Source organism: Corvus cornix, chromosome 5 (genome assembly GCF_000738735.6).
Source record: "Corvus cornix cornix isolate S_Up_H32 chromosome 5, ASM73873v5, whole genome shotgun sequence".
Lineage (NCBI taxonomy): Eukaryota > Metazoa > Chordata > Aves > Passeriformes > Corvidae > Corvus > Corvus cornix.
Genome location: NC_046335.1, coordinates 78,214 through 149,282, shown reverse-complemented (window position 1 = coordinate 149,282; position 71,069 = coordinate 78,214). Strand labels below are relative to the sequence as shown.

Sequence of the window (71,069 nt, the reverse complement as noted above, 5' to 3'; positions counted from 1 at the left end):
ATTTGCAAAACATCAGTTCAGTGGCTGTGTCTGCTCCTTATTTGGTCTCTGCTTTGCATTCATTTTCCAATCAAAAAACCTTCCACAAAATCAGGGTAAAACACCCTCAAATGACAAATGACTTTTCTAAGCTCTTAGTCTTACTTAAGTCAATGTAAATCAGATATTGAATGATTATTCATACCCTTAAAATGTGCTGCATTTTAAATCCATTCTTCACTGAGGTGCCAACAAGAAGGAAAAAAAAGTGCCAGCTCAAGGAGCCGTGCCCCCGGTCCAGCTGTCTCACCAGCCTCTACAAACTTTGGTTTTTGTTTGTTTATTCCATGTGTGTATATAATCACATAAACTTACTTTCCCATGTTTGCAAAATAATCTCAGTGAACGGTGTGTGGATTACAAACCAAAGCTGCTGTGGGCTGAAGAGAATTGTCCTTCCAAGGAATGCTGGGGCCACTCAGCCGGATGGTCCCTATTGAGTTCTCCTGGTCCCCACAGGGCCATGTGGAGTTAGTTACCCACCAAGAGGAGTTAGAAGACAAGCCCCACTCCAGAAGGCAACAGTAATGATAATTCTTACCTCCATTAGCAGCACAAAGGAGGAACGCCATATAGCCAACCCTGGATCCGCAATAAGGGTGTCTGGCAGGGTATCGCCACTGAACAGTCACTTTCCCTGCCTAAAAATCCTCATCATTTCAAATAACAGCAGAGTTTTCTCCATAATGAACTCAAGGACAATTAGCTGGAATCATCCAGCGAAACCCAAGATACCTTGGAGGAAGTGTTACGGCTTGCCATAAAAATATATCCACTTAATTTGTTACACTTGAGTCATGTCACGGGCAGAGGCAGCGCAGTCCAAGGGGCCGGATTTGCTGCTGCTGCCATTAACGTTTTACCAGCCTCATTGAAACAAGAGCAGCAGTTATTATTGGACCAGTTACAGCAGCACTAACATTTACACGCCAAACTAGCTAACCATTATTTTAAAAGTCACTGAAAGTACAGCTAAAATCTCCCTAGGTGAATTCCCCAGCGTTTCTGGAGGGAGGAGCTTCTGGAGCTGGGGCGCACAGGGACTGCGGGTGCTGGCACCCTTCTGCACTGCGCTTCTCCACATCGCACTTGTATTAACTGTGGGGTCACAGAGGGGCCCCACCACTCAGCAGAGCTCCTCGTTAGCACGAGCAAGTCTTTCATTAAAGGAAGTTAAACTACAGCCAAAACGAACTCTGGCAACAGGAGTTTGTTCTGCCCACGCATGGCGGTGGCAGGCACTGCCCCAGTGAAAAGCACTGCCCCAAGCTCAAAGCTGACACTGGGATGAGACCTCCCGACCAGCATGGAGCCCACAGTGCTCTCTAGCAACAGCAAAATTAAATCTAATGAGATATTGGATAGTTCATTTGGTGAGGAAAAATGTCAAAAGCAGCTGAGCCATTATAAAATACTGGAGCAGATGCTCAGGGAGCAGGAGGCACCCAGGAAGCAATGGCCGGAGGTACCAGCTGGCCCAGAGCCATGCCCGCCACCCCTCTCCTGGTTTTGTTGGAAACGGAAGTGACCTGCACGTGGCACTGCTCCCTTGGGACACAGCTCCCTTGGGACACTGCTGAGAACTGCTGGTGAGAGGGCAGATGCCTTCCAGCTCCCCATGGATCAGCAGTGAGTGCAGAGGGGCACCGAGCACTGCTGTGCCCAGGCTCCCATTTCTCACCCTGCACATCCCCTGACACAGAGATGGTGAGGCTGGGACAGCACAGAGGAACAAGGATGTCCCTGGGCTGGCAGCATCACAGACACCAGCCAATGCCCTGCCCTCCAGGATTTATCCACCATTAGTGGTGCATAACAATTAAACAACCAGCCAAGCATTGTCGGGTGAGCAACAGGACCTCGCACTGCTTCTCCCAGGGCACTCGGTGCTGCAGGGTTGTATCTCACACCTGAGCTCATTGTTGGAATAATTAAGAGTTTCCTTTGGTTTAGAACCTTCAAAATGCAACGTATTCACAGTTTTTGGCCCAACTGTCTTGGCAGAAGCTTTTCAAAGGACACACTCTGTGCAAAACAACTTGCCACATCCCAAGCAAAGCCTCCAGAGCCGCCCAGAGGAACCTGCTCCAATCCCAGCTCTGGCTGCCAGCGTGGCTCTGGGCTACCCACAAATGCAGGGGTAAATTCAAATTTTGTCTTTCATGAAATTCATACTGTCTCGTACCATTGATATCAAAGCAACTGGATGCAAATTTGATACTCAGTACATATTTCCTTATAGAAAACAACTCCAAAGGGATGACTAAATTGCTTCTCATTCCAGCTTGGATTTATGACTTTCTCGAACATCACATGGATGCATTTGCCTGCCTCTTTTTTCACCTTTCCAAGGTCAGGAAACTTCTTTAGCCCAAGTTTATGGGCAAACAGCCAAGAATGCAGCATTTCCAGTGTTTTACAGCAAAACATCCATAACAAACAGCAGGACTGCCCAAAGTGTCTGAGCAGAACTAAAAACAAAATATCGAAGCAATTCATCACAATCTGTTTGCAGCCCAGAATATTTGATCCAAGGCCACGTGAGACTGCAGACCAGTCGATAACCCAGACACACCCTCAGCTCAGCCAGGCGCTGCTTTTGCCACAGCACTGCACCCAAGGATGCACCAGGTGCTCCCTCTGCACTCACCTGCCCTGACACTGGGACCAGGTGGAAACCTGGGATTTATTTCTTGGACTTAAATGCAGCAGTAATGTTTGAAGCTGTGCAGAGCAACAGGTCCAGCAGTCATGGCCTCGCTTCTTCCCTGTATTAGAACATTAGAAATAAACCAGTGACTTCCTCAGAAATGATGAACAACAACTACTGGCAAGTCAGCTCTCACCAGACAGGTTGGATTCCCTGCCCAGGTCTCGCTGCTGATGGATGTCCAGGCAGCAGCACTTCAGTTCCCCTGCCAGGCATCCGCAGAGCCCGTGAGTGACACTAACAGGGCAGGTGACAAATACAGCACCCAGAGTGTTTGGTCTCTCCCATCCATCACCTTTTTTGCCAGGTTTGAGTCTCCTCTCACCAGGAAAGGTGCTAGGGAACACCTCACACCGCTTAGTGGAACCACCAAAGGAAAACCACACATGAAAAAGCATTTCAGAGGTGATTTGTTTTCTTAACACATTTAGATGGGAAAAATATATTTGAAATTGCTTTGGTATTGGCAAGAGCAACATTGGGAAATGTATGAGAATTGAAGAAGTTCCAGCCAGAAAAGGGACAGGAGAAAGAGCAGGTTCTTTAAAAAAAACAAAACCAAAAACAAAAACAAAAAGCCCACACAACAACCCAAAGCAAAATAAAATCAAAACAGCCCCCCAAAAAAACCAAAACAAACACAAACCAACCAAAACACACCAGCACTCTAAGTACACTGCTAAAATACACATTCTTTCACATGCAAATCTTCCTTTTCACTGCTTCATTGATTCTGAATAGGGGTAAAGACAAAAGACGCTAAGATTGAATTTAAAGCAAAGGCAGAGATACTAAATAGAGAAAAGTAAACAACCTTTTTTTTGTGAGGGAGGAAGAAACCAACAACAAATAGATGAGATGAAAATGAGCTGTTTAAGACAATTTCTTTGTTCACATCAAATAGTTACACTCTTGTAGCTATACAAAAGATAATTTGGGAAAGCAGAAGGAAACACCGGGTCCTCCCTCTCCCTTTATTAACTCTTAGGTGTTTTTATTGCTCCGGACACAGACTCACAGCCAGGGGAGAAGGGAAAGGGGTTCCACGTGAAGGGCTGCAGCTGCTCGACAGCAGCTGCTCGTGAGCAGGGCCCCAGGGAGAAGCTGGTCCTGCCCGGGCGCTGCACAGCGGGGCAGCCGCAGGTCTCTGCCCGGAGGTGGCGGATGCTTTCCTCACCGCCACCCTCTGCCTTGGCAAAGGGAAGCACCGCGGCTCCAGGGATGCTCCAAGGCAGTGATCCAGCGTGGTGGGGCCTCGTCCTCACCCTGACACCCCGTGGGATGGGCTGGGCCTCAGCAGGGCACCGGAGGGAACCAAGACCCCCCCAAACCCCTCCCATCCTCCCTCCGACACTGGCAGCCCTCCCGTGTTTCTTGGGGCTCCGCTGTGCTCCAGAGCATCCAGCTGTGCACAGCTGGCAAATGAAGTGCTATCACACACACCCAGTGGGATAAAGATAATGAAGATTTAATGTAAAACCGTGTTAAATGTGTTGCAGATTCCCTTCCCCTCCCTTTTTTTTTATCCTCCTTCAAAGCATCAGTACATGCTTGGGAACTGGAAAGGTTTGCCTGGATCAGAGCAGGGCTGGGTTTTATTATTTCACCATGCAAAGATGAAATCCAACAGAAAAATAAAAACCAAAACAAAAAACAAAACAAACAAAAAACCCCAATCAAAGAAGAAAACCCCAAACCATTTCTTACTCCCTCCCTAGTTCCTCTACACAAAAAAATTTACCAACAAGGAAACCTCTGCTCAGCTCTGTTCCATTCCTTTCTTAAATTACATTGAGGTTTCTGATTTTGTTTGAGGAATTGTGGGGGTTTGGGTTTTCCTAAGGCCCCCTCCATCTCAGTCACCTGAGGAGAGGAAGGGCAGAAGAAGGCACGGTCCTGGGGCTGGGGGTTCCCTGCCAGCACAAGGTCCTGACAGAGCTGGACTGCACTTCCCACAGGCTGGAGATATGACAAGCCCGAGATCCTTCTTAAGGCACTGGCCAAGGGGAGAGAAGGAGGGAGCTTGTTAAAAGAGAAATCCTGGGCAGCTCCACTGTGAAGTCTGGTGAGTGATAGCAAATCATCATGACAGAGCACCCGCTCAGCACCCACCCCTGCTGTGGATCCATCCGCCACGGCCGGTGCTGCTGTGAACGGCGATGGGGATTTTATCCTAAGTCACTGACCCTTGCTCCGTGCTACAAATGCACTTTATGTGAAGCAGAAGGAAAATGCCTGAAGAATTGCAAATGCCTTTTGAGCAGATTCCCACGAGACCCTGTTAAGGACAGTTAATTGGCTCTACAGTTGTTACTGACATCAGAACCAAGTGGGAAGAGAGGCAGAGAAGTCGCTCCTCAGTGGAGTGGGCACATCCCAACCTGGCAGCCACAGCGGGACAGACAGCACAGCGAGCAGAGGTGGCTTCCTGGGCAAGGTTAGCGTGGAGCCACTGTGCCAGCACAGCCCAGTGCAATTCAGCCAGTCCAGAAAAAAATCTCCATTTAGAGGGATAAACCCCAGAGCCCAGGAGCCATCAGTCTGGAGAAGTCCAGCAGCATGGTGATCACAAGTCCAACAGCAGAATGTCACAGGCTGTCCCACGATTGTAACTGAGGTTTAATTGCATTATAAAAGGGGCTCCAGGACCTACATCCAGCCCTTGAAGGGTTTCCTGGGACGATTTCCTTATGCTTGTAGTCACTGTCAGCATCTTCCAAACCAGCCCAAGGTGACATATTGCAACTGGAAAAATGAAACACGGAGGAAAGAGGGTAGCATGTGCCTGGTACACCGAATCATGGAATGGTTTGGGCTGGAGACCTCTGAGGATGCCTGGGCAAGGGGGTCTTGTTTTACTGCTCCATAAGTGTCTCTGTGTGCATCTGTCTTGCACAGAGGAAACTCCCATTCCTTGAGCAGCTGAACTTCCCTCTTCCACACAACGCCACAAAAGGGATTGCTAGTGTGATTTAGGACTCTTTTCCCCTAGATCCCCCTCAAGGAAGTTTTGCAGGTGGTACAGTGGGACAAGAGGCTTCATCCACGAACTTCCTCCTTCTTCTGTGTGCTGGGCAAAACAGCTGCTTAGAAGGAGCAAAGGCAAGTGCAACGGGATATAAATAGGAGTGAGAGTCCCCCAGTTCATTCAGTTTCCTTCCAAAATTAGAAGACTTCTATTTAGAGGGACGCACTTTCTCTTACCACAGATTGACAGAATCATGGGAAATGTCCTTGGAGCCCCTCACCTAAACAAGTTTTGTGCCATTCCCAGCAGAGGTGTCTGCTCTGGGAGAACCTTCCTGAGTATACAACAGACGCCCGGAGCGAGCAGCCCCATCCCCCACCTCGGCAGGCTCTCCTTCAGGCCACCTGCCCTGCAAACCCACCGTGTGTTTCCCCATCCATCACAGACACCAGGTAGATGCTTCCTTTCCTCTTTAATCACACCCCACATACACACCTCTTTTCTCTAGCACACGTCTGAAGACTATCAGCATATCTGATACCACTCCCTCCTGAAATCTTATTTGCGGTTTATATTTAATGCAAATATTAATTCACTTGCTCCTTACCGAGGGTCTGTCCTTCAGACACACTGGCTGGCACAGCACACAGCTCCAGCCATCGTCAACCCATCCTTCTCCACACCGGAGCCAAGACAATGCCAGTGCAGCTCGCGGCCAGGGGCTTTGTGCCCACTCGGGCCCGCAGCAGCTCAGGACTGGTGTGGGGGTCAGAAATGTCCCTCTGCAGCCCTGCTGCAGCTGCCCACCCGCACTGGCTAGAGCAGCGCGACACGGACCGCAGCAGAGGGGCTGCCGGCCGGGCATCCCGCAGGTGACGGCTCCGCGTCCTGCCGCAGCGGGGACAAACCCCAGCCGAAGCCGTCCCCCCGAGCAGGGTGCGCTTTCCAGCCGAGCTGTCGGCACTCCGGGAGCCCACGCGTCCCTGCGGCACAGAAATACCCGTGCGGGGGCCGAGCCGCACCATCGCTCCTCCCGCGCATCTTCCGCGGCGCAGAAACAGAGCGGGCCAGGGCTCCGTCTGACGGGGGATACGCAGGGCAGGGGCCAAGGGGCCGAGCCAGCGCTGCGAGGCAGGGAACGCCAGCGCTGCGAGGCAGGGAACGCCAGCGCTGCGAGGCAGGGAACGCCAGCGCTGCGAGGCAGGGAACGCCAGCGCTGCGAGGCAGGGAACGCCAGCGCTGCTGCCCCGGCCGGGCCCGGCGCGTCCGCTTCCAGCGCAGCAACCCGAAACCTGCGCACCCTGAGCGCAGGAGCAAAGCCTCCTCTCTCCACCGGCATCGTGGTTTAGATCTTATTTGAGCATCTACATTCAGATCTCTGATCAGTAAAGGCTGGAAAGAAACATATGATCCACCATTAACTCCAGCAACAGGAATTAGAGATAAGTACGTTTTTTACAATGAAGGCAGAGATGCCCTGGCACAGGGTGCTCGGAGAAGCTGTGGGCTCCCCATCCCTGGCAGTGTCCAAGGCCAGGCTGGATGGGGCTTGGAGCACCCTGGGATAGTGGAAGGTGTCCCTGCCATGGCAGGGGGTGGGATGAGATGGGATTAAAGGTCCCTTCCAACCCAAACCCTTCTGTGATTCTATGGACACAACCTTTGCCATCAGCTGCAATTGATGATGAGCCAGAAAGTCCCCTCTGAATCCACCACCCTCCTCCCTGCACAATTCAGGACAGCCTTTGCCTTAGGGAGAGGGGAACAAGTCCCAGGGCCACTGGGAACTTGGACACAGGGCAGGTACTTCCACCACCACAAACCAGGCATGCCGTGTGCCTCTGGCAGTGTCAGTGCACGATTAATAACCTTCCTCTGTGTCCAAATGAGAAACAGAATGAATCCCAGCCCTCCTATATTGCAGGAATTTTTTTAAGCTCAGTTTATTGCAACCTGTCAAGATGCTCTTTGCAATTTGTACCCTGCTGCATCACTCCAAAGCACAACTAGCAGCCTCTCAGCCAAGCTCAACCAGGTATTTGTTCAGTTAATATGAGAGAGTAATGGGCACAGAAAGGACACTTGTGCACCACATTTATCTACTACATCAGCAAAAATACACAAACAGATCTCAACTCTGTTTAAGAAGCAGTACTGAGGCTCCATGGAGCTCCAGATAGAAGTTTATCCAGCACAAGAAACCATGCAGCATATTTTCAAAGAGCAGTGTTCCCCACTATGCTTCTGCAGCACCATTTTTCACCAGAGACATCTCTTATTGTAGTGTCAGATACAGGCACTGTGTAACGAGTTCAAAACCTCCCAGCACACTGCTGGCCAAGCACTGTGGAGCATCCAGCCAGGACTGTCACTACCCCAAGAGCCACACACTGTTCCCCAGCTGCCCACCCTCTTCTGCTCTTGTGGCATTATTTGGTGACCCCCTGAGCCACGACCTTCAGGTCAGCCTGAGCCCAGGTTTGGATGGGTTACTGTAAGAAGCCTTCTGGGAAAGCTACAACTGACTTTTTTTCTTTCAATAATGGCTTTTATTGTAACTACAAAATAAGTGTTGTCTAAGGGTTTGCCTTCCACCCACCTGCTGTAAGGGGTTTCAACCCTACAAAACCACTGGGCAAATATACTTGACTTTAAATTTTCTCTCATTTCAGTGAACTGCACAACAAAAAGTACACTTGCAGGGAGGATGTCCCCTTGGAGGCTGTTCACACACACACACACATCCCCACCTCCCTGTGCAGGCCCACCTGCACATGGCAGACCCGCCCTCCAACACCACCTGCCATCCCTCCCTGACACAGGCAGAACTGCTGCAGGGCCCTCAACACCTGCCCCAAAGGAGAAGCCATCCCAGTCAGGCTCTAGCATTGCAACTTTTCCTTCTTACAACCTGATCTTTCATCCCAGCAAAGCAGGCAGATGTCTCTCACCAGAGTGGGCTCACCTTGCTGTCACTCCTGGACCAGCTTCACCCAGAAAACCAGGTGCAGCCCCTGCTCCCCTCCTGCTTCCCCATTCCCTCCCCAGCCCCAGCTGGGTCAGTGTCACACCAGTGGCTGATGGGCTGTTCTGTGGTGGGACAGCTGGTTCCCATCGCCCTCATCTCTCCTGCTGCAGTAGGCATCGCTCCTTGGCTGGCACCGGGCACCGTCGCCCTGGACATGGCACAGGCAGCGTGAAACACTTGGAGAGAAGAGAGAGGCCTGTTTGGTCCCTGGCAGATAACTCCAGTGCCACTTCAGCTTGCCCTGGCAGGGGTCAGTTCCCAAAGGCAGTGCCATCCCCTCCTCTGCAGGGGTTTGGGTGAACCCCCATTCCCTTGCTCCATGCTGAATCCCGGAAACATGGAATTGCCTGGGTGGGACCCCCCAGGGGGCTCTGCTCTGGTCCCTGCTCAAAGCCGGGCCAGCCCTGGGCTCAGACCAGGTTACTCAGGGCTTTACCCCCTTGGCTCTCACAAACCTCCATGGACAGAGGTGCCACACACTGTCCTCCCTGCTTCCCTGCCTGGGGGGAGGCTTCTCCCAACATCGAGCCTGAGCCATTTGGCCAGCAGCTGGAGAGGCATCAGGACCAGAATCCTACTCCTCCCCTGCCTCTTCAGGAATCGTGGCACAAAATGCTGACACAAGAAACTCCTCATCTCTCTAATGTTCAGGGAAGGTTCTGGCCCAACAGCAAATTACTCACATTCATCCTCCAAGACAGTGACAGAACATCAGCCCAGGTACAGATTAGACTCCACCTATTTCAAATTTCAGTAGGGTTTTAGGACTTTAAGGGTCAGAAAATTTTTTAGGGATGAACACTCCTAAATAATGAAGATGAATATTCGGCCACTTCAAATGAATGAGTGTTTAGGAGCAGTGTAATTACTGCCCCTCGGCAGCATGAGCACAGACATGGTGGTGCCTACTGCAGCCTGAAATCATTCTGGAGGACGATGCTATTTCCAGCACAACTGGAAAAAGGGATTGCTGTCATTAAGCAGAGGCAGTGTGGTGACATCCTCCTTATCTCACCCATCTTTTCCTGCCTGGTAGCCAGGGAAAGTCTCTTTTAGGAGACTCACAACAGCATCCTATGGTGTGTGCCAAGGCTGAACCAGCCCAGCTCCTATCCTGTGTACACGAGAGAATTTATGGAAAAAAATTACAGGAAACCGGGATCCCTTAAAGGGTGGCCCACCATCAAATATTTTTTCCCACTGGCCTCAAAACTCCTCCCGTGTCTCTGCCAGGGGACACCTGGGGGCTGCTCACTTGCCTCTGTTTGGGCATGTCCTTGGCAGCCTCGGGGACTCTGAGAGGGGAGAGCTCCCAGCCCAGACCCCGAGCCTGCGGTCACACAGTGAGACGGCTCCAAGGAAGGCACTGCCAGGGTGTCTGCAGCTTCCATTAGGTGCTGGGGCCACTTCTCCCGGAGTGTGCTGTTGCCCGCTGAGCAGGACGTGCCCAACTGAGCAGCTTTCCCAGCCCCTGAGTTCCCCCTTAGTGCCCTGCAATGAGCTTGCCCTTGGCTGCCATCTCTGTCAGATTTCTATGAAAATGCCTCTGGAAATCCCGGCTTGCAGCAAACACAGCTCCCACATGACCACATCCCCTGCCCAGCTGGCAACACCCCAGAGGAGCCGCCTCTGTGCTGCCCCAAGACCTGGACATCCTGAGCAACTGGGATTGCTGCCTGGAAATGCTACCATGGTTTCATAATGTTTCCATGAGATTATAAGCACACAAAAAAACCCCAAACAACCAAACAAAAACCCAAATGAAAAAGACCAAGGAAGTTGTCAGCACTATCTGCTAATTTTGAGTGTTGTTTGCATCAAACAAGGAAAGGGAGATTTACATGCCCACTGCAAATCCGGCCCCATCTGGAGTTCCTTCTTCCCAGAGTGATGTTCATCAATCTGCTCTGGGGTGTCATTTGTCTCTGAACAGAAAGTTTTTCTTTAATTAATTTTCCCCTACTGAAAAAAGAAGAAAACAGAACCAACAAAACCAGAACTAGACCATGGTGAATCTGTGTATTTCTGTGAAAACAAGGTTTAATCTGAAAATTCCCAACTCGCTGTCTCTGGTGCCTTGCAGGACTGCAAGAGCCAAGCACATGGTGCAGTGAGGAATGCTGGTGGGCTGGAATGTCCAGGCTTTTCTGACTGAGGATGCCCTGGAACAGCACAAGACATAACTCATCACACCACCATCATCTGGTCACCCCACAGACCCTGTGAGCCGTGTGTCAGGTTGTCCGAGTCCCCAGGAGGCTGCTGGGATCCCCTGGACCCCTGCCCACCATCCTCAGTGCATACAGACACATTTCCCAGCCTTTGTTAACCTGTTAAGAGAAGCAATCCCCATAATAATCCACTCAGTCCTGTGATGAGCACCAGTGGTGAGTCAGTGACCACTGAGCAGGGTCAGGCCCATGGGGCCACTTGTGAAGAAGCCCCTGAAGCACCACAGTGCCCGCCTGGCAAGGAGCCCACCCACGGCCAGGGCTGGCATGGGACACTGGTGCGGCACCCACGGGGAGATAAGGAAGTGCTGTTTCTGGGCCAGAATTCCCTTCAGCTTTAGCAACTGAGATGATTTGCATGATTCTTCAGTAAGTTCTGGATCTCATAATAGGTCACTTTTACCCAACAAGAGGATCACTCACGGCACCAGACAAGCAAGCACACTCTACTTCATGGACTTTAACGATTTTTTTTCCCAAATCTGACTCACAACTGCAGTGAATTTTGCCCCCTGAAAGCTGTATTTCCAATTAACATCAAACGGAGAGGTGGAACTTAGCTTGACAATTAATTAAAAAGATACAGAAAGGAATCAGCACTCTGCTCTGTGCATGGAAGCCTGAAATTGAGGGGAATAACATGATAGTAATGTGGAATGAAATCCTGAGCATGGATGTGGTCTGTGCAGCTGGAACTTGGAGCATGTTGGTGTAACAAGGGTTTTGGCAGCAGCACAGATAATGCAGGATGCTTGAAGGAAGCTGCAGCCTCTGTTATTCCTGTACCTCACACATCTGGGTCATGTGTTTGCTCTGCCCAGCTGCTTTGCAGACCTCAGTGTCACCTGCTTGCTCCAAGAAAGGTCAGTTGTCCTGAATCCCACCAGGGGAGTCACTCCAGTCTGCAGTGCGAGAGGGGATGGGTCTTTGGACTCAACGTCCACTGAACATTTTATTGAAGAGTAGTTTATCTGGGGCTCAGTCTCTTCCAGAATTTAAACCCCTGCTGCACTGCACAGCAAGGAAAGGGAAGAGCAGTATGTGCTGTTGCTATAATCCACATGAAATCCAGGCTGTGTGCAGCACCAGGATCACTGCTCAGGCTTCGTGAGAAAAAGAGCGATGATCCAGCTCCTGATCAGAGCCCATGGCTCTTCCCCTTGAAGTCACCACCCGGCATGGCATTCCATGCACTGGATGGATCATGGGCCATCTGCCCCAGGGTCTGTGCAGCCAGAGCAGTACTCAATTTTTCACACAGGCACAAGCCTTGGGTGCCAACTTGGGGTCTCCTTGCCAATGTCATGGGGTGGATCCTGTCTCTGCAGCATCAGAAGAGGAAGCATAGGAGGGGACCTGATGGGTGAGGCTCCTGGCTCAGCTCAGCCTCTCCTCCAGGGACTGTTGTGTCCTGGGGAGATATTGATGTCTCTGCTGGTACAGACAAGCCACGGGCAAGTCACTTAGCCAGCTGCCCAGACTGAGGTCCATCATCAGCACAGCAGGACAGGGGCCAGCAGTGGGACCAGCCTCCACCAGGAGCAGTGGGCCCAGGAGACCCCCACCTGGGCAGGCTCAGTCCTGGTGACAAGACACACTTACCAGAGCTGTGATCTGTTCTCCTGAAGTTATGTTAAGGCTGGCTGATTCACTGTGGTTCTGAAGAAGCTCTAATTTTATCTGTGAGCCAGATGGAATGCTGACAAGGGAAAAAAGAAAAAGAAAAAAAATCCAAAAAATCCCTTTGGTCTTGTTAGAACAGCAAGGTGAGGCTGTGTGGACTGAAGGACTGGGGCAGCATGAGAGAGAACAGTCCCAGGCCAGTCCTCAGCTGTCTCCCCACCCTAGGCCATGCTGTTAGGGCTGACACTGCACCAGAGCTCCTGGCACACTGTGCCCAGCACTTTGCCCGCTCCATGGCACCCCTGGCACATGGGGCTGGAGCAGCCTGCAGTGCTGTCACCCACCACAGCCCAGGCTGCCCTCCTGCCACAGGGAAGGGGGCTCTGTGGGGCAGCACCCTGGTGCCCCAGGGCTTTCCCGCAAGGGCAGACAGGGCTCTCTCTGCCCAAAGCCCATGTCATTGCCCAGCACCACGGGGCAAAGCCAGGCAGCTCTCTGGCGGCATGGCTGCCTGACCCAGCCGGTCACCCTGGGCCAGTGGCACCAAGAGCCACAAGCTGGGCCTGCAGCCAGGCACAGCTCACTGCTCCCACTCAGACACACAGGAATCGCTCACTGCAGTGCCCGGCCCCACCTTGCACAGCTCGGCTGAGCACATGGACCCCGGGCAGCATGGGGTCCTTTCTGTGGGCACAGACCCCAGGCAGCATGGGGCCTCTCCATGGGCATGGGCCCCAGGCAGCACAGAGCCTCTCTGGATCAACCAATCTGCCAGGCACAACCCCCTGGATCAACCAACATGCCCATGCCATTGTAGTAAAACATTTATTTGTTCAGGTGATTGAAGCTACCATGTTTACAGCTCGTTACCTCACCACTGGCGACATGGAACATGACCTGGGACTGCAGCTGTTGCCACCAGATTTTTCATCATAATTTCTAGTTATAAAAACCTTGGACACCAGAAAAAAACAGGTATTTTAGACTTAAAGTGGCAGATGGGAGATGGGCAGCCTGTGAGGGGGGAAGACAGTTTATCAAGGCAGCCGACCTTGACGGCCACGTGGCCTCGGCTGCAGCTTCAAGTAAAGGTTTCGGTGGGGTGAGTGCGGTGCGACACGTCAATCCTCGGAGAGTTGGAACCGTATTGTTTTCTGCCGAGTAAGAACATCGGTGGCAGCATTTTCGGGGAGTGGAGAAGGGCTGGTGTCCTGCAGAGAGGCCCCGGCTTCTGCGCAAAGAGACAGAACAGAGACGGTGAGGGGACGAGGAGCAGAGCAGCCCTTCCCATGGCCAAAGCCACGCTGATGTGGGACCACACCAAGAGCCCCAGGAGCTGCCATGGGGCTAGTCTGGGCACGGCTCCCACTGACAGTCCCGGGCACGGCTGCACAGCCAGCTGGGCACTGCACCAAGGGTCCCAGAAGCTGCCACAGAGCCAGCCCAGGCAGGAAGCAGCAGCAGAGCCTACCCTCGGCCCTGGCACCCACTGTCTCGGTGCCATGTGCACTGCAGGGGCTGGGGCGCAGCAGCAGAGCGTGGCAGCTAACGGGAGACTGGGCTAATGGGAGACTGGGCTAGCAGCACCCGATGTCCCCCACCCATACCTCTGCCACAAGCCTTGTCACCATCAGGGAGGGCAGGCACAGCACTACTGCTGCTGCTGCTGCTTCAGGGAAAATCCAACTAACAAGACAACCCCCAAAACCCCCAACAGAACCAGCAAAGCTCATTGTTCCAGAACCAGAGACTTCTCCATTTTCCAGATACGCTTCTGCCCTTGCATAGGCCAAGCCTTTGCCCATGGCAGGGACTCCAACTCCACACACTGCCAGGGGTTCACACAGAGCTGAGGACACCAGAGCAGAGCAGCAGATGGGCACAGACACAGCACTCGCCTTCCCCTGAGGTTTGCACGCACGAGGAAAGGCCGCTGCAGCGAGGATGTGCCATGTGTCATTGTCCTGCCCCGAGCCCCCACATCAACCCCAGGGCACAGGGACAGCCCACGGGGCAGTTGTTCCACCGCCTCGCCTGGTCCCACTGCACCGGCCTCTCCTGCCAGCCAGCACAGCCCCACTTACCTCGGGGAGAGCAGACGTGCCGCTGCCATATGCAAATACCAATCAGGCACCACTTTAAACTCATCTTTGGGTTGCTGTGGGTTACAGCCCCCAGACTACAGATTGGCCATGGGGAGCCCAGGCTTAGGCCAGGTGGGGGTCCCTGTGTGCCTACCGAGGGGACTGGGCTCCAACCCTGACTGCTCTTCCTCATTCCCTCTCCCAGTGGGAATTTCCCCTGCAGAGGAGATGGCACAGCTTGCACACAGCACTGCAGGTGCCTCGAGAGCAGCAACCTGGCAGTGCAGGAGGAAAACCAGCTCAGACCAAGTCAGGCACACCAGCCTGGGCTCACTGTTCCTGAGCCAGATGCTTCTAAAGTGCAGTTCTTGAAACGACACAGCACCACAAAACCTGGAGCTTATTCTGTTCATTTTAATACAAACACAGTCCCTGATGTGGGGTCTGCAGCCAGCCACGTGCCACATTTGCTCCTTCCTTTTCAAGTTTCCTTTCCTTCAAAGCCAAGCTTCCCTTTCTCTCCAGCAGCAGCCTTGACATTGGCTCTTGCAAATAAATCTATTGCATTTGAAGTCCACAGTCAGCAAAACCAGTGTGATTCCCCTTTTGCTGGGCTGCGTTACTGGTGCGGGGTGTAGGCGCTGTAGCGGGCACTGCTGCTGCCCCACGCCCGGCACAGCCCTGTTCCACGGGCTCTGTGCCGCTGTGACAGCCAGACCTCAGCCACTCTCCAGACCTCAGCCACTCACCAGAGACACTCAGCACTGGGCACAGGTGTTCCTATTCACAGAGCTGGTTTTCCTGGCACTCCGTGCCCGCTGCCGTGCGCCTGCCCGCAGCCAGCAGCGAAGGGTGGACAAGCTGCTGCTGAATAGGTAGGCTGGCACCAGCCAGACCCCTCTGCCGTGCCTGATGCCCACAGGGACAATTCCACAGTCACATGGGGTGCAGCACCACACAACCAGTGGCCGAGGACTTGGAGCTTGGCCTGCGGGGAGCCCCAGCTGGGCTGAGGGGCCATGGTGGGTGACCACCCCAGCACGGCGTGATCTGGCAGCACAGGCTCTGCCCCAGGCCCAGCACCCCAACACACAGCCAGGCACATAGGGACGCATTTGCAAAGGGGAAATGGGAGAACCACGTTATTTGTAAGCAGGACTCTGCAGACTGGTCACAGTTTGCTGCTTTTAAACCAGAACTCTGACCAACATTAGAATTACTGCCAGGAGAAGGCACCGTGCAACTGGGTGGATGCTGTTAGAGTGGCTTTTGGGCAGTGATGCTGCACTCCGAGTGGGCAGCAGCACCATGGAACAGGGAGGTGAATGCTCCTGAGCGATCACAGTGCTGACACTTGTGGCCACTCTGCAAGTGGTACTGCTCAGGCTCCAGTACCACAAAGCTCCAGTATCGCTGAGGCTCTGTTTCCCCTTGGTTGATGGGAAGAGAAGTGATCCTGGTAGTAGCTGTAGCCATTACTCCTGGTTTGAAGCCATTCCCAGGGAAGCAGCGTGCCCATCTCTGTGCTGGGTGCCCACCACGGCTTCGGGCACAGTCTCGCCATGGCACAGGAAGGGCCCGACTGCACTTTCTAGAGGGCACACACAGCTGCACAGGACTGCCCACCCACCACAGCTCAGTGTCACTCCACTGGTCTGGGATGCCCCCAGAGCAATGCCCAGCAGGGCTGTCATGGTCCCCAGGAGGCAGGAGCATCCCTGTGCCGCTGGCACCAAGCCTCCAGCAGCTCTGCCGTCAGCAGGGAGGAGACCACCTCGAGCCAGTGCCTCGACAGGAGCTCTCGGGCAGGTGGTACACCCCAGCGGTGCCGGGCCCTTCCCAGCCAGAGCAGCAGGTGCCCAGGAGCTGTGTCCCCTCTCCCATGCACAGGACACACGGCTGTGCTTCGCAGCTCCCTCTCCATGGCTGCAGGGCCACGTGGGCGCAAGGGGAGGGCTGGCAAATGCATGGGGACACGCTGCAGAAATAAAGCCACGATGGCACCAGAGCGAAGCAGCACCATGTATTGATGGTAAGGACATGCCTGGACACAGCAGGAAGGCAGCACAGACACAAGAGACACAACACAACAGCCAGCTCCTCCACCCAGGCACAGCCACACCGGCCTCTAACAGAGCACCATCTCCAGAGAAGGCCTGTGTGTTCCAGCCATTTCCGTAAGAGCAAAGAACTTTCTGAAGTAGTTTCTCCTCCTCCACCAGTGCCTGTGAACAAAGACCCTCTCATGGCTAAAGTCTCAGGTAATCTATATCTGAGCAGGAGCACACAGAGCCGAGCTGCAGACAGGTGATGCCTGAGGGGCAGGGAGGCACCTTGGGCTCATGTCCCTGCAGACCCCTCTACAGCTGAGGGTGATGCTGGGGTCACAGCACATCACACCCCCCATTCCATCATCTCCTATGGTGAGGAGTTATCCCAATTTGGGGGAAATAACCTCATGTTATTCTGATCCAGGAGCATCTCAGCATTTTTTCTGTCTCACACTGTTGGCAACCTATGGTTTTGCAGAACAGAAAGGACAGAGAATTTCCTCCTCCATGAGGCCTCCCATACTTTGAATCAAGCCTAAATAAAACAAAATGTCCCACTGCACAGTTATTCCAGTGGGAACAGATGATTCCATGCCCAGGGCGTTCCCAAGGGGTGATCCTCTCAGCCTGGGAGAGAAGCTAGCACGAGAGGAACCCCCGGCTGCCCAGATCCCCATTCCTGCACTACCAGCAGAGAATCAAACCAAACACAGGGCCATATGGTCCCTGTATGCTGCTTGACACAAAGGCACCATGGACAGCACATCAGCTGCAGTGCTTAGAAAATTATTCCTTTGAGTGAAAAATTACAAATATAAAAATAAACTTCCCTAAACCACAAGACACCATTAGTATTTTAGCACTTTCACAAAACATCACACAGATTTAGGTCCAGTTTTAGACAACATATAAAAGCATTTTCATTTAATGTTTTTAAAATGCATGATTAAACGCAACCGCTCCACAGCAAACCTCTGACACTCTCCCTCTACCCCAGCGTGGGGGGAAAGGTGCCTCTGCCAGCACAGTCCCTCACTGGGGCTCAGACCTTCACGTTTGACCCACACTGGGCAAAGCCCTTGCCATCAGACTGCCACACCCTGGACAGACCACCCCTGTCCTTGACAGCACAGTATTTAAGAGCTCCCTTCTGTTCATGCAGTGCTCATGGGTTGCCAGAGCAATCCGAGGAGGGATTTATTGTATTTTTTTAAACTTTTCCAGCAGGAAGTGGGTTTTCTCATTTTGAGGCTTTGTTTCCTATTTGGTCTCTGCATTTCCTGAGGGAAGCAAAAAGGGTTTCTAAAAAAGAAGCAGCCTCTTCCTTTTAGGTCCTTTACACCGCCCTCATTGACTTTGTTCTTCCATGACAGGCAGTAAAATCACCCTGAGCAACCCACAATGGCCAAGCGCATCAGCCCTGCGCTGCAGAGTCCCGGAGACAGAGATGGGGTGCCAGGGGCCGTTCCCCACCGTGAATGTTCCCCCACAACTGCCCTGGGGCTGGCTGCTGCCCTCGTTAGAGCCAGGCTGTCCTCAGGCACCTGCCTTAGTTATGGTGCCCCCAAGAACAAGCACACAGGGTATAAAATCTAACTGTTCTCTCACTTTTATGGCCACAAAGCCCATCTTAAACCTATTATTTGGCATCTGAGAATGCACAATGCACAAATGTTCAGAGTTAAGCCGTCTCTAATTTGAACATGATGACCATATGAGTTTAATTAATATTAACTGCAGGCTTCCCTTTACAGTGAGCAGAGCAGCTGCCATCCACACAACATGGAATTTGCACCTGCTGTCCCCTACTGCTGTGGGGTTCTGTCCCTACAGAGTGGCCCAAAATCACTCTATCCCACAGGCACTGCAATTAAGAGCAGCTTAAAGGCGAGACCACCATCTTCCAGGCCCTTCACCGTGCTCAGGGACTGAAAAGAACTGGATTCAAACCATAAAGTTTAGAGGAAATATACCCCAAAAGTCTAGGACAGCAGCAGATGACCATCATCACTGACGAGCCAGCACCGAGGCGCCGAATGGCCGCGTCCCTGCCGGCCGCAGCCCTGCCTGCACGCCTGGCCGCCTGCCGGCCCCGCTCGCTGCCCTTGCGCAGCTCTGCCCTGCACCCTGAGGCGCCCAGGCCCGCTCCCTCCCCGAAGGCTGCAGGACGGGACGATGCCTGCGCCGCGGGATGTGGCTGCTCTGGGGCTGTGGGCCAGGCACCTTCTCAGGGAGAACCGGTGTGGGATCCCACTGCTTCACCAGGGCCCAGCCCCAGCCAGCCGGACCCAGCACACGGGAATGGACCCCTCACCCTGGTACCTCCTTGTCCTCCTCCCAGCCCCACGGTGGGAGCTGTAGAGCACCAAGGCCCGGCTCCGGCAGGGCAGTCACCGCGAGGCTGGCTGGCGTACCGAGTGAATATTTTATTTTACACAACATAACAACACAGCGTTGTTGCTCCTGTACAGCATCTGCCTAAAAACAAAGGCAACACCATTGTCACGGAAAAGAAATATACAGTCTGACCGGTTTAAAAAATATCATTTTACTGATTGATCCAGAAGTGGTTATTTGTTAGCTTGGAGGAAATTGCATTTCCTTTATAAAAGGCTTTTTCTGTGAAAACTCTCTCTTTTGTTTTCTGCTACTGCAGAACCAGGAAGCCAGTCCTAGAGCAGGGAAGGCACTGGTGCTGTTTCGTGCTTTTTTTCACCCCTTAATCTTTTTTTCCTTTTTTTTTTTTTTTTTTTTTAATCTCTGAATGTTGCCTTCGGTTTTGATATTAAACAAAACCAAACGAAAACTAAATGAACCCCTGTGTGCACTGGGTGGCTTATACAGAACCCCGCATGAACAACCCATTAATCAGCGAGACAGCAGTGGACTTCCAAATCCAATTCCCTGGGAAAGGGAGTTTCACACAACGTTTGGTGTTTTGTTTTTAGTTAAAATAAAAATTAAAAAAAAAAAAAGAAAAAAGAAAAAAAAGCAGGTCACACAGTGCTTTCCAATATCCACTCAGAACTGGAGAAAGTTGCTTTTCCACTATCCGCACCGGCGCTGTCTGCCTGGACTAGCATCCCGTTCATGGACATGCTCCGTTTGGAGCGCAGTCCGCCGGCGCCGGCGCCGCGGGGCTCCAGCAGCTCGCCGCCCAGCGACCGCCGGCGCTTGGCTCGGGACGCGTCGGCCGGCAGAGTGAGGAACTTACTTGGCTTTGATTGTGCTCTTTTGTACGTGTGGGCCGCGGGGGCTGCGTCAGGGGGGCGGCTTGCTAACTGCAGGGTCGTGGAGTTATTTCTGTTCGAGTTTTGGGGCTCGGTGCTGCCGCCAGCCTCACCCTGCGGCTCGCTGCCGGGCTTTGGCCCCGACTTTCGCTTCTGCTTCTGCGAGAGGGAAGTGCTGGAAGTCCAGGCAGGAGGCAAAGCGGAGGTAGTGGTGGCTGAGTCCTGGCTGGAGCCGGTGTCCGGTGACTGCGTCACACCGTCGCTGGCAGCCTTGCAGCACTGGATGCCCTCCTCGTGCCCGAGAGCCTGCTTGGACATGGACTGCGACAGCACCCCGCTGCAGCCCTGGATCTGAGCCCCGTTCGTCTGCGAGTACACGTTGCTGACCTTGGTGGCCTTTTGCTGCCCATTGTTGTTACACACCTTGTAGCGGATCATGAGGATGATGATGAACACTAGCACGGACGCCACGATGATCCCACCAATGATGATAATCATGGTCCCACCCAGGAACTGGGACTGCATGAAGTGGCAGCGCACGTAATCCTGCTCGGTGGTGAACTGTGTGCAGCCCACGACTCTGGTGGCCGTCAGCGAGGTGATGCCATCATCGTAGATGGCCAGGACGCACAGGTCGTACATCGTCCCCGCAGCCAGGTTATTGACCAGAAAGGTTTTGCTTGTGGGAGGTATCATTCTGAGGGAGAAGGAAATCAGTGTGAATGAACCCGGCGGACACACCGGCACCTTCCCGCCCTGTGGGGCAGCCCAGGCCATGCTGGGCACCACCACAGCTTGGCTGTCCTGCTTGTGCCGGAGCCCCTGTGCGGCTGATCTCCGCCCCCCCCCAGCAGCTCCCACCTAGCCTTTGATGTAGCAGCAGTCACTGCCAAGACCCCTGGCATGGCTCAGCATGGCAGAGCCCCCATTAGAACAACCACGTCAAAAACATGGAATCACAGGATCACAGAATGGCTTGGGTTGGAAGCAACATTTAGTCCACCCTCCTGCCATGGGCAGGAACACCTTCCGCTAGACAAGGTTGCTCCAAGCCCTGTCCAGCCTGGCCTTGAACACATCCATGGATGGGGCACCCACAACTTAGGAACCTGTGCCAGGGTCTCACTGTCTTCACAGGGAAGAAGTTTTTCCCAATATCTGATCTATATCTACCCTCTTTCAGTTTAAACCAGCACCCCTTGTCCTATTAATGGATAAAGAAATTCACAGAAGAAATGACCAAGCAAAGCCCGTGCTGAAGGGTGAAACAGCTACACCTGGCAGCAGAGAGCCCCTGTGCACCTCCCCAGCATGGGCACAGCCAGAAAGCACTGTGAGGAACATGGTCACAGACTCTGTCCTCCCTGTGCTTCCATAAAGCCGAGCACATTAGGATCCATTTAATCCATCTACCTTCACAACCTTTCTCAGATGAGTTCAGAGGATTAGAAGTCCATTTGGATTATCTAAAAATAACATTGTTCAAAGTAATTTTCCCATTTGCAAGCAGAAAATGGCACGAGTCCTTCCTGAGGCTCCCACCATGAGCTGCCGGGGCCAGGCTCCGCTCAGCCGGCACAGCATAGCACAGGAACTGCAGCAGAGGGGCTGCCCAGGCCAGGGGCCACACGGCAGCACGGAGCACCCAGCAGGGTCCCACATGGGCAGGCTGGGGCTGCCTTACCTGTAAACAAGGGAGTCATCGTAAGTACCATTGTACTGGATTTGAAACATACGTATCCCAGGTATATTCCTCTGAAAATTGAATTTCAGCAGAGCCGTGGAGGACGTCGCTTCCGCAACGACCACCTTCTTATCCTGGCTGACTTTAGTATCCCCGTTGCTACTGCTCGCATTGGAGCCCGACTTGGTGGATGTGGAGATATCCGAGGAGCCTGGATCAGGCTCATGGATGTGGTTTGTGCTGTTCAGCAAGTGGGGGAGTTTGATGATGTGCAGGTCCACTGTCTGCGTGGCCTCCCCTGCTGGGTTGGAAGCAATGCAGGTGAAGGAGCCCGTGTCCTTCACCGTCGTGATAAGGATGTCGAGCGTCCCGTTGTCGTACACCGTGGACCTGGTAGCATTGGAAATCAGTTTGCCCTCAGGTGAAATCCAATGGATTGCTGGCTCGGGGTCACCCCGGGCCTTGCAGCGCAGGGCTGCCCGCTGCCCCTCCAGCACCCGCAGCTCGTGGGTGTGCCGGGTGATGAGCGGGGGCTCGCAGAGGAACTCCTCCTCAGGGATTGACCAGAAGTACCGGCCAGACAGGAGCGTAGGAGAGGCACAGGTCTCCAGGTCGTCCTCCCTGGAAAGGCGCCTCAGCCACAAAAGCTCACAGTTGCAGTGCAAGGGGTTCCCACCAAAGCTCAGCGCAAATGTTGAGGGGCTGATAATTCCTGAGGTTGCCAGCACCTGAGCGCGCTGGAAGAGCGGATCAGGCGGTAGCTTCTGCAGTTTGTTGGATGTGACGTCCAGCCTGGTCATCTTGTGGAGGTGGGAGAAGGTCCCCTTAGGAATATGGTCAATCATGTTGTGGTCTAGACTGAGAGTGTGCAAACTGACCATTTTCTCCACGGCATCCCAAGGGATGGTTTCCAGATTGTTGTAAGACAAATCCAATTCCTCGAGAGCTAAAACATCATCAAAAGCTGTGGAAGAAATTAAAGTCAGCTGATTATTGTTCAGTATCAAGTGGTGGAGATTGGAGAGCCCACTGAACATGTCATTAGTGATCTTAGTCAATCGGTTGCTGTTCAAATGCAGAGCCCGCAAATTGCGCAGGTCAGCAAATGCGTGAGGTGTGATAAAACTGATTGTATTCCGGGACAGCGTCAAGTCCACCAGGCTGGTCATGTTGGCAAAGTCTTTCCTTTTAATGTTTGTAACAAAGTTGTCTGCCAGCCGCAGCTCCACGGTCCTCCTGTCAATGTTGGGAGGAACAAACAAGAGCCCTTTCTTGGCACAGAGGGTGGCGAGGTTCGGAGACAAGATCTGACAGACGCAGCGCTTGGGGCAGATCTGAGCTCGCACCGCTACGCCAATGAACAGCAGAAACAAAAGCAGTTTTTCCATTGTAGAACAGATTCAAGAGCCTGCAAGGGAGAGCAAATGGTGGTTAGTGTCTGTGAGGAAAGCACGGGACATGATAAAAGAGCCAAGACAGATAGACTGTGGTTAAACTGTGGAACTGAAGTTCAGGTAGTGGCGAGTCACCCTCACTGTGTTACCTGGCTCTTCTTCATTCCCCCATCCCGACACAAGAGTGCCTACACTGCCTGCCAGGAGGACAGCTGAGAGACAGGGATGTTTGCAAATGCAATTATACATGCCCCGACACTTGCATACAAGTAACAAAGTGACTGGGAAGCCACTGGTGCCACTGCACTTGCCACCCCTCAGGCCTCTCCTGCTAGAGCCCATCCTGCTGCCCAGCGCACCTCCACATCCCGGCAGAGCCCCTGACCTCCCAGGCTGGTTGGCCATAATGACAAATGTCCAGGTATAGAAAATGAGGAGAGGTTCATGTGTGCTTCACTTGCTAAGCTGAAACTCTCAGCGGCCTTGAAATCGCAGCAGCTCAATGGGTTTACAGCCATCTCCACTGAACATTTAAGCTCTTAATGCTATTTTCAGAATAAACTCAGAAGGAGCTAATTTTATGTCATTCAAACCCCAAAAATGCAAATAAAACAAAACAAATAAAAAACAAAACCCAAGAAAAGCCCCCACAACAGAGATCTAAATAAAAATGGATCTTGGGCTAATTTTAGCTGATTGCAGCTTTCCGGCTGCCGAAGCGCTGTGCTCCCCCTGGAAAGCCCAGCGGTTCAATCAGCTTTATCGCTCACACTGCCAGGCCCGGCTCCTCATGGCAGGTGGGAACGGGGCCGATAGCAGCAGTGCCCACGCCAGCTCAGTGAGATCATCCATCCGTGACTCTGCCAAAGGCTTTGCGGCACGGGCAGGCGGGAGGGCTGGGGAACGCTCCTCCATGGAACAGGTGGGAGCACGGTCCCATGGAGAAGCACCCACGTGTCTCAGAGGGAACTTGTGCCACTGTGAGCAATGGTGCTCAGAGGGGCTCCACGCTGCGATTGGAGCACTCAGCACCCTTTGGGACCGGCACAATTATACGTGTTCAGATCAGATTACTCAGACCCATTACCATCCCAGAGATGCATTAACAAAGCTCAGCTAAAATACAGTTTCACAGCTAGCCAGAAGCAGAAGTCTGGAATCGTTATCGATATTTAAAGACACATAGTTAGAACAATAATTATTGCTCCTGTTGTCCGGTCTGTCCATAACCCAGACTAAATCCATGGTGCCGTGCAAGCAGAGGCAACAAAAGGATTAGTGAAAATACCAGCCCTAAACCCTGCTTTTCAGCACCATCAATGTGCTTTTTCCTGGTACTTCTGGGAACTGCAAGTATTCAGGACTACTCCAACTTTTGAGTTCCCACTGGAAAAATAAAAGACTATGCTACCACGGTCCAAAGTGGAGTCTGCTACTGTGGGCAGTGCTGGGAGCCCATAACCAGTATAACCATCACCATTCTTGCTGCCATGACTTGTGGCAGAAAGCAAAGTGCCACAGCAGTGTTCAGGTATGTTCTGTGGACTCACTTTCAGGACAGCACTGCAGATCAGGGTGGCCCTGCAGATGACAAGGACCTGGAGGAGAACGGCAATGCCAAACAGTGGAGGAAACTGCTTGCTGCAGCCCCCAAACCCCACTGGTGTCACCCACTGGCCACCTCCCAACTCAGCAGCTGCAGTCATGGCCAGGGACTGTCACCTCTCCTTTCCAGGTGGGACTTTGCTCCTTTAATCTACATCTGCTAAGTACCAGATTGGATTGGGCTCAGCGGCTCAGGGCATCTGCAGCACAGCCACTGGGGTCCCTAGACAGCCTTGGCTGGGGATGTCACACTCATTTAAATTTGCTAACTTAATGCTGCTAATTTAGATTCGTGGCTATGATTTAAGTCACATGCCTGGATTCAGCCAAGTCCATTGGTAGAGCAACCCAAGACTACCACAAGCTTAAACCCAAATCAGCAAGTTCACAAGTTTGGAAATACCATTACAAGATGAAATGACTTAAACAACAACTGGGATGACAAGGTTACCACAAAGTTACCTACCAGCAGAGGTGGGTTTTTTGGATGTTAGGAGAGTTTGGATATTGTCTCTGTCAATATCCTCTGGTCAAATGCCCAGCGCATAGCCAGAGCTGGATGCAACACAACCAGTGAACATCAGGCTTAAAGGACTGCAGTAAATGGACCAGCCAGTGGCCAGTTGCGAGCACTGTCTGCCATGGCTTGTGTTTAGGGACAGTCCTCTCCTGTGTCAGTGAGCTGGGCAGAGAGGTGAGTGCACCCCACGTATATCTGCCAATGACACTGAATTAGGAGGGACTGAGCCCTCGGGAGCATGGGGTGCCTATTGGAGAGGTCCTGGTGGATCAGAGTGCTGAGCACCCACCAGCCCTGAGTGCAACGAAGACAAATGCAGATTTGGCACCTGGATGCCTCAACTGATGACAACAGCAAAGCCACACCTGCATCGACATGAGGAAGCTGGTGCCCCAGGCTGTGCAGGGATGGGGATAGCCCATCCTCCCCAGCCTGGGCATCATCCCTTGCTGCAGGGGTAGCACAGACATTTCATCTCCTTGCTGAAAAAACACAGAGCATTTCCTCCCAGAGTGCTCGGTGCAGCAGTCTTGTGGCTGCACCCCACACTGAGACATTCTAGATGACAATATGAATTTCAGGACCTGGTGGCTTAGGAGGACAGCCATCAAAAAACACATCTGCTGAAAGTCAGCCTGGACATGTGTCCCCTCCTCTCCCAGCATACCACACCCCCCACACAGATAATTTGCAGAGATAGCAGCGCTGACATAGCTTAGAGCTCACTGCAGAAAACACCTTTTTGACTAATGAAAGCAGAAAGTGATTCTCATTACTTGCTTAAAAGATAAAAAATCGAAAGGAAAGTGCACTCATACATAAAACAAATGCCAGCTTCCTAGGAAGGTGAGCACTGCTCAATTACTGCTTGGTGCCTGCAATAGGACAGGGTAGTCGAGCTCTTCATGTGACATTTGTGATTCACAAAAAAAGCCTCTCATATATACTACTCTTTACATCCATTCTGTTGCTACATTTGATCATTTTGAGTTACTCATCTGCCTATAAAACCTAAGTTCGAATTGCTGTGGGCTGCACGGCTCATGGCCACAGAGTGGGAACTGTGTCTCCGAGGAGCGGAGAACCTGTGAGCCCCAGCACACACTGCCGGGGGCTGGGAGCCCCTCCACCGTTCCCCCATCGGCTGGAGGGAACTGACCAGGGGCACGTCCCCAGACTGCTGCTCCTGTTTCAGAGTAGAGGAACTCATTTCCTACCCCCATTTCTCAGGTATGGAGCAGGTGTGACAGTGGTTGGGAAGGGCCGGGGCGCATCAAGGCAGGGACCCCTCAGCGCTGTCACCCCCTTCCCACCTTCCCCTGGCCACTCTCAAGTGGGACGTGCCCACGCAATGGGTGACTCTCCCATGGTCCTTGCCCTGCCAGGCGTTTCCCACAGGTCTTCTGGCCTTCACACCACCTCCAGCCCAGCTACGGACCACGGACCACAATTCCACCCCAGGACCAGCTCCCCTCTGGTGCGGATGTCAGGCACCCCGCTGGCCCCAGCCCTGGCAGCTGCAGAACAGCCATCCCTGCACGGAGGAGGAACCCTGAGCCCACCTGGGACCAAGCCCACACACAGGCAAGGTGTAGGGACAGTTGGGGCACACTCCAGCTCCAGCACCACACATGGCTCTGCAAGACCCACTAGAGGATTTCCACTGGTTCCAGAGGAGCCACCTGCTCCTGTAAGGGGGTGACAGCCCCAACAGCCCCTGGTGAATCCCGGGGTACACACAGACCCTCTGGCCAGCACTTCCTAAGGGAAGACTCCCACCACAAACCTCTGCAGGGTCTGACCGGTGCTGGGGAACGGCCAGAGTAACCCCAGCCCCCGTGGGGCACAGCTGTTCGGAGCCACATGCCATCACTGCCAGGGCAACAGGCAGCCACATCCTGGCACTAGGTCAGCATCAGGCCATGGGAATAACTACCCACCTGCTCCAGCAACAGTCAGAGGTCAGGTGAAGGGCTAATGAAATTGAAATTCCTGTCTGGAATGGATCGAGGAACCCAGGACTGAAATGCTACAGACTGTGATGGCTCCTTGTGCCCAACATACTGCATGCTGGGGGTTTTGCCCCTCCTCTTTGGGATATGAAGTGCAGCATCTGCCAGTGTGTCCAGTGCTCCAAAGGGTCATTTACATATTGAGGATCACACAACACATGGGAGCAGCAGAATCCATAACCGCTGTTAATTAGCAACCAACTTCCACTACATGCAGTTCCTGTATGGATGGTCAGTGTTACACATGGTCAGCATGCCAGGGATGCCCAGTGTGCACACTGGGAGCTGCTGGAGCCAGCTGCCAATGCAGGGCCTGGCTCAGACTTCATCTGTCATCGCTGAGGTCACAACAGAGCTACTGACTGCCCTTCCCACCCTTCCAGAAGTCAGGATTCTCAAGGTCTTTGCAAATGCAGTTTCGTGGTGGGGGAAAAATAGTCTGGAAGATGATGATGTTCATCTGCTGAGGATGGAGAAAGGGAAATCACAGCCACCACAGGCACCCAGTAGCCATGCCAGAATGTGGTATGTAAAAGGAGATGCTGGGATCTGTGGCATTCCAGCTGCTGGGACCAGTGAAGTGGAGAACAAGGAGCTTCAGTTTCACAATGGTCAGTGGCTTGTAAACAGGTCGGAGGGTTTTGCTGAATTGGAAACAAAGTACCTGAGAAAAAAACAATCATATCAAAGAAACTCATCCAGAGATCTGCTTTGAGGGCTGTGCTAGCCACCCAGTGCTGAGCTGGCCATGGATCACCAGCCAGGACCACAAGGCCACCATGTTTGACACTTGCTGTAGGACTGGACGGGTGAATCCCCATGAGGAGCCATGAGACCAGCAAATCCTGTATCCTGGTCCTTGTTGAAGGGCTTCAAACAGCCATGAACCACCCCTCAGTCCTCTGGGAATCTTAGAAGTAGAAGCAAGGCGAGACCCAGGCTCAAAGTGAAGGCCAGGGGCAGTGCTGCCAGCTCCTACGGGGATGATGCCTCTGCTGACATAATGTATATTCCTTCCTCAAAAGCTTAGTTTCTGGATTTTTAGTGTGTTTCCCCTGTCTTCTACACAACAAAGAGCTTCAGCACCTGCCCTTGCAACACACAGCTTAAAAACATGCCCATAAAGTTCAGAAACTGAGGAGAAAAATGGAATACCCTTTTTTTAAAAGCACTTTGTTTTAGAATTGTTTCACATTGTCTGGATCAGACAACACTCAACAATGCCAAGTGCTCGGAAAGGTAAAAAACCCATGGGGTTCCTGCAGCAGTGCTCATATCACAGCTGGAGTGTTTCCAGCAGAAGCAGGGACACGGGTACATTCTAGGCATTCTCCCCTCACTTCTGCTGACATAGCATCCTGTGTCCTGCATTTTCACAAGAATGCTGGAGCCTTCCCAAGAGGCATGGGCAGGGTCAGGATCTCTGCACTCAGGGGAATGCCCAACGCTCACCACCCCGCCCCAGGCCCTGGACTCCAGCATCGCTTGCTGCTGGCTCCCCTGGGACAGTGACCCTGGGGTCAGCACAGCCAGTACAGAAGACATGGAATTTCCAGGGATTTCATTTCTTTCCCTTCTCATTCTGCTCCCTGCCACGCCCCATGCTGTCTCCCTCACACACGTGTCCCAGTGAGCCCCTCTGAGCACACGGGGACCAGCACTCCCAGCACTGCTGCCTGCCGTGCAGTGACAGTGGCCGGCAAGGTGGCAGCACGCTTCCAGCACACTCCCAGTGTGCCTCCTGCACACTTCCAGCACTCTTCCTGCACACCTGCTGCTGGCATGGCCCCAGGCCCACAGCCACACGTGAGAGCTCCGCACACGGACGGCTGAACCGAATGCACCTGCCATGCCCCGGATTAAAGGCTGAGCGAGTCAGAGCGCAAGGGGTCTCCCACAAACACGGGGCTGCGGTGGAGGCAGCTCATCAAGGCTTTGGTATCACAGACAAGAGCCCAGAGTGATCCATGGGATGAGTCAACACGGCAGTGCAGAGCACGACTGCAGCTCTGTAAGGTATTAATAGCTGTGCCGTGAGGAAACCACGCCGGATGATCCCACGGCCCCCGGCACGCCGGGCTGGGGGCACCTCCCGCTGCTCTGCCGTGGATGGGGGAGAGGGCACCAAAGCAAGCACAAAACAGAGCAGTGCCTCAGAAATATCCTGTGATAAAAACACACATGGAGAGATCATCTCCCATTTCTGAGGGACAACTCTGCACTCCCATGTCGCCCACTGTCAAACCCAGCAAGCTCTGTTTAAGCTGTGTGACTACCTGGGGCCTTGCAGGCACAGCCGAGAGCCTATGTGCACTCTTTTCACGGTATCCTCCCGCTCCTTGGGGCAGAAAGCCTCAGCAATGCATCTCTCAGTCCAGTAGCAGTGAGCAGCAGCTTCCCAAGGCACCTCTAACCCATGTATAAGCAGCACACACTGCTGGCACCGTCCATCACCATTCACATGACTGTCCTTATGCCCTGACGACCACCAGCACCCAGGGTTGCTGGTCCATGTGCTGGCCAGCCAGGCTCTGTGGACACCACAGGCACAGACAAATGGACAGGTTGCTCCACTTCCCTGGCCCCCTCTATGAAATGTGCATTATCAATTCCATCCTTTTCCTTTCCTCCAGCCTCCCGGAATCATCCCTGCAGTGGTATGCAACGAGGGAAAGCAGCACAGTCCCCACTGCCTGCACTCAAGAGCTCCCAGACCAGCTGCAGCTCCCTCCCAAACCCCAGCCCGGGGCTGCCAGTGCCATCCGAGACAGCTTCCAACCCCATCCCCCTGAACCCATCTCCCCCACACCTATCACCCCTGCACCCCACAGCAGGGAGTCAGGACAGGAGTCAGGGCCAGAGCTCCTCACAGGGAGACATGACCAAAAAGCATCTCAGGCATGGTGGTACATACACACTGTGTTTTAAGGTCAAAACACCAAGACCTTTAAGGTCCCTCCAACCCAAACCATTCTGTGATTCTATACAAAGCTCTCCAGCTCCTAAGGAGTTCCTGTACTAAATATTACACAGATATGCCAAACACTGACACCGACATCAGCATCAGCCATGCAGCTTCCAAACAGGAGCAGGCCTAAGTGAATAACTGTTTAAACAAGGCAGCTTTTAACTTACCAAAACATTTTTATTGAATTGGGGTATTGTGGCATTTTAAAAACTGTTTTTGCAACATCAAAACACAACACAAATGTGAAGGGATTTTCTCCACCACTCTTCTATCCCTCTGTTCCACAGCCATACATTCCCAGGTGGCACAGGAAGGTGAGGTAGACATGGTGGCCCTGCACAACCTGCCCCACACCCTCCAGCCATACGTCCACTCAGAGGGACATGTGGGGAGCACTGGTGTGGGGGAAGAGGCTCCTCAGGGCCACCCCCACCCTGGTGCAGTCCCTGGCACACAGCCTGCCCGGGCAGAGGCACCCAGGGCACTGGGGTGGAGGGCACCGGCCACATCCTCGCACGGGCAGACAGCGCAGCCCAGCTCAGGGTGCACACCCGAACTGCTGGCTAACTGCTGCAGGACACCAGCAGTGCCAGCTGTGCCAGTCATGCCAGCCACTCACCCACTCCTGTCCTGGCACAGGCTCGCTCTCACCTGCACACTCGCCCTGCAGCTCCTCCTGCCCGAGCACTCCGGCAGCAGCGCTCCTCCACATGCTGGTGAGCCACATAATGAGGAAATCTGGGACTTTCCTCTTACTGTCAAATGCCCACCGGTGCCCGGCCAGTGCCAGCTGCCAGGGCTGCCCATGTCAGGCATCACCAGTGGGGGTGGGAAGGGCAGCAGCTGCTCCAGGGTACAGCACAGCCGAACTATTCCCTGGCCACATCCTGGTTGTGCCCTTACATCCTCACATAGCAGTGACCAGTGCTCGAGGCCCCACCACCATGAGGCTGCGTGGTGCTGAGCTTCACCTCTGCAGCCTCTTCAAGTCCCTTGGGACACCACTCCTTCCCTCCAGGTGTTGACCACGCCACACAGCTGTGTGTCATGTCCAAAGGTGCTGAGGGGAGCAAGGAGGGTACAGGAGAGTGACTCCAGAAATGGTAACCAGACAGATCCCAGGACACACAGGTGCATATATGACCTCCCACACACCCCAAACTCCCTGGAACTCTCCATCCCTGACACCACCCTAAAGCAGTATGGGGTACCCAGCACTGGCCATTTCTAACTTATTGCTGTTATAAATATGTAATAATGGAAAAATGTGGAAATTGATGCCTCATCCCTGAAAATGTTCAAGGCAAGATTGGGTGGGGCTTGGACCAACCTGTGGAAAGTGGCCTTGCCCATGTCAGGAGGACGGAACAAGATGCACCTTAAGGGTCCCTTCCCAACCAAACCATTCTGGGATTCTATGAGTCTATTAATAAAATTATTCTTAGGGTTTCCTTTGCCAACAAATGCCACCGTTTTTAATGCACCAGCACTCTCGGTCCCCAACAGGCACTGGGAAGAGGGATGGGGGTGAAGGGTGACCCAAGTACTGGCCAGGGCACTGTGGCCAAACCCAATGTGCCCACCAAACACACACAGTTTAACTGGGGGAAATCAGAAGCAGAGGGAACAGCACTGTGAAGGGTGAGATTGTCAGCGTGACACACCAGAGCAAAACGGGGAATTAACCATAAGCAGATCCCCCAGCCTGAACAGTTCATAGGTTTTATCAAGCACCGTAAAAATAACTTATTTCTTCCATGGCCTCGCTTCTGCACAGCCCACCAAATGAAATGAAAAGTAAACTAACAATGATTTACTCCAGATGGACATTTATTATCTGCGTAATAATATCTGGCAATCGTCGCAGAATTAACTGAGGCCAATTCTTTTCTTAGTCACTGTTCTCTTACATAAACGTATAGTAAATTAAACCATCTAAATCCAGGCATTTATTAGGGTTGTCTCTACACTTGCCTGAACATCACTTGAGGACGTGAGTCATAAAACAAGCTGGATTTTAAGTTCTGAAGTTTAATTTAATGTCAAGGAGTACTGGGTACAAACCGTAGATCGCTCTCATGGAAGAACACCTATTTAGTATTTAGGTCTGGCTTGTTAACTGGTAAATCAAACAGATGTGGCCAAATTAGCTACTGAGATGATTTAAGATGTGCCATGTCTACAGCAGCCCTGACACTTCAAAGGCAAACCCAGGGAATCTCAAGGAGATAAAACATTTCCATCACAATAACGGGTGACACGTGCCGGCAGGATACATGTAATAAAGGAAGGACAACAAGAGATGAAATGGAAATTTGTTTTGCAGAAGCCAAGAATAGAACATGATTTATATGCACTTATTTTAATTTATTTCAGGCTGAATGCAATTTATCTAAAGTCATCAAAAATTAATAGGCCATACAGAAAGTAGAAGTAATAAATCCAAACTTGGGGCACACAGCAAGCACATCTCTTTTCAATCGCTATTAGCACTTCACTATCTAATTAATCCACAGTGTTATCTCCTCTGGAAACCCAGGCAATCCTGCTTGGCAGGACTGGCACTGACTGCACGGCCCCTGGCACAGCCCCTGGCATACTGTGAAACCCTAGAGAAGACCGAAGCCAAAGCTGAGACCACCCCAGAGAGGGAGCCCCAGCAGGACCCACTGCCCTGGGACCGGGCACCCCAAAGCTGCTGCTGCTGCCGCTCCAGCCCCAAGTGTCCCACACGGCCGTGCCACAGCCAGAGCACCGTGTGCCCCCAGGAGGGAGCTCCCCAAGGGATGACGTGAGGTGATGCTGCCCAAGCAGGTGAGCCCCCGGCAGAGGCTCTCACCCAACCCGGAGTAAATTCCAAGCACTTCCATCACCACACACAGCTTGTGTCCAGCACCGACAGCACCAAGATGAGGGGCAGTGCAGGGCCAGGGGCAGTGCCAGGCCAGGCCCTGGCCCCAGCCTGGTTTCCATGGGCTGGCAATGCAGCCGGGGCAGGAGGAGCAGCACACGTCCCATCCCAGCACCCTGCCCAGTGGGACTCTGGAGACACAGGAGGAGGCAGGGAGTGGCACCTGCCTCCCCTCAGCTGAAGGTTGTGAAAGAAGTGGGGGTCATGCAGTCCCCAACACAGAGCGAGCACAGAGCAGAACCCACCCTCCCTCCCCCTGCACATTCTGCGGTGTCCGTGCTGAAGGGGCTCCAGACCCCAGCACAGGCGGCCACTGTCCAGGGCTGGCAAGGGGACAGGGCCCTAGGCAGTCCCTCCAGCTGCCACAGGAACTCAGAGCAGAGTCTGACCATAGAGCCAGCCTGGAACAGCTGCTCAACACACATTCACGGAGCTCACTGACCACACAGCTGCAGCAGGAACCCGATGGACCTCAGTCCGTATTTAGATCCAAAGGAAATCAATGGGCATACCAAAAGGAATATTTTCCTTTACCAAAAATGACAGTTTAAGTGAAATACTGGGACTCATATTTTTTAAAACTTCAGATACATCTGTCAGGGTTGGGCAATTTCGCCTAAAAGGGAAACTTTCAATGTGCCATAAGGGAGAAACTATTTTTGCAGTCTTCCCTTTGGCTCAAAATCTGCTGCTGGGATTTTTCAGGAGGCAGCACTCCACACGCTCGAAAAAACTGACGGCTCTAAAATACATATTTATGGTTTCCTGATATAGGGAATAAGAACAGAAGAAAGTAATGATAAGCTGCAGGAAGTGTTACAGAGCTCTGGCAGCAGGACAGACAGCAAACTGGGATCAGTGGCAGAGTCGGGGGAGGACAGGAGTAAAAGAAGGTGGCAATGAACCCCAGGCACTGCCCCAGGGATTCTGGCCAAGGACAGGACAGGCTCAGGCACAGGGCTGCTCAGCTGCAGACACAGGGATGTGCTCAGACACAGGGATGCTCCAGCACAGGGCTGCTTGGATGCAGGGACGTTTGGGCACAAAGATGCTCAGTTGCAGGGGTGCTCAGGTGGGTCTCTCGGGGTCCTCAGCACAGCACAGTGCATCAGCTCTGGCTCATGGGCTGCGATGACCAACAGCCCCTGCCAGCAAGCGGGACCCGGTGCATCACTCCCTCGGGTGAGGCACACTCCATCTCCGCTGGGCTCCAGGCTCAGGGAATTGACCCTCTCACAAAGAGTGAAAAGCACACTTGTGCAGCACAAGATAACAGGCAGCAGAAAGTCCCAATCAGGAAATTACACGTGAGCCTGTGCTGCCGGCTCACCTCGGCTCTCTCCATTACTGCCGCCTGACTGCCAAGAGGCAACAGAGTAATGATGCCAAAGGGCTTAAAGATCTGCTTTGGAGATGATATGAGGCCTCTATGTACAAGGAAATGTGTAAGGAAAGCTGTGTTGGGCAGGATGGAGACAGGAGGATCTCAGAAGCCTGTGAAATGCATAGCCTGGCTCTGGAATGAGGGTTGGTGAGTCAAGATCAGGATGTGGAAACATCAACCTGGCCTCTGGTGTACCCACGCTCAGGGACTGGGACTGGTCACTTGCTGGGTCAGCACCCGTCACCACACCATCACATGGTCACATCCCACAGGCGTCCAGCTGGCACCTCCCAGGCTGGGGACACCAGAGGTTGGTGCAGGTGGCAGAGGTTGTGGGCTGTGGGACTGCCATGGGACCAGTGTCCAGATCAGCATCCATCACACAGCCTCTGATAGCATCAGCCAAACCACTGCCCAGCCATCAAATGTGCCAGGACAGAGTGGGAGAGGGGCTGAGCATGGCCATGTCGTCCCAGCAGCACATCCAGCAGGAGCAGGAAGAACACGAGATCTCACTGCTTTCTATGTCCAGCTCTGCAGGAAGAGCCTGTGGTGGAAACAGGGAGGGATGCGAGTGGGAGAAGAGCAGAGCCAGTGGGAGAGGGACCCAACCCAGGAGGAGCTGATGGCATAATTCCCCCTAGACCAAATCATATTTAATTTTCCTATCAATTTTCATTAGCCTTTTCTCATGTCTCTGGTTCATCCTCAGCATTCCAGGATTTGTTAAAAATAAACCATTACTGTCTCAGGGAGCTCCTTGGTCAATTATTCTAATATTCCTGGGTACCAGTTATCCAGCTCTGCCACTTTTCAACTGGCTTACTTAAACTGCCACTTTTTAACCTTTTTCTTAGCTCCTGTAGCAGTAGAAAACAGCTGCCATGAATTTGCATTTTGCTGCTCCTTTGCAAACAGCAAACAGAAATAATCACAGAAAACTTCTGTATTGCCCCAATGTATTTCCCGCTTTGCCTTGTGAGTTCCAGCCCTGCAACAGGCTTATGTTTGTATCCCAAATGCAGTCCTCCTCCTGCACCTGGTACATGACCCAAGGATATCAAACGTTTTAATTAGAAAACTTCCACCCATCTCAGAAGACAGCTATTTAGGCACAAAAAAGACCCTCAGTTTGCAGAAGCATTTTTGGGGAGTGGAGCAAAGAATTAAACCCCTTGGACACAGGAAGGATTTCTTCATGAAAGGGGTTGTCAGGCACTGAAATGGGCGGCCTGGGGAGGTGGTAGAGTCCCCATGCCTGGAGGTGTCCAAGGAACAACTGAACATGGCACTTGGTGCTCTGGGCTGGGTGACAAGGTGGGGATCAGGCACAGGTTGGACTTGAGGATCTTGGAAAGCTTTTCCAGCCCTGATGATTCTGTGATTCAAGGGTCTTGCAGAAAGGTGGGTCATGAGAGGGTGGTGAGATAGGCAGCTGCAGCAGGAACTCTGGCCCCTCCAGCACCCCTCCAGCACCTCAGCCCAGTGCCGCTAGCTCCCCAGCAGCTGCTTCAGACCCACGGCTTTAAACAAGTCGCCACCAAGCAAGTGCCTCATTATTTCATCTGTTAATTGGCCACTTCTCCATCCCCTGTCACCTCACATTAACAAGCCCTGCTGTCAGGGCCACTCGGGTAGTGCCAACACTGGTGTTTGCTTGTTGTTAAGATGGAAGCTCTGGCTAAAAAGCAGAGCTCAGAGCTGAGTGGAGCTATTCCCATTAATGAACTGCAGCTCCCAAACTTGCACACCATGGATTAGTGGAGAACAGCATCACTGACACCAGGAGAAGCTGAACCACTGTAGATGCTAAAAAGGCTGGCAGATTTATTTTCCCAGCTTTTTACAGCTGTTTGGAAAGTCTCCTTTCTCACACAAGCTAGCTGTAAACAGAAGGTTTTTGTAAACCAAGACTTTATCTCACAGGTGCAAACTTGTTATGCACAGTCTTGTTTTCCACACTGAAGAAAGTATTTTGAAATGGGCATCGTGGCATTCAGCCAATCACTCTGGGAGCTGTAGGGTCAAGCACCCAATAATGTTATACCACTTTGTGAACAATGCTATATAAATGAGTCTGTAATTAATTAAATAATTCCATTTATCCTAGACTTGGACTTCTGTGTCGTTTTTCTCACTGTCCCTGCGGACAACAGCAACAAACCATGACCATTTGTGACCTCACCTACATCTGAATGACAGTTCTGAGAAGTTTGCGAACATGATAACCAGGATGGTGTGAACTGCTCAAGCAAGAGCTGACAGAGTGGCACTGCGTCCTTTCCTCTGCTTCCAAAAGACGGACCAAACATCTTGTAAGACAGGAAAAGTAATATAAGCAAATAAAACAGGTTTCCCTTCAGCTGGACAAGATCAGAACTACTTTATACAGATTTCTGGAAAAAGAAAAGACATCCTTAGCCACTTTCAAAACTTCTAACCCAGGAAATTATTCTGAAAGGTCATTCTCCCCCTCTACATCTCAGTGCATGAAGCAGATACCATCAGATCTTCCACGTGCTATCCCATTAGTCTGCAGGATTTATCTCCTTCTTCTGTGCCAGAAAATTTAATGGGTCTCTTGGTCCTAATGTTCTTAACTCAGTAAAGAGTCTGAGCATTTCAGATAAGAGACATACTTAAGGCTTTGGCAAAGAAATTTAGATTTTAATTGCTACTTCAAAATTTGATCAACCGTGCTGCTATGGCAAGATTTTCACAGAACTCAAGAAACGGATGCCAACAGATGGCCACCCACACCCCAAATCCAGCTGTACAGCTGAGGCTGATCTGCCCCGAGGCCACAGCAATGCCTTGCAAGGGTTGCATGCACACCTGCAACCACTCTGTTCACACCACAATCCAGCTGTGGGCCAGCTGTGCAGGAGCTGCACAGCCAGGCTCTGCCCATTGCGCTACATGCCTGCAGCCGTGCTGTAGGAGTCTTCATTTTGCATTCCAACCGTGGCCTGGAGAAGGCAGAGATCTTGGGAGATCCTGACAATCTTTTCCCACACCAACACACCCAAACCACTTCACCACGGCTCACAGGAGCAGCGCTGCGCTCTGAACCGATTTAAGAGGCAGCTCCTGAGTCCCACCAGGTGTAAGCAGCACTGGCTGGGACTGCACAGAAACCTGCAGTGCCCACTCGGGACAACAGAATCCTTCACTCTCTAGCAAAAGGGAATTCGGCATACGGAGCTCATCCTTGGGCACTGCCAGCTCCAACACACCTCGAGCCTCCTCGAGCCCTCCCAGTTCTGGAGTGGAGCTTGCGGAGTCAGCGCCTTCACCCCTTGTCACGCGGGCTCCCTGTGTGGCACCACCGTGGCGCAGCAGCAGCAGCAGCAGCCCCGCTCCGGAGCCCCCGCTCCCGGCACACAGCACCTCCTCAGAGCTCCCAGCCACGAGGAAATGGAGCCCATGCAGTGCCACACTCGGACAAGCACAGGGCTCTGCCAGCCGTGGCCACGTGCACCTGCACCGGGAGAGCCGGTGGCTCACACAGGGGAGCAGGGGCACAGCGGGGCCCTGCGTGGCTCCTGAGCTGTGCAGCCCCTGGGCCAGCACAGCAGGACTCCAGGAGCTCCAGCATAGACACAGCTCACAGTGGCCACAGCACAGGCACTCTGCTGCATCCCCTCCCTGTGTGAGCCTTCCCCACTCACACGATTTTCAAAGGCAAACGAAGTCCAGGTGGATCCCAAGTGGCATCGCAGCCTGACCCCCCCACTCCGCCCCCACACTTGCTCCCCACAGAGGCCCCTGCTCGGGGTGCCAGAGCTGTGCCAGCAGCCAGGCCAGGGACTGTGATCTGGAGTTCAGGCATGTTTTAAATTTATTTATTTCCCATTGAATGCATTTTGGTATAATTCTCTCTTATCTTAATTAATATCAGGAAAATTACGCTGTTCCCCTCTCACAAGAGGAGGCAGAGCAGCATTGTGCAGGGAAATGCTTGTAGAAACAAAACAAAGAACCTCAAACTCTTACCTCAAGTAAATCAGCATGACTTTACTGCAGCTAATTGAGTTATCTTCAAATTATGCCCAGAAATCAAAGTAGAGAGAGAGAGAAATTTTGCCCTCCACACATTGCCCTCTTTAAAAATGCATCACTGCTCATCTCCTGGCTCCACAGCACAGGAACATGTGTCTGTGTGACATGTCCCTGTCACATCCCACCCACTGACCCCAGCAGGTCTGGCAGGAAGGGACAGAACAGGAGGGAGGGGACAGAAGGGAGAGCTCCAAGCTTCAAAATGCAAAACGGGGTCCCAGGTGCCACGAGCACAGGGAGCAAGACCCAAACACCATTTCCAGTCACTCCAAATCTCCCACAGCCACTCCTGCTGCTCAGACCCTCCTTGGATTTTCACAAGGAGATGAGAGAAAGTGAGAGACAAACACAGAGGTAATGGCGGGTGATCTCACTGCGAGTTTTTTAACTTTTGTTTCACTCTGAATGGATCAAGAATCCATCTTTTTCTTCAAAATTATTCCTGGGGAGCCCAAACACCCCAAGCTGCCGGGGCTCAGCACCACCAGCAGTGTCCACAGCGCTGGTGGCACAAGACAACCATGCACCCATCCCCGCAGGCTCAGGATGCCTGGCTCAGCACTGCACACTCAGGGACCCACAAAGCCCCCTGCCCCAGGCAGGCCATGCCAAAACCTGGCCTAAATATAAGGAAAAGTCATCTAATGTGAAACATTTTGAGAAGAGCACTTTGTATTTCAAAAAACGGCATTTTTTAGCAGGGAAGCTTACCTTGACAATTTTCTGCTTATTTCCTGATACAGAGGCAGCTGCTCCTTGGTTACAGCTCAAGCAGCACCCAGAGGCTTGAGCTAAAATATGGATCCAGTGGCCCCAGGGATGGGGACAGGTGACAGGTTCCAGAGCAGCAGAGGGGACAGGGGGCAGGTCCTGGTACAGTGTGGGGGGACATTGTAGCAGGTCCCAGTGCTCGACAAGTACCACAGCCATTTGCCAACATTTTAACAGTTGTGTTGTTGCTGATTGGTTTTTAAGTTTTTCACTGTTTTTTTAATTCAAGTTTTCTTATACTAAAGAAAGCAACAGAAAAGCAAAGGTATCACGCCCTTCCCGCTGTACTGGAGGTTCTTGAGATACACAAATTCTTTTGCAAGCACTTAATTTCTGCTGCGAAGATCTGATGCCAATTGAATTTCTTTTAATAAGAAAGCCTTTCACTGGACAAAAAAATCTTACTTTAAGGAATCCATACTTTTTTTTTATTCTCAGCTTTGCTATCTAAGCTCTTCCTTGCCTATCTCTTTTGCTGTCTGGTCCTCTTGCTCACTTTTGTAATTAAGAATGAGGTGGGGGAGCTGGAGAAAACTAAATTACTTCAGTGTCCCAGCAAGGGGACAGAGCAGAGCAGAATGATGCCCTGGGCAGCACTTCCAATCCTGCTCACAGGACTGACTCGTTTTTAAGTTCATTCATCAGTCAGCAGCTCCAGCACCACTGATTCTGTGGGCACAGTGACCTTACACACCTCCAATGAACAGGACTTGTGGATCTTTTGAAAGACCACAGAATCCCAGAATGGTTTGAGTTGGGAGGGACCTTGAAGACCATCTAGCTCCATCCCCTGATATGTGCAGAGACACTTTCCATTAGACCAGGTTGCTTGGCGCAAGAGTAAATTTGCAAAAGTAAAGCATCCTGGCATGACACTGCCACTCTCAGAATGACTGTGACCAGAGGAAGCACCTGGAGGCATCACCAGCAGGTCCATGGTTGCCAAAACCCCACCAGGACCACCCAGGAGATGCTGGGAGGAACACAGCCACCAACAGGTTATGTCAGAGGCAGCGCAGGAGAGCTGCCAGGAGTAATGCCCAGGCAAACTCAGACCCTTGTCTCAGGAGAGAAGCCTCTAAGACATGAAATCCCACTCTGAACTGAGGGAGAGGAAGGAGGCCAACATCTTTGACTCCCTGTTCCAGGGGACTGGGATGGTACCAGGCAGAAGAACGGCTCCTCTGCTGGCTCTGGCAGTGAGGGATGACATGGGGACAATGGGTTCCTATCCAGCAGTTCTGTACAGCCCCAGCACAGGACAGCTCACACCACTGGAAAGGGATACGTCAATGCCTCACTCCCTTTCACCCATGTGAATTAGGGAATGTGCTACTTTGCTATGTGCTGTCAGTTAGACTCACACAGAAGAAAACAAACAAAGCCCCAGATCTCCCAGAGCAGGGTCTCGTAAAGAAGGATCTCCTGCAGCAGGATCTCCTCGCTCCCAGGCAGCCTTTCCTTCACATCATCCAAATGAGATCCAACTGTCCTCACTGCATCCTCCCAGTGTAAGAGCTATTTTTACATGCAATTTCCTTACCACACATGGGCATTCCACACATGCACCCACCAGGGCACAGCTGGAATTATACTGAAACAAACTTTTTGCAACGCAAAGTGATCCTGTTTGGAAGCCTGGTGCACCCATAACCAAGGCTGACGAACAGCAACCTGGCCCACACCCATAGCAGAAGGCTCCAGGCATCAGCTCTGTACCCTGTGATAACACTTGGGAATACATGGATATAATGTGACAAAGGGGCCCTGTGTGTGTGACAGAGGCATCGACACCTCTGCAGCACCAATGAGACCGACAAACGGGCGTTCCTTGCGGGATTCACTCCATGCCCAGCACGGGCAGGACAGGGACACACCAGCGCATCGTCCCGACAGCACTGCACCCACCCGGGCACTCTCAGCATACCCCTCCTGCAGGCAGCCCAGCACCACTGCACGCAAGGAAGGCCATGAATGCCTCCTCCTCCCCGTTTGCTGGGAGCCTGCACTATCCATCAGCACGCATCCAGATCCTCCTGAACCTGCTGCTCAGCCCTGCCCTGCCACAGCTCCAGGACACAGGGATCCTCCCCTCCAGGAGCATAGGTCACCACAGACCATGCAGAGAGGAAGCCAACATTCGCAAGGATTTGCATCAGCTTTGAGTCACCAGAGATGTGGGCAGGTTGCTGTTTCCATTACTGTCTTCATGTGCTGGGAATGGACTTCCCTCCGCTGTCTCCTTCCCCTTCATTAACTGCTAATCCGTACCCTCCCAGGTCCAGCCCCTCCAACTACCACGAACTCCTTCATACTCTGTTATCTTGATGTTGGGCACAGGGAGCACGGCAGTGGCTGCTGTTTCTGCATGCCCAGAAGTGCCATACCTGCAATTAAATTCATGGGAAACAGTGTTTGTGCATCGACACGAACTGACGTTCCGAAGGACTGGAACTGCATCCCACAGCCACATGACTCAACTGCGTCAGTGCACAAACCCCCGTAAGGGCTGGAGTGCCACGACCTGGGAGCAGCAGCAGGGCACAGGTAAACAGAAAGTCAGGCACTGCATCGCACCAGGACGGGAACAGGAAACACGTCAGCAGAGCGTATCACTGTGAGCGCGAGCGTGACAAGAGAGCTGCCATGCTGTGACTGAGCATGGAAATCCTGAGCTTTCATTTCTGTCTGCTAAGAAAACCAATTAAAATCTTGTCATTTTGGAAGGATTTGAAGTAGCTGCTCAAGCTTCACCGACAGAAACAGCACCTGAGAGGTTTCACAGTATCACAGATAGGCAGTGGCAGGCGGCAGCCCCAGGAGGACAAGGCTGCTGCAGCAGGCACCACGCTTTAGGCAGCCCATGCTGCCTGTGCCACTGCCCGTGAGGGCAGGAATGGTCTGCTGAGGGCTGGGGCTTCCATTGCCCTGTGGGAGAGGGCAGAGGGGATCAGGATAGCTCACCCTCTGCAGCATCCTCAGCCTCTCTGCCCTGCTGCCAAGATCACCCTCCTGGCCCCTCTACCTGTTACTTTTTGGGCAGGGAAAGAGTTCACTGCCAGGGCCGTACCCTCTGCCCAGCTCAGAGCTCACTAGCTGCCAGCCCCCACCAATCCAGGGTTTCCTCCTGACAAATGGGAATTGCCAGACAAGCAAAATCCTGTGAAGTGTAGCTGAGCAAGTAAATGCTACAAAATAAGAGCAATTTATTCCACAATTTACAAGTCAGTCTGTGGTCCTCAGAGATAATTCTGCTGTCAGGTGCTCATGTTCCTTCAGCACTGCCAGGCTTCACGAGCTGCTTTTGTGCTTCTATTAGCCCACATATGTGCAGATCCCCCTTTTCCACATTATATTTGCATTCAACACATAAAGTTTTGCTTGATCTGTGCTGCAAACTAAGCGCAATTCTGTCGTGAGATTGCATGGAAAACCAGAGCGGGCTTCTGACCAGCATTTATTGTTCAGGATACTGAAACATATTGGTCTTTCTGGAAAGTTCTGGCAGTCTGGAAATACCTTTTGCACCCACTTGGTCCCAGCCACGCACTGGTGTTGTGCTGTCTGAATTGCACTGTCTGTCACCTAGCAGCAAACCACCCCTTACTGAGATTTGAACTTTTAATTTATTCTCCAGATCTGCTGAGCCAGTCCTGTTCTACTCCAGAGTCACTCCTGCAAAGCCTTACGGATGTACAGGGTATTTTACATTTCTGCTTCTCCTGGTGCCCAGCCAGTGCTTTGACCTGATGCCAAGGCACCATGAGTCACCCACAGGCCCCTGAACTCCCCTTTCCAGAGGGAAAAACACCTGCAGCCCTCTGCCTCCCCTGGGCTGTCACATGGCCCAGAGCAGAGGGGTTTCCCTGTGGACAAGACTCTCAGCGCTGAGGATCTCACCAAAGGGAGCAGATGCTTCACCCCCTCCACACCACGGCGCTCCAGCAGCGGTGCCCACACCCAGAGCGCAGTGCTACGGGAACACAGAGCAGCACATGGCAGAGCCTGAGATGGGGACACAGTCACCCACATGGAGGCATGGGGGGCACAGGCTGTGCCCGCAGGCACATCATGCTTTGGACACTATTTGGTGACACAGGGCTTTCTGAGCCACGACAAACAGTAAACGCTCAGCCCAGCCTGAAACCGTCTCATAATAACAAACCATCTCATTTCTACGGAAGAACTTCTTCCCTATGAGAGTGGTGAGGCACTGGCACAGGTTGCCCAGAGAAGCTGTGGCTGCCCCACCCTGGAAATGTTCAAGGCCAGGTTGGACAGGACTTGGAGCAGCCTGGGACAGTGGAAGGTGTCCCTGCCCATGGCAGGAGGTGGAATGAGCTGTAAGGTCCTTTCCAACCCAAATGATTCTGGGATTCTGTGACTCTGTAAAGGAACACGTCAGTAAAAGCCATAAAAAACTCTCACAGTACCATGTCGGTCATGGGGAGCTACAGGAGGGGCAGCTGCTCCCCTCAGCTCCTGCTGCTCCGATCTGGGGGGCAGCTTGAGACCAACCTGACTGGCATCCACATTTGACATCAGCAGGTCAGCCTGTCACTAACTGAATTATACCTGCATTACTTAATAAACAAAGAATACTCTCCACATTACAAGGATGTAATCCTTTAATAGGTTTATGAGCACAGAGTCCAATGGGAAGTGTCACAAATCCATCAGGATGCCCTGAGCACTGTGTTTCTGAGCTGGAGAGATAACGAGTGTCATATGCCAGCAGTCAGCTCTGGGCTGAGCTGGAAAGGGAGCTGAGCCAGCATTCTGCTCTGCTCCACACCACCAGCACACCCAGCACCAGTACTGCCAGCACTGCTCCTGAGGGCTGTGGAGCTGCCTCCACCAGCAGGAGCTGGCAGTCAGACCCTGTCCTTCCAGTCCCCCCAGCCCTGCGGCCCCATCCCTCCCAGGCTGCTGCCCACCCCACTGTGCAGGGTGCAGGGTGACCCCCCCACTGCCCCAGAGGGGCACCCAGGGCCCCTTCCAGGCACAACGTCGTGGGCAGGTGAGCACTGCAGCCCCCCAGTGCCTCCAGCCCCTCGTCCACGCTTGATTCATCAGCCTTGCCAACACAGTCCACCTGACTCCCCAGACACACAGGGAGGGGATGTGGGTCCTCCTCATCCATCATCTCACCGTAGAAATCACCTTCTTCTGCCTCACACAACTTGCTACTGTAGCTGTAAAGCAAAACCGTATCGGTGAAACTCAGCACACTTCAAAAGCCTTGGTACAGGGAAACCACACTCTGCAGGAGGCAGGTGTCCTGCTCCATACCACCTCATGCACACACATGTCAGCTCAGGATCAAGTCTCTGCTGTGCAAAATCCACTTTAGCATCTGAAACACCAACACTGTTGCTCCAGCTTGCACTGCTGGCCACGCTAAGGGCAAGGACGGAACGGGGCACGGACACACACTGGCCACACTGGAGGGCACAGAGCACACAGCACTGCTGGCCACACCGATGGCGTGGAGGGAACAGAGCATGGGGCATGGGAGTGCGGCTGGGACCCCACCTGCTCTACGCTGCTCCTACCACATAGGGACACCTGGATCGCACATGAGTGCTGCTCCCCAGATGCTTGGGTTAGATTTTCTGTGCCTGGCATCACAGGAACACCATGCTGTGCCCTCGGAGTACAAGTGACTTCTCTGATCCCTACGTGGTAACTGTACTGCTGTCCTTCACTCTCCTCCTTTAGCCTTCACCTCTCTTCACATCCCCAGCACCAACCAGGGAAGCATTATTGACCATTGGGGAACTATACGGATATCTGATTTCACTTACACCCAAATTCTAGAAGGCAAGGAGCAAGTCCAGCCTCTCCCCAGCATTCCAAGTCTCACATCCTGCTGGCCACACAATTTCAGTCCTCATTACTGTTCTTTATTTATTGTTATTATAACTTTCCAGATGGAATTTAAGTGCAGTCACACGCTCTGTACATTGATTGGCTTCTTAGAAGAAATGAAGCTTATTCAGCTCAGCCCTTTGTACCTGTTGGCAACACCACAGGAGGCCCTGGCAGAGCCAGTGCGAGCACGGAGGGGCCGCGGTGCCGAACAGAGCTGCTGCGGGCATGCGGCCGAGCGGTGCCGCAGTCACAGGGCATTCACCTGAGCAGCTCGGCTGTTACCCGTTTGGATACACAGCACAAGGCTACCCAGGAACGCTCATTTAAAAACTACTGTCCTAGTCTGTTCCCTCAGAAATTAACACAACCCTCATCTGGCACTAGCAGCAGCTGCAACCATCCATCTTGACCTACTGTGTCTTTTTCCACGGTGTTTATCATGTTTTCCTTCTAGATCAGGGAAGGACAGGGGATTGTTTCAATCCACAGAAGTTGCGTGTTGGCAGAATGCTTCTTAAATAACACAGGTTAGTGTCCAGCTCAGGGCAGGAGTGGGCAATAATGAACACAACAGGAATGCCAGCCCCTGGGGAGGCAACCTCTCATTTCAACCACATCAGAACACTAGACCTCGATGGAGGGGTCCTCGTTGCTTGCCAATGTGGGAATGCAGAGAGGGGAGGTGTATGTGGGACATCTGTGGGGTCAAGCTGCAGATGAGCAGGGGGCTCATCTGCAAGGAACATGGAGTACTAGAAAGGAAGCTGCACCCTCCAGTCACTAAATGCAATCCTTGCCATGGACTTGGGGAACAGGATACATCTGTTTGCAGCAGCCCAACACGCCAGGGCAGCAGGCGACGACCAGCCCACAGAGGAGACCCCATGCAAGTGCTCTGCTGGCTGAGCCTCTGAGGTCACATGTCACCAGGGTGGCTGGTTGCCTCCATGTTCACCCCCAGCCCTGGTCCTCAGTGCAGCACATGGCACCTGAATGTTACCAGACCCACAAATGACATTATGAGGACAGGTCATCACCTGGAGGCATTTGAACACATCTCCAACCCACCACGGGCCATGCCAAGGACCCTTGCACAGTGCCTGCTGGGACACCCTGCCACTGGGCACTGGCAGACACCACTGGAGCCTAGACTGGGGCTTCTGCTGTTATCCTGGTTCTTTACACTGTAGCTGAAAGAGGATCAATTGTCTGTGTCAGCCTGCCCAGGCTCAGCCACGGCATTCAGGGCCATGCTGCTCTCCTGACCAGGGTACTACTGGTGTGCAGAGCCCTCCCTGCACACCTGTGATACAGCAGACTGTCCCCAAAGGCAGCTGCAGCAAAAGCTGAGGGTCAGAAGCAGGAGAACAGCAGTCACTTCTTGGGAACTGCAGTTTGGAGCCTGGTCCCCAAAAGCAGCGTCACTGCAGCTGGGCACCGGCAGAGATGAGACACAAGGCTGACGTGTCAGGAGGAGCCACGAGCACAGCAAACCTGCCCACGGCACAGCGACACCAAACCTGCCCACGGTAACACCAAACCTGCCCACCGCACGCACAGCGCAGCAACACTGGCTCCTCATGGAATCACAGGCGGCAGCAGAAGGCTCCCTGTGAAACGCCACGTACCCGGCAGCACTACTGACTCACAGCTGACAAGGCGACAAATCCCGCTCGCCTTACTCAGACCCGCTCCCACGAGCCCTATCAGGGAGCTTTACATCAAGGGTTTCAAAAGTGCGTTGGAGAAAACAAGAACGACGCAGCTCCCAGAGCCCCAGCAGCACTGCCGACAGCACCTGCCTTCCTGTGCCGGGGCAGAGACTTCACATCCCAGGCAAACTCTTAACTCTGGCTTAAGCACAGCGAACTACCACCTCACCCATGTGCAGCAGAATGTCTTTGCATGACTCCTCAGTGGTGTTAAAGCAATCCCATCCCAATCCCAGGACCAGCAGCAGCAGGGGACTAAGAACATCCTGGGGATTCCTCTCAGTGTGCCTTTCTCCAGTGCGCCTTTTCCTTCTTGTATGTTTTCCTTGTACACCTGCTGTCCCTACAGCTGGTGAGTCCTGCTGCAGGAGTCACAGAGCTGTCACAGCTCTCTGTGGTGGGCTCCTGCTTCTCTATCCCCCATAGCCAACTACAGAGACCAGGAAGTACAAATAATTGGAAATAAACATGGAGGGACTATCAGCTGTCTGGCAATGAAACAATGCTGAGGCAACAAAAACTGAAGAGTTTTATCTATCTCCAATCCAAAAGAATTCCAACATGATCTTGACAGAGAAGCCTAAATAAAAACTTCAAGGGAATAAAGATATTCCACTTTAAAGCAAAGCTACCTAATCATATGCTTTCATGGAAATGTTTTGCCATGAGACAGTTCCTGGGGAGAAGCTTCATCTACAAGAGCAAACTCAAAAACACAGTATTTGGACACGAGCTCTGCAGCATCAGGAACTGGCTCAAGTACTCCGAGGTCCCACTGGCCACGTGCTACACAATTAGAGGCACCCACCAAGGCTCCCATTACCATCTCAGTTAGCCACTTGACAAACCACGTTCTACATTACCCAGCCTGCTCAAAACAAATATGACTTGTAGAGCTATTTATTCCATGAAAACAAAAGCTGCTGCCCAGCTCAGGCAGCAGGCACAGGGTGCCCAGCCTGTGCCTTAGTGGCCGGCGAGCCAGGCGGGATGGGGCACATGGTCAGGGAGCCCCTTGGACACCACAGTCATGCTCAAACACCTAAATAATGGGTCAATTAGGCAATTAAAGCAGCTGCCAGGTAAACCTGTACCCACAGTCATGGGCAGGACACAGCTCCTGGCACCACAACATTTCACCACACTACAGACCTCTTGCTCGTGGAGCCCAGAGCCCCAGCCAAGGGACCTGGGGTGGTCCAGGGGATCAGCACCTGTCTTTGGCTCGAGGGGCTCCGGGCCAGGGCCTCCTCCAAGAGCCCTGTCTGTCTTCTCCTCTCCTCACCTGCTGCCCCATGAATACCAACCCCTTTCCCTTCCTCTGAAGCCTCTTAGCTCTCCAAGAACTGACCCTAAGAGCTGTCACAGAAAACAAAATGATGGCCATCACTATTCCATGTTGGGCTGCAGGCACTCAGCCAGCCATCGCTGCCACCACCAGGCAGGGAGCAAGCCTGTGGATTACTTGGGGATGTAGCTGAGGCCTCCACCCCTCCTCGGGAGCCCCACTAAGACCGACACCAGCTCCAGAGAAATGCAAACAGGGACACAGACCACCCTCACAGCAGGGCTGTGTGGGAACACCCTCGACAGCCTGGATCTGGGCACTGCAAAGGAATTCCATAACCTAAGTTACTTCTTCAAGATTTGTCATTTTGTTCTCAAAATGACATCTCAAACTCCAGAGTACCAGAAGGTGTATCTGACTAATTTGAAGCAAATGTTTCTATTTTGCTGCAAAGTGCATGATTATTTGATACATATTTCTAGAAAGAATGGTTCACTCTTCAGCAACAAAACCTTATACTTTGGATAAGGTTTGGATTTGGTTTTCCAGGCCTGAGCATGTCTCCACTGCTGCTTCTGTTTGACCACATTTCTCTCTGCTACCCAGCCACGCAGACAACAAGCTTTTGTTTCCAAAGCATTTTAGGTAACTACCTCAAGAGCAGTTTTTATTTAAAACAAACACACATACATAAGCCTCTCTTAGCACAAACCTCATCGGATAGTGTCAGCAAGCATGTTTTAGTAGCATGATATTGAAAAGTAATTTTACTACTAGCTAGAAAAGTCTGAAGACTGCAGAGGATATATTTAGATGTGTATAAATAGACAACACTCAGTGATGTCTGGTCCAAGGAGTACAAATCTTCCCTAATGCATGGAATATGCCTGGCCCAAAACGCTTGAGCAGCACTTACACAGCCTTTTCAGTCTGGCTCAGGTTCTGAGCCCGCTAATAGCAGGGCCATTAGAGCAGTGCTCCAGCCCAGCTGCTTGTGCAGGGAATATGCAAAGATTGCTCTATAAAACCGAGCCCGTTACCACATCTGAAAGCACAGGCTGTATCGATTAGCAATGGAAAGCCATTAGCTCTCTAGCCTCTGAACTATCTCCACGTGCCCCAGCAGAGGGACAAGCCCTGCAGGCACCTCAGGATGCTCCAACTTCCCAAGATAGGCACCCTGTACGGCAAGGCCATCCTTCCTGATGCACCTGCCTTCGTGTCCCCTCTAATCTTTCTCAAAAAATTGGGGAAGATCTGTTTTTTCTTGCCATGCTGCTCAGCCACATCTCTTCTCGGGTTCCCCACATTCCCAGCCAGCCCAGATCTTGGGCTGGGCAGACACCTCTCATCCTCCTTCCCCCAGCCCCACTCACACCTTCAACGGCCAACAGGAGCCTCTCCAGACAACAGAGCTGCATGAAAAATTCAAACCAAGCCCCTGAGACACCATCCTGAGCAGTACTGCAGTCAAGCGCAACTTCTCTCGGTCGTAAGCATGACATGAGCGCTCAGCCCACGGGATCTCCCTGGGATAGGACAATCTGGAGCCCACTCCCACATCTGCATGTGTTTGGTGGAATGGGACAATCTCAAGTTCCCTCCTGCAGATGGAAGTGTTTGGTGAGGAGGTGAACTAGTTCAGCTTTAACTTGCACTGGGCACCTGAGATATCCAGGATTTGCTTCCACTGACTGCCCTGCCATGATAAAACCAGGAACTGCTCTTTCTGAAAGCAGAAAGATGAGGTAATATGCCAGGAGATGTATCTTAGAGAGGCTTGTAACTGGAGGCCAAACTGGCGAGCTCTGGTGTGCATTATGATCCAATCTTATGCATTTAAACACATTTATTATGCATTTAAACAAATGCATAATCCCTTGAGTGCAGTATATATTTAGCAACGTGGATTGGGAAGGTGTTGGGCACTGAGAACACTCAGTCTCTGGTACGGCTGCTTGTGCAAAATCAAACCTGACTCCCAGGCCAGCAGTGGAATTGTCAGGCCTGGCACACCTCTGCCTGCCAGGACTGACTGTAGCAATACCACAGAGTCCACGGGCCGGGTCCAAGGTGTGGCCTGTACACAGATCCAGGGTGCCCAGTCAGAGTCCTTGCAGCAGCACACGCAGCCCTGAGCACCCAGGTCCAGCCAGCTAGGATGCAGTCCCACCACAGCAGGACAGACCAGTGCCAGCATACGCAGTCCATTTGGGCAGCACTGCCCCGTGCTCCTGGATACAGCCATGGCCAGGGTCAGTGCTGCCAGAGCCAGCCCAGGCCCCTCCATCTGCAGGTGCACAGCTGGAACCAATTAGGCTTCAAGTCCAGGACAGATTCATTTCGCCTTGCCAGTGTGCTGTCCGGCTGTGCTGGCCTGAGCAGCCCCGCACACCCAGCGCTCACCCGAGGATGCTCAGAAGGAACAAGCCAACACCACGTGTCACACAGGAACATGTGAAATGGAAGTGTGGGTGGGGAGGATCACCAGCACGACAGCATGATGGTCAAGGGCAGGGACTCCCAGCCTGTCCAGTTCCATGGCAGTCAGTCAAAGGCCACACAGGACTGGGCTTGGCTGGGGGCACCTCTGTCCCACCCCTGGATTCCAGGACTGGTGAGGACAGGTTGACCACAGCTACCAACACATCCCTCTGCTCCACACACAAAACGTAATGAGTGCCCCGGAGATGCAGGAGACTGGGAGGGAGGAGGCGAAAGTGCAGGAAGGGAAGAGCTGCTGTCCCAGGATGCGGAGGAACCCCAGAGCCAGTGTTCCCCAGCCTATGCTGGGAAGGACCAGCCCGGGAAGAGGCTTCCCCAGTACACCTGGCCCAGATATGCCCGTTCCCACACCCGCTGCCGGCCGCAGCTGGGCTCCTGGAGCCGGGAGGGCTGTGCGCTCCAACACCCGCTCCTGGAGCCGCGAGGGCTGATGCTCCGACACCAACATGGCTGCGAGGCTCCGCCGGCTCCTCCGCCGCTGCTCTGCCATCTCCCCAACGGGAACCTTCCGGCGGGGAAGGTCCGTCCTGTCCTACATTCGTTCCCCGCACACAGCGGTGTTCGCCACCGACGGGGCGGGGGGACGGAGGAGAGGGGGGCGCAGCCGCATCCCGGGACGCAGGGGACCGCGGCAGCCCCAGGGAGAGAGCCGCGGGGAGAGCGGTGTGTGTGTGGCGGCCAGGGGCGGTGGGACGGGGCGGGAGGACTGGGGAAGGGGGAGCCGCGGGGTTGCCGGGTCCTCTGGCAGAGCCCCGCATCCCCTGAGCCCCCCGCGAGAGCGCCCCGGGATGGCTCCGCGCACGGCGGCGCCTCCGCCCGCCCGGGCAGCGCCGCAGCGCCAGCGGTGCCGGGTAACCGGGCGGCGGCGGCAGCGGCACCGCGCGCGGGGGGGCGGCGGCCGCGGCACGGGCGGCCCCGCAGCATCGCAGCCTGGCAGCATCCCCGGCCCCGCAGCATCCCCAGCCCAGCCCAGCGCGGGAGGCCGCCGGCGCCGTCCCGCGGGCAGCGGCGGCAGCGCGGCCAGGCCCGGCCCGGCCCGGCCCGGCCCGTCCGCGGGGCACCCGCCCGCCGCTCCGCGCTCTCCCCGGTCGCCGCCCTCCCGGGAAGGGCGTCGACCCGGCACCCCCGCCGCGCCGTAGGGTCGTCCTGACCGGGACGTTCGGGACCGGCCGGGCCGCCCCCCGCCCCCCCGCCCCGTCCCCTGGGCCAGTACCGCGGTGCAATGCAGATGTGCCGGGCGCGACTCCCCTCGCGTTATCTGGTGCCTCCGGGGACGGGCGGCGGCCGGAGCGCGTCCCCTGCGGGTGCGGCCGCGGCCGGCCCCGGCGGGCTGCGGGCGCTGGCGGCAGGCGGGCTGCCCGCCGCTCCGCCCCGAGCCGGCGCTCACCCCCGCATCCTACCGCGGGTCCGCGGCGGAGCTGCCCGCGGCCGGGGCGGGCAGGGCGGCCCGGGACGGCCCCACGCGGCGGCTCGGGCGGGTGGCGGCACATGCACACACGCGCGGGCGGGGCGGGAGGCGCGGGACAACCCGCCTGCATTAGCCCGCCCGCATCGCCCCGCACCGGGCAGCCCGCCCTGCTCCGCGCCCGCCGGCGCTGACCTTGTCGTGTACCTGCGCCAGGTTAATCCTCGCCAAAGCGCCGCCCGCTCCGCACCCCGCTGCGGAAATCCTGTGCGCCAGGCGCTGCACTGGACGGACGGACGGACGGACGGACGGACGTGGCCGAGGCGCGGGCAGCCCCCGCCGCCGGGGCCGTCGCCTCCCGGGTGCGGGTTGCCGCTAGCGCGGGGGCGGCCGCCGGCAGGGCCATGTGGCTCCGCGCCGCTCCGCGCCGGGCGCGCTCAGCGGAGCAGCCGCGGCGGCGGGCGCTGCGGCGGGGGCAGAGCGGGGAGCGCGGCGGCCCCGCGCTCGGCCCTCCGCGGCGGCGGCCAGCTGCGCCATCCTCCGCGCCGCCGGCCTCCGCCCGGCCCCGGCCGCGGGGCAGCCGCGCCGCTCGCTGCCGCATGGAGCAGCCGCCGCCTCCCCCGCGCCGCGCCGCGCCGGGGCGGGCTGGAGCAGCCGGGCCCTCCCCGCCCCCGCCGCACGCACGGCTGAGCCGCAGCCGCCCGACCGCCGCCGCGCAGACGTGCGGCCGGGCCGCCCCCGCCGCGCCGGCCTCAGGGCTGCGCGCCGCCGGGCGGGACCAGGCACCGGCACGGATACGGACACGCCTCCGCCTGCCCCCGCGACGCCGGGGCCGGGCTGAGGCGACGGGAACCGAGAGCGGCCGCGGTCCTCGGGGGCACCCCACAGCCCTTCCCCAGCCGCCGCCCGGGGCCCCGGGTCCGGAGCGGGCGGCGGGCGGGGGCGGCGCGGCTGCGGGGGGTGCGCGAGAGTTACCTGACGATGGATCCGGTAGATGCACCGGCGGAACCGTCCCGCGGCGCGGAGTGACCACGCGGGGTGGGAGCGCGGCGGCAGCTCCGCTCCGCGCTGCCTGGCTTGGCGAGGGCTCCTGTCCACCCTCGGGGCACGCAGCTGTCCGCATCCTGCTCGCGCCCTGCCGGTCCGAGGACAGGGACTGCAACACCGGACTTCTAGGAGGGATGATCCTGGCAGAAGAAGTAAAGGTTGGGTCATGTTTGGGGGCAGTAAATTGGAGCGCTTTTGGGGATTCCGATCGTTACCTGTCTCCTGGATCTCTAACAGGGAGGAGAGTGCATTTCGTGCTATGGAACACTGACACCCTTCTCTAATGCTCTTTTGTGGGAAAACGCCGCGGATGTTACAGGACCCGAAGAAGAGGAGCACTGCCTGGAGAGCCTGGAAGAGGAGCTAATTAACGAACCTCGTAAGCGGCCAGTGACCCCGCACCTGGAGGGATGTGCAGGCACGTGCCCTGCCACCACTGGGCAATGGCCCCGTCTCCCCCGACACCCCTCCGCTGGGACGGGAGGCAGTTGCCCACTCCGCCGGGGCTGCCCTGGGACTCTCTGCAGCTGGACCAGCCCGCGTGGCCACCGCTGCTGACGGTGCAGGAGAAAACCCCTGGACTGCTCGGCACGCTTGGAGGCAGTGGGAGCAATGCTGCTGGGGATACACTGGCGTCTTCTCGCTGGGGATGCACGTGGTAGGAGCCCCATTCAAGAAACGGGAAGATGCAGTGACAGTCCTCATGCCTCTCTGCTGATGCCATGCCAAAGTTTTTTGTGCCTTGGGATGCAGCGTCTGGCGTCGGTAAGGGTGAGAAGAGGGAGCACATCACTATTCCTGGGCTCAGGGCTGTCCGTGTGACTTAAGAACTTTGAAGTGGTCTCCAAAGCAGCCTGTTACCCTGCTCTCACAAGCAACACAGCTGCAGAGCCACGTCATCCTCTGCCCTTCTGACAGCCTCTGAATCTGTCCAGGGCTGGGCTGCCAGGCTGGGCCTGAGTTAGCGTTTATCTCCAAGTACCAGCTGCTATTTCATGGAGCTGGTTTGAGCTGTTACAGGGGGAGAGAGGCTGGCAGGAGGAAATTAGTCTAAATGTTCTCTCCCTCAAAGGAAAACTCATGTTGGCTGGTTTTGCTGGGGTGGTCTCTGCCCCACATTCAGTCCTAGCGCTGATCTCCTTTGGAGCTGGAGGCAGTGTCATGCTCGGCCCTGATTTGGCGTTCACAGTGTGCTCCCCTGTGGAGAAAGAAGAGAGACAATAAGATGCTCCCTGGTAAAACATCTGTGGTCTTGGCTAACATCCACCAGTGTCTTGGGCTTCGGGTTCAAGCATTTGCACTCTGTCAGTTCTCTGCTGCCCCAGAAGCAGGGGGGCTGGCATGCCAGTGATGCCAGCAGTGTGGCTGTCATTGGGAGAGGAGGCAAACATCGGGGTATGGCTTCCCTGGCCATGGGAACATGGAGAAGCTCAGTGGAAACTCAGTGGAAGCTCGTGTTCAGAGCCTGGTATGTACTGGGGGGTGCACTGGTTTGCACCATCCAGCCCAAACACACTGTGAGGGCTGGTTCAGGACCCCTCTGAACTGGTACCAGTACAGCACAGCCCAGGAGCTCCACAACCTTGCAGCTAAAGCAATGTCCTGTGCTGTCCGGCCTCAGGTGTTTGAGCAAGGGCTGCTGCATCTTCTTTGTCACCCTGAAATCCCTCCTGGACGTGAGACTGAGACAACAAGACTGAGACAGCAACACCCCCTAGTTATGTACCCAGTGGGAAAACTGCTCCCCCCTGGGGCCTCTAGGACTGTGGGAACTGGGGGTGTGCTGGGGAAGTTCACTCACTGATGGCTGAGATGGAAAGACCGCTTGTCTGATCCTGGACCTTGACCTAAGTGACAGTGTGTGGCTGCTATGCTGTACAGGTCTTACCCTGAAGCTGTTCCCCTCCCTCTTGGTCACCCCTCCACTGGGGTCTTTCCTGGGGTGTTCCTGGCTGCCCCCAGTGATGCTATGGGGGTGTCTGTGCCTGAATGCTCCCTTCGATGCCCTGAGACAAGCTGTTTTGGGACAAACCTCAGTGCTGTGGGAGGGGCAGGTCTGTGTCCTGGCATCGTTATTCCCAATGCCTTGCAGTGTACCTCATGGACAGCACTGTCCTGCACAGCCTTGGCACTGAGGATGCTCAGGATTACTCAGGTGAGCTCCTACCTAGCTGTGGCCAGGATTCACCCTGCCTTGGGGACTCTCACTCCTGCTGGGGCTCAGTCACCTCCCCCTTTACCCTTCTGAAGAAGCTCTTGCTGGGGGTTTTGTCTTGGTCTCACCAACCAGTGTTAAAATGCTTTTTTCCCAATAGAGCTGGTAACTCCTTAAACTGAGATCTTTTTCCCCTCACAGGTATAATTTTAAATTTATTTCATCATTTCTTTTTTTGGCTGAAATAAGGAGACCTTGAGGAGAGTTCTTTGTTCAAATAGCACACAGAGCTCTTTTATGCACTTTCAAACCCTTAGTCACCTCCGGAAGGAGGGACCTGGGGCCTAGGCACAGTGCCACTGTGCTGCAGCTGCTGGCGACAGGGTGCCATGCTCCCCCAGCCTGCTGCCCCCAACACCCACACCCACGGTGCCACAGGGGGCTGCCTGTCCCTCATCCCTTCAGACCTCCTTCCCAGCCCGACCTCACAGCCCGGAGCCATCCTTTGAGCTGTGGCCGGAGTTGCTGCTGGACTGCTTGGGCAGCAGGAGGGGCGGGATGCCCGTGTGTGCGGTGGTGGTAGCTGTACCATGGACTGGAGCAGGAACTGTTCAGGCATAACGTCACTCCTCACGGAGCACAGTTTTCCATCAGCACAGGCGCCCTTCCTCGCCAGGCACCGAACGCTGGTACCGCGTGCTGCGTGTACACCCTAAAGGAGACCAGCAGCAGTGCAGGGGAGCAGCTCCAGGCACTGCAGGCTTTGACAGCCTGGCGAAAAACATGTCAAGAGGCAGTACATGGTACTCCTTAAGAGAGACTCTGGTACCTCATCAAAATGCATCTGGAAGCGGCAATGCTTATTCATCCTTACAAGGAGGAAATTCACTGCCCTAATCACTGAAATGTCAAATGTCCCGTTGCATGAAGTAGGTTTCTTGTCCCTGGAGCACCTTGGAGACAAGAACGCCTCAGGTGCCAGTGCACGCCAGCCTCTCCTCCAGAAGAACCAGGGAAGCATGTGGAGTTAACGCAGTGATCATTTCCTGGGGATGTTTTTCATTTTAAGTTCTTTAGTCTGTAAGATGGGGGAGCTGTTGCATTGTACAAAAAATGGCAGGGACCGATCCTGCTCCTTCTGGAGCCCTCTGCCTCCTTGTCACCAGGCCACAGGTGAGGTCCTTCCTCAGCTGTCCTGGTGTCCCCAGCTCTCGCCCTCGCTGGCCAGGGAGGCTCAGGGCAACTGGTGCTAAACCTGGCCCGAGCACACAGGTCCCTTAGCACTCCTTCTGATTTTATTTAAGGTGAACTGGTGTGACATTTCTCCCTAGAGTCTGTTCATATTGGTGCCCTGGTTTTTATGTGCCAGCCCCACCCTGCTGGACCCTGCCACTGGCACTGCCAGTGAATCACTCAAAACCTCCACAGGGGGTGGGGGGCCAGCGACAGGCTTATCCTCAAACAGACTCAGTTCATCTGGTAGAAGCAAACCAAGTAAAGCAATACTTTATACCTGGAGTGCACCCTTTTTTGCATTTTTAACCAAAAAATAGCTTAGATTAAAAGTGTTGATGACAGTAATTGTAGTGTCTGTTTGCTTAACCTTTTAACAAATTTGTTCTTTGAGAAATAAAATCATGTGCTGATTTGTTTTTTTTAATTTCTTACATGATTATATGAAGACTTCCAGCTGTTGGTACCTGGCTTATTTATGAAGTGCATTAAGTGTCAGACACAAGCTGGAGGATGAACACAGATGAGCACTGACTGTCCTGCGGTGATCGCATACCTGCCACAATTCTGCATTGTGTGAGCCCAGTTATGTCTGGGGAAGACCTGGAGGCACAACTGGGAAAAGTTTGCTGTGCTAATGAGGAGCCTTGTCCGCCTCACCCCAAACCTCGTGGGCAGGCTCTGCCTGCCCTGGAGCCAGCACACAAGATCAGGGCTCTCTTCAGCCAGCTTTGCACCCCACACAATGGGTTTTCTCACCCCCATGGTGGCCTGGCAGGGCCACATGATCTCACCTGGAGCATGGCTTGTTTGATTTGGAAATAGGCGTAGGAGGAAATATTACAGATGGAGACCCTACACAAGAAACGGGAAGAAGCAGGTATATTGTAGGGCTGTGAATAAAAAGTAGAGACTAAGCTCAGTCATAATTTAGAAAAACAGCCTGTCCAAAAAAACCTGTTACCTGCAAAAGGCCGTTTCCTTCTGCCAGGTGTCATTGACGCCTCCAGGAACTGGGACTGGTGTTCCCAAGGCAGGGAGAGGCCAGAGCAGTCGGAGACTGCCAGGGGCTCACTGCAACTGACAGGCAGTGCTGATGTGTGGGATGGAGCTGGGGCAGAGCTTACATGAGGAGAGGGCTGCTGGCACCATGGGCAGCCCCATCTTTCCGTCTCTATAAACATACTTGTGTTCTTGCAGGGCCCAGCACAGCTGGACGTGGAAGGCAAAGCCAAAATGTATCCCAGGGAAGGGCCCAGGGCTGCACTGCAGTGCTGTGGTCTGGTGAGCTGGTTCAGGGGCAAACAGCTCTACATTTCTTTCTGAAGGTGACATTAAGCCTCCTGGGTTGAAGAACAATAATTGCCCATCCCTGAATGCAGCTTCCAATCACACATCGTTGAACAGCTTGAAAGTACTGGGGGAATGGTTGGACTTGATGCTCTCAGAGGGTTTTTCTGATCTAAATGATGCTGTGATTCCATGATTTCAGCAGACAGAAGTGTTGGGTGCTGTGCAGATAGGATGGGCATCACCTGACACACAGCACGAGCACCTAATCCTTTGCCACCAGGGCTCAGCACCTCTCCTGCTGCCTGTTTAAAGCCAAAGACGTGCTTCATTGTCTGTCTCCTCCTCCTTGTTTCTGGAATTTTAATAACATGCTCTCTTAACACTTGCACTCTCTTCGTATTGGAGTTTTGGGTCTCAGTCTTTTAAAATTCTTCCTTATTCACATTTCTTTCTTACACAGTTTATTCCTTCTTTGTTCAGATGACTTCTCAGTAGAAAACAGAAAAATCTCCATCACCAGCCTACCCCAATTCCCTCAGAGCCATGTGCAGAGCTCGTTTCCATAATAGATGGGAATTTGTTGTTCTACCAGTTACTGATTTAAGTCTTTTCCTTAAGCCAAATTTTGCATGGAAGATAGTGTCCAGTAATCCAAGCTATTATTCTTCTGGATGTTCCATCTCCTCTCTTATATCCAAGCAACATGCTGAGGGCTAATGTTCAACTCATCATGGTGGGAGAATGAAGAGCTACCCTACACCTCATTTGTACACAGAAGAAAGAACAAACTTTTATTTACAGTGTTTGCAGTCTTCAATTTATAATATTTACGGTCTCTACAGTTGCAGTGTAGGCTATGCAGGAGCTCACCACTGCGATAACCACAATGAAAAGGTTGCACCAAAAAGGAGTTAATTTTCACTGCAAAAATTACTCTGGAATGCAGGCTGGAGTGTTGCTCCCCAGCCAAGGAGTACAATATTCCACTGGAAGAGGAGGAGAAAGTGAATTTAGTGATTATTATGCATAAGCATCCCAAACAAGCAGAACCAGGAAAATAATAAGATAACTAATATTTTTGAGAAGCTGCTAATTGGAAAAAAAAAATAGAGACACAGAAGCAAAAGAATTCTAGTAATAACTCTTCAAAAAGAGCGAACTGGCGTCTGGCATGGATCCCCACTGCTTCCGAGCTTGTTCAATTAAAATCAACATTGAATGGGTTTTCTTTCACTTCCATTACTCAAGCTGCATCCTTCAAAAGGATGGCAAATGATTGATATGCATATGAAAGAACCACAGAGTATGAAATTACAAAATGATACAGGGTTTGGATATTTGCACTTTGAGATATTAAATCTTCTGAAGGAAAATATTTGAGCAAATTCTGAATAAAGAACCCTACAGAGGAGAAAAGAAGAGCAGCAAGATAATCTAATAAGGCAGGGGCTCAGGAATTTCCAGGTGCTGACTTTCTCCGTTCAGCCATGACACGGTGTTTCCAGCCCAGGATCTGCTCTCTCTGGTCTGGGCATTCGCTACCAGGGTCTTGTGTATGTTCGTAACACAAACGAGGTTCAAGGTCCTGACTCGGATTTAACCCTTTCCAGACATACAGAGATGCTAAAAATCACTTCATTGCTCCTGGTGCCCACACTCCTTTGGTTTTTGCAGGCTTGGCATTGCTGCTACACCTCTCCAAGCAGGTGGGAACCTTCTCAACTGTCCCAACAGGCTCTGCAGCACAGACAGCCCCTGCTGCTCTGCAGCCATGGCTCCCAGGAGGGCACCACTGCTCTGGCCCTCCCTGGTGTCCTGCCCGGCCACGGACACACTTCCTCACAGCTGGCAGCTGGCAGGAAGAGCCAAAGGAGAGGTGTCATGGTAGTTTGGATCTCTCAAATGTACAGGACAAAGTGCTCTGTAAATTAGGTTTTTTTAATGAGCTCATTAGGAGATAAGAGAACCAAGCACAACAAACAAGGATTTGATCCCCTTTGCCCAAGGGATTCACATGGATTCACTTATTCACTACTTGAGTAATGAGAGTCCATAATGTATAAGCCATAACTGAATCACACACCTATGAGCAAAGAAGATCCCAATCCAGGGGTGAGTGTTCATTTCTCCTCCTCCATCATGGAGTGGGCGTCCCCTCCAGCACAAAAGGAGGCAGGGAAGCCTCAGCAGTCCCACTGCTGTGGGATCCACTGCAAAGGCTTTTGGGATGAGCTGACTTCTACACCTCCCAGCTTGGTCTGTTCTATTCCCAGGAGACAGCAGACTCTGATAGAGCTTTCTGACAGGTGATATGTGGAGATGCTGGCTGCAGGGATGGGGAACAGTGGCTGCATTGCAGATCTTCAGCTCCTTCTGTCCACCTCCTGCCACCATGGGGCTCTTGCTCTGACCCAGTGATGCTGCTCCCAGCACACACCAGGCTGGTGGGCTACAGGCTGGGTTAGCCAAAAATCTGATCGGGAGTCACAGGAACACTCACAATGTTCCAGGTATTCCCTTTGATTCTGGTTTTTGAGGTGCATGAGGAGGGCTTGGGCTGTCGGCAGTGTCTCAGTCTGCCAGCCTGCTTTATTTTTATTAATGTTAAGTGCAGATTAAACATCAGTGAAAGTCACCTGTTTGGCATGAACCATCTTGTCAGGAATATACTGCATGGAAACCCATTAGAGAGTTGCCTGATGGTCTCTAATCACACAAGACTTCCACACTGTGTTTAAAATCTCGGGATGCTATGACTTGATGGTAATTAGTGGTAATTGTTTCCCAAGAAGGTGCTGTATTTGACTAATAACTCTCTTTACAGGAGTCAGGGAGATCGGGGAGACCTGGGTCAGGAGCTGTCACTGCTAATTACCCTCTTACTCCTGTTGCTAACAGGAGCTCTCAGCAACTCCTGCCAGTGTCACCTCTCAAGGACGGGATCCTCTGTCCTGCGGGGTGCCATTCCTTAAGGAGAAGTGGTAGGTGCGTCATGCCAGTCTGACCTGCCACAGGGCACAGACCGAGAGCCACAGGGTCCTGGCTTTTGCTGCTGTTTGAAGTTCTTCTGGAAATGAACCCAGGCTGGGTTAAAGAAAAACAACTTCAATAGGCAAAACTCAACTGTCTCCCCGGGTAAGCTGCTTCAATCTCTTGCTGTCCTCAACAAAAATGCATGTTTTACTTCTGAACTTCAGTTTCCCACTGTAGCTTCCAAACACGGGGGGTTTTTTTCTTTTTTTTTTTAAGTCCAGCCCCTGAAGAGGAATGTTTTCCTGCTTTTCCTGTTCCTCAGGCCCTGAATAACATTTCCTAATGTGCTGGGATTGTCTGTGGGTTAACGGGAGGGGATCAGGGGATACTGAGAACCGTGCTGCCACCTCCAGACCAAACCCCTCTCTTCCCACCCTCATGCTGCTGCCCTGAGTAGCCACGTGTCTGCTGGTCCTTGGAGCTCACACAGGACAGTGAAGGATAAAGGCTGGTGCTACCACATGGTTTTGAAAAAATGTGGCTGCCAAAAGGGTTTGGTCATCTGAACAGGTTGAGAAATGCTGAAAATCGCAGGAAAACAGGTGCTTTTCTCCTTGTGTTGGAGCTGCCCAGGAAGGTGTGGGGCTCCTGTGCTGGCACAGAGCCCAAGAGCCACGCACTCCCTGCACCCTCAGGAAGGTGGCCAACCCTGTCCCCCCCACTCACGGTCTGGTCCCCATGGATGGGTGCCTGCACCAGCTCAAGCCTGGCTCCCACAGAGGTCTGGAGGTGCCACCACACTCCTCTCTCTGAGCATCACCCTCCTCTGCTCCTTGTCCTACTCCCTGCCTGCCCATCACAGCTGCTGGCTGCCCGGCTCTGCTCTCCAGGAGATGTGTAAATATCAGTTAATCTGATGCTCTGAGTTCTAAAAAAACCACCCAAAACCTCCACCACGACTATTTTATAGCCTCAGGGAGTGAGATTGCAAAGAGGCGGTGCCCTTGGGAGGTCAGGGAGATAGGAATATGGAACAGGAATTCAGTGTGCATAGACACATGAAAATATCCAGGAAATGGGAACTATATGTCCAGAAAATATCTTTTACACGGCAGTGACCAAGCCTTTCAGGGACCTGTGTGGAGCAGCAGTTGTCCTTGTGCACCAAGCCAAAGACGGGTCTGGGAACGCTCCCCTCTGCATTGGGGGTAATACCCTTCAGAAATGCCTCACCCATTGCCCCCACCATAGTGGGGTCCCCTGCCTCAGGCTCTGCACCTGCTGAGCCCCACAGCCCAGTGTGAGCCCTGCACCACCATGGCAGATATCTCACTGGCAGCACCTCCTGCCACAGCAGCTCCCACCTGCACTCAGCATCCTCCTGCTGAGCTGTGCAGGAGCTGTTGTGTGGCACCGGCCTGGAAATCTGCTTTCCTGGTTTCTGGGTACAAGACAGCTCAGGTTGCTGGTGCAAACATGAGAGCTCAGTGCAAGAATCTCTGTGCAGCTCAGCCTGGCCAGCCTCACACAGCCCGAGTGGGCAGTCTGTGATAATCTTGCCTGGGAGTCAGGCAACAGGAAAATATTCCTGGCTGAGGAACTTGGCTGCAATTTGTCTCCCTGAAACCCGATTTGTTTGACTCCTAAATTACCTACTCCTAAAATTTTCTCCTAAATTTACTCCTAAACTACCTATCCAGTTGTCTCCAGCTGCTATTTCTTCCCAATTTCTCCTGTGACTTTGCACACTGCTAAGGACTAACCTCAAGATTCCTGTTTTTCTGTCTCACTTCAACCCTTTCTTAAACTAGAGGAACAAGCGTACCTCTTTTCCCCACCCATGACACCATTCCCAATTTGGCAGTCACTATAATCACAGCTTCTGGTCCGTCACAACAGCACCTTGGGATGAAGACCTGGTTTCTGTGCAGAGGAATCTTAAATAAAGCTGGGCACAGCTCTGTTTCAGAGATGCATTTTTTGATATTCAAGTAGATTTTTATCTTCATTCATTCCAATGGAACGACCTCATACAAAATGAAGAGATAGGTGCTGTTGTCTCCATTTAGCTTTCCCTCTCATCACTCCCTTCTCTAGTTTCAAACGGCACAGCAAAAGGACCTGCTTCCAGAAAAGCTTTTTACCATCTGGAAAACTACAGATACTCATGGATAAGACGTTCTCAGTCAGTAGAACCAAAAATCTGCTTCATGTATGACCACTTGTCATGTCTGAGACAGCTTTTTGAGTCCCTGGCACAGTCCAGGGCAGGATTGTATTGCTGATCACATCCAAGAGCAGCACTGCAAGGAGAGCTCTGGCTCTGAAACAACAACAGTGAATTAACTGTCTTCCTCAAAAAACAGAAGAAGGAAAAAGAAATAACCTTTTGCCTTGCCCCTCTGACTGGAAAAGCATTTCTAGAGATCCTGTTCATTCCATCTGATTTTAGACTAGTTTTTTAAAGCAAATTTATCATGTCGATTCAGAAAACCTCAATACATTTCCAGCAGAACGACAGAAGACAGCTTTTCCAATCCTGTTTTTTTCTCCAAACATGAGAAACACCAAAATGTATTAAGGAGCTCACACATGAAATACCAAGCTTCCTTTTTGCAGTTTTTTCCATGTCTAACATAGGTTTAATGAAAAACGTGTACAACTACACTGCTGGACAGGCAGAGCTGGGCTGCTGCCCTGCGTGCTGTGGAGAGCTGATGCTCAGAGCAGCGAGGCTGGGCCGGGGGCTCAGCAGCCCCAAGCCCCTCCTGCTGACCACCAGCACTGAGTGGGCTGTGCTGGCTCACACGGAGGAGGCACACGGGCCAGGGGCTCTGCTGGAGACAGAGGGCCCCAGGGCTGTGCCTGCTGCTGCCAGCCATGGCTGGGGCTTGGGGCAGGCGGCTGGAAGAGCCACCATCAGCTTCTGCAGTGGCCCAGCACCACCAGCAGCCCCGGCCCCTCAGGTGCCCTGGTCTCACCCCAGCTGGCAGCTCGGCTCACCATGCTGCTGGATCACACTCAGTGGGGTGGGCAGAGAACTGGGAGAGCAAAAGTATGAAAACTGGTGGGTTGAGGTAAAGTCAGTTTAACAGATGAAGAAGAAGCTGTGCACACAAACAAAACAAACCAAGCAATTCATTCCCCACTTCCCATACCAGGCAGGTGCTCAGCCATCCCCAAGACAGCCAGCCTCTGGCGCACATGACAGTGACTTGGGAAGATGAACCCCATCACCCCAAATGTGCCCTCATCCCTCTCCCTCAGCTCTCTATGCTGAGCACAATGTCCTGGGGGCTGGGGCATCCCTTGGGAGAGTTGGGATCAGCTGTCCCAGCTGTGTCCCCCCAGACCCTGGTGCCCCCAGCCCCTCGCTGTGGGGTGGGTGAGGAGCAGAGCAGCCCCTGGCATGGTGCAGGTGCTGCCCAGCAGGGCCTGACACATCCCCGTGGGATCCCCACTGCTTCCAGCACAGATCCCAAACACAGCTCCAGACCAGCTACTGGGAGAAAATCAATTTCATCCCAACAAAAAATCACCACAACAGCTAACTCACATACAGCCACTCCAAAATGCTCAACACTGCTTCCATGCGATCAGTAAAAGCCAAGGTCTATTCTTTGATTAATTTTGAAGTTACAGCCCCACTAAGGCCAGAAAATAGCACCAACAGATGCCTCCTGGCACTTCGTTCAGACCTTTGCTACAGAAGCAGGACAGCACACCCAGAAGTGGAAGCAGGATGTGGAAGAAGGGGGTGAACAAAGTTTCCCCTTTTGGTGGCCACCGGCTAGTGCATCCTCTGGCTTATAACTCCATCTGCCAATGCTCCATGAGGATGAGGAAGCTGATCCACTCACTTCACAAGCTGTGGACTGATTTCCCGCCTGCTTTCTGTCAAAAGCCCATAATTAGGTGCATTCTCTAAGGCCTTTACAGTGTTTGTATAGTGAGCAATTACCAAATGCTGCATTACAAATGTACAATTAGCAGTTCTACACTTAATAATGAATTTAAGACTTGTGTAACAAGACTGGAGGGCTTCCATTTGGAGGACTTATGAGGATCTTGTTTGCATTACAAAAACCAATCTGTGCACTGGCCTGCCAGTTGCTGACTTTGAGTCTGAACAGGAGCAGCATTTCAATCTCAAAGTCAAACTCAGTGACTTGGCACCTTCTCATGAGTCAGGAAATCTCAGTTCAGCCCCATGGCTGAGATGGTGAGGATGGAAACATGTCTGAGAGAATCTTGTCGAAGCAGATAAGGCAACATCTCTGAAGCAAATGGCACTCCAAATACCATTACAGTCTGGCTTTTTATTTTTCTCAAGCGATGTCTTGGAGCCCCCAGATTCCCTATTAGTTCCTCAGAGCAGGTTTGTGGGCATTTTGTGGTTTGTTTAAACAACCCACCAGTATTGTTACAGTTCTTTGATGGTGAGAAGGTTGACTTTGAATAAAATTTAAATTAAGGGAATTTTTTCCAATTCCACTTTCCCAAAACCCAGCACTAACAAAGAAAAGAAATCCAGCCCTGACGTTGTACTTCTCTCTCTTCTCTCTTCTCTTCTGTTTGCTTTCTCCCTTCATTGTTTCACACACCAGATGGCAATTTCTTCCCTAAAAATTGCTTGTTACCCTGTTCAGTGATCATTTTGGGAATACATCCATTAGCATCAACAGGAGGCAAGCAGCAGGATGCAATGAGGAAGCTGGGTGGATGTCAGCTGCAGGAGCGAATCCGTCTCGTAGCCACTGGCATTGGTTCCATCCAATATGGGGGAAGCTTCTGGCAGCTTCTCACAGAAGCCACCCCTATAATTCCCCCCACTACCAAAGCCTGGCCATGAAAACCCCATACAATTTACACTTTATTTGTGTGTTTGGTTTGTGGACTGATTTTTCTTTCAGAAAAATAGTGCATTTCCAAGTAGTCCTGGTGGCTTATGACTTATGTTCAAGGCAAACACAAGACAAATGAGGCACCTCCAAAGAGCCAAACTCCAGGCAGAGATCACTGCCAGGTGGTCCAGTGATAAATAATGACCACTATTTAGTAAAGACTGAATAAATGCATAAAACACAGGAAAAAAAGTAATTAAACCTGAAGGCAACACCTGAACAGGCCATACCCCACAGTATGGGGTCTGTAAACCAGGCTGTGAGGTTCAAAAAGGACTGGTTTGCAATGAGGAATGGTTTCTCTGACAACATATCAGGTGTGTGTGATGTATCACGTGATACACGGTTTGCTGTGTGCCATTAATTATGCCACTCATTCCTCAGAAACCTAAATAGTGTTTGTATGTGACAAATGGTGGTTTCTGGAAGGTGAGGGGCCCTATGAGGCCTGCAAGGGATCCCCTTTTGCAGTACCTGGGACCTGGGCAGTCCCAGCAGAATGATCCTGCCACCCTCAGTGATGGCACAGGTCCCACTGATACCACATCCATTCTGAGCCTTTTTGGACACGAATTCCCTGCCAAGTACCTCTGCGGAGCCACAGCAGCCCTGTCCCATGCCCCAGGAGGAGGACAAGGACTGCCCGTGCCGGGCTGGTGCAATGTGCCATGGGACGTGCCACAGGACGTGCCACAGGAAGTGCCGTGGGACGTGCCGTGGGATGTGCCACAGGATGTGCCACAGGATGTGCCGTGGGACGTGCCACAGGATGTGCCACAGGATGTGCCACAGGATGTGCCACAGGATGTGCCGTGGGACGTGCCACAGGATGTGCCACAGGATGTGCCACAGGCACTGCCCCAAACATTATCCGTGGCCAGCTTTCTCTCCCGGTGATGCTCATGGCCCCGACCGTGCGGCCTGGCCCAGGAACACCCATACAGGCACCCACCCACCGAGTCCCCCAGGCTTTCCCCTCTCCCTGCAGACCTCGCAGGCTGCAGCCGCTGCTGCTCGCAGTTCCCGGCCCAGCTGTGGCCGTGCTGCTCCGCAGGTCGGGCTGCATGAACTGAAGCTGGGATCTTGGAACGCCAGCCTGCACCTCCCAGCAGGTTTTCAGGCACGGCTGCACCCAGCGCTCCCCATTCCCATGACTTCTGATGTCTCCTAGTGGGAGCGGAGTCTTCCTCTGAGAGGCAGATGGAGGAGCAAATGTTAAAAAAATATTCAAAATATTTTATATTTATATTTTATATTTATGGTATTTGAACGTTTTATCCTTGTTTGCAATTAAAAGCAGCTTGAAGAGCGTAGGTAGCCAGAGTAATCCTTCCTATGTGCCCAGCTTACCTGCATAACCCACAGCTCAGTGCAGCACCAGGTGCGAAAGCAGCTCCTTCCTGATGCTTTGCTATGGAAATCCAAGGGAAGTTTCCATTTTATAGGGGATTTTTTATCAAATTAACTTTTATATAAGCAGCTTAGTGAGACTGTTTTTAAAACTACTGCTTGGGGGGATTCCAAGCCTGCCATATTTTCCCTTAAAGGACAGAAATTATGTCGCTCATCTCACATGGGGTGGGGTGGCTGCTGCAGCCACGAGGCACTGAGAGTATGAGTAAGGGAGATTTATGGCAGAGAAGATGATCCTTCAACACCTGATACAGCTGGAGGAAAAGACAATAATTCAAAAACAAGAGCACTTCACATCTGAAACTTCACCTACCATACCAGTGGTTCTACTAAAAATATAACCTCTAACCTACAGGTTTTACCTTAGATATACAAATTATCAGGGCTGTAAGTCTATTATTTCTGCAAGATGAAAGATGATCCCCTTTCCCACTGTGAGAGATACAGCAGAAGACACAAACAGCCACCATGTCCAACCAAAAGTCCATAACCATTTATCCAGCACGAACGGTGCCAGGAAGGAGTTTGCTTCCAAATCCCAGATCCTAAAACTCTGTGCTAATCAGTTATTATGTCATGGGAAGAACTGAGGCCTCATGCTGGGAATAACAGACCAGGTCTGGAGAACACAGGCTGACTTTGCACATAAAATCCTGGAGCAAGAAAATTTGTGCTGGGTGTTACCACAGAGCCACACTAGAGCTTCTGACAGTTTTAATTCTCTGATTAGCTGATGCCTTTAATATTTATACACATAAATCACATAGTTGTAGAGTTCTGATCTCCTGATTTATTTTCTTTGCATTCAGGAGAATCCATAGAATTATTTCAGCTGGAGCTAACAGTTATAACTCAAATATACTTTTTCTTAAGCGATAAACTTAATTTATCACAGCTTGCTATCAGCAGGGACTCCATGATCTCATGAGCAAATGGAAGATTGAGGAGGGAAAAATGAGGGCAGGTTTGATGTTATAAAATTAAGTGGGAAATTTACAGTGATGTATGGAAAAGCCTGATATTTTACAAAGTATTTGAGATATCCACTGGTGAGCTGACTGAGTTGTTCTGGGTAACCTGTAGGGGCAAGGCCTTCATTTGCTGCCAGCTCCACATGTTCAGCAAAGCTCAGAGAAACCTTGCATTTGCACAGTGACTTAAGTTTTCAGCCCAAGTTTTATCATCTCAGGAGGTTTTATATGACATCACATTTGCAGTTCTCCGTATCACCTCTGGAATTATTTAAAAATGAAGGTGAGGTGGACTCATTATGGAAATTCAGTAAACTAGATCTGTTGGAAAAGGATGTGAAAAGCAAATTTTTCCTCCTATTCCAAGCCAAAATGAGTTTGAAATACTGAGCTTTCTACCAGACAATTTTCTTTACCCTTCTCTTCATTCATCCAAATTTTTATCCTAATTCTTTAAAAATCCCAATAAAAGTGTGAGCATGTTGGATTCCATCATTGTCCAAGGAATTAGGGGCATTTTCCTCAAAGGGAAACACCATCAAACTTTCTATCACTGCCTTTCATTTATCACTACATTCAGTTATTTCTGGCTTCTAACTTTTGTGGTCACACTCACACTCTCACATTATGAAGCAAAAAAATCAGAGCCAGCTGTCCTCCTTCCTAGAGTTGGCCAAACTGGAGTTTCCCACATTCCCATTGCTGTTCTTGCGATGTCAGGGCTGCTCAGACCTGTCCCTCTGTGTTTGCTCCATCCATACCAGTGTCACGGGGAGAAGTGGCAGCACTTAAGGCCATTACCTCTTGTCTTGTCGCTTGTTACCTGGGAGCAGAGCCAGACCTCCACTTGGCTGCAACCTCCTGTCAGGGAGTTGTAGAGAGCAACAAGGTCTCAGTGTTTGAATAATATTGGTATTAATTATTGCCCTGCATTGTGCACATCCCCAAAATCTAATCTTTCCCTGGAATGCAGTTGCACAGTGATCATTAATAGATGATAAGGAGAGAATGGTTTGTTTCTGGATTTGATTCTGTCCCTGCAGGTTTGCTGGGTGCTGCCAGAAGGGTCCCCAGTGTGAGCAGGTGGTGCCACTGGTACTGCTGTGACTGGAGATGGTCAACTGCTCTCACCATCACTTTTGAGGGAGCCCAGAGCATTTCTATGTGAATATTTTGGGCTGTCAAGTGCAGCAGGAAGCCAGGAAGGCACGCATGGGCGAGGTGCTCGCACACCCAATGAGCAGCTTCCCAAAGCCGCTGCTACTGCAGCACTGCCCTGCACCCCTGCGCATTGGCATGTTTGGAGTCACAAGGTCACCTACAGAGAGCAACTGGTTTTCATAAATCCTGTTCATTATGCAAATTCGTTATTTACAGACACTGTTAGGCTGAAGTGGATGTGAGAAACAGTAATAGGAGCCGTGCTTTTGGCAGGAGGAAAAAATATTTGACAAGATGAATTAGGGCTTGGCCAAATGAGCAAAAAGTAATTTGGAGAATGGGAATGCAGAACCTTCCCGGCAATGAAGCCAGAGTACTCATTTGGAAGCAGAGCTGGGATGGAGAGAAGGTGGAAATGATGCCTTAGGTTTTAACTTTTATATTTTTCAAATTCTGTACTTCTTAGTGTGTAACTCTGAAGTTCCTTGTAGCCTGTTAATTTCTGCTCTCGTGCTAGATAGACATAACAAAGCCTCTCTGGGCATGCTCTTCAAGGACACTTAGACTGTCCTAGGCCAAAAGTATAAACCAAAGAGCCACTAAGAGGGGGGTGTGCTGAGGGTAAAACTGAAGCTTTAATTGGAGAATTAACCCTGATATGCAAATGAACCAAACCTATAAAAAGAGTGAAGAACTCGTGACCTGCCGTCCGTCTCGGGTGGCATCAGGAGCTGCTGCCACGTCAGTTGGTGCCATGCTGGCCCCCACAGAGCCCCCTCCTCATGAGGCTTGGGCAGCCTTGGCTCCCACACAGGGGCTCACCTGGATCTGCCAGGCAGGGTGGCTGGTGCCAGCGGGGCAGAACTGGAGGCTGCAGATGCTGGGCACTGCCTGGAGCATCCCTCCCTCTCCCAGCTGCCCCTGATACAGACATGGCATCTGTACCACGCCAAGGGGTGACACGAGTGTCTGCCAGACCTCCTTGCCTCACCTGCAGATGCACATTTCAGTGCCCACATCTCTACAGAGAAAATGTATAAGCCATTAAATTAATTTAATTTGAGGCAGCCTGTAGCTTCATGGTCTAGAAACTTAGCCATGGCTTTCCCTCCTTAAAGCAAATGTGTTTGCTCTTCTGCTGTGCTTCGCATTTGTTTTTTGGCTTCTTATCTGCCTTCTGTAGGATAGCAGAGTAAAAACTTATTTATTAATTCAGCACAAAACCATCAGCTGGAGCCTTGCATAAAGGCTGGCAAACACTCAGAGGTTTTTCCTTTGGCTGTGATGCCATTAGATACAACTGTGGGTTCCAGCCCTGGGGCACTTTGAGAGAAGCCTTAATCTGACACCTGTTTCACATTGCAGGACACTGCATGGACATGTTTGGGGTGTATTTTCCAGCAGCAGTTAATGCAGGCTTGCACACATTTTTAGTATATTGTACCATTTCAATGGTAGTTTGTCCTGTTAGCTCCTTGATGGGCCAAGCGGAATGACTAATTTACTGGTCTTTCACTGGTGTAAGACCCAATGTTCCAGCTGAACATGGACTGGACAAAGACAGCATCACTACTCGATGGATGGTTTTACATCCTGGTCTTGTCTCTGCCACCTTTATTGCAATGGATCCCAACCCCCACGCTCATGGCCCTTCTGTTCCCTCCTCCCTCCAGGAGCTGTTGTTATTTGAACACTGCCACTGCTGCTGTCACATGTATTTAGGTGGCACAGGGTGTGTCTGGCAAATTCTGGGCTCAAAACACGGGCAGTTAGTGATTGATCCTGCTGGGTCAGTGCCAGCCAATACATCTGTTGGGCACAAAGAGAAGGTGCCTGGGAAGGCACCCAGGCTCTCCCTGC

At 52.7% G+C, this 71,069-nt stretch overlaps 1 protein-coding gene and 1 long non-coding RNA gene across 7 annotated transcripts; one reads left to right on the top strand and one right to left on the bottom strand.

The window, feature by feature from the left end:
• Nucleotides 1-13,405: 13,405 nt before the first annotated feature.
• LRFN5 (leucine rich repeat and fibronectin type III domain containing 5) lies at nt 13,406-52,443 on the bottom strand. Of its 3 annotated transcripts, XM_039552780.1 has the most exons (4): nt 52,267-52,442; nt 21,649-23,056; nt 19,949-20,661; nt 13,406-13,830 (listed from the first exon to the last, which is right to left on the bottom strand). In XM_039552780.1, exons 2-4 carry the CDS (start codon nt 23,034-23,036, stop codon nt 13,721-13,723), a joined length of 2,211 nt encoding a protein of 736 aa, XP_039408714.1. In that variant the 5' UTR covers nt 23,037-23,056; nt 52,267-52,442; the 3' UTR covers nt 13,406-13,720. The 3 variants fall into 3 exon arrangements, with proteins under 3 accessions (XP_039408714.1, XP_039408713.1, XP_039408712.1); XM_039552779.1 differs by lacking the exon at nt 13,406-13,830 and having other exon boundaries at nt 16,693-20,661; nt 52,255-52,443; XM_039552778.1 differs by lacking the exon at nt 13,406-13,830 and having other exon boundaries at nt 16,693-20,661; nt 52,267-52,443.
• Nucleotides 52,444-52,808: 365 nt separating this feature from the next.
• LOC109146042 lies at nt 52,809-62,736 on the top strand. Of its 4 annotated transcripts, none has more exons than XR_002047806.3 (3): nt 52,809-55,261; nt 56,944-60,297; nt 60,686-62,736. It is a non-coding gene; the product is annotated as an uncharacterized LOC109146042 (long non-coding RNA). The 4 variants fall into 4 exon arrangements; XR_002047804.3 differs by having other exon boundaries at nt 60,612-62,736; XR_005602084.1 differs by having other exon boundaries at nt 52,810-55,261; nt 56,944-59,899; nt 60,061-62,736.
• Nucleotides 62,737-71,069: the final 8,333 nt, after the last annotated feature.

What these genes read in the sequence shown, in the direction of transcription:
- LRFN5 (XM_039552779.1), bottom strand. Translation starts at nt 23,036, where the DNA reads ATGGAAAAACTGCTTTTGTTTCTGCTGTTCATTGGCGTAGCGGTGCGA. An exon ending in GATGACTCCCTTGTTTACAG is followed by an intron (nt 20,662 to 21,648) that starts GTAAGGCAGCCC and finishes CTTCTCCCTCAG; the next exon opens with AATGATACCTCCCACAAGCA.